The sequence below is a fragment of the Denticeps clupeoides genome, chromosome 10 (genome assembly GCF_900700375.1).
Source record: "Denticeps clupeoides chromosome 10, fDenClu1.1, whole genome shotgun sequence".
Taxonomy (NCBI): domain Eukaryota; kingdom Metazoa; phylum Chordata; class Actinopteri; order Clupeiformes; family Denticipitidae; genus Denticeps; species Denticeps clupeoides.
This window is the reverse complement of record NC_041716.1, coordinates 1,949,070-2,009,501: the sequence shown is the minus strand read 5'-3', so window position 1 is coordinate 2,009,501 and position 60,432 is coordinate 1,949,070. Positions and strand designations below refer to the sequence as shown.

The 60,432-nt window shown below is 47.4% G+C and overlaps 4 protein-coding genes and 1 pseudogene across 9 annotated transcripts; 3 read left to right on the top strand and 2 right to left on the bottom strand.

Moving 5' to 3' along the window:
• Window positions 1-13,503: 13,503 nt before the first annotated feature.
• On the top strand, window positions 13,504-20,462 carry slc26a10 (solute carrier family 26 member 10). 2 transcript variants are annotated; one of them, XM_028993421.1, is made up of 18 exons: window positions 13,504-13,965; window positions 14,900-15,010; window positions 15,099-15,256; window positions 15,535-15,699; window positions 15,781-15,933; window positions 16,821-16,903; window positions 16,993-17,140; window positions 17,295-17,408; window positions 17,511-17,588; window positions 17,725-17,769; window positions 17,881-17,987; window positions 18,808-18,877; window positions 18,969-19,148; window positions 19,249-19,303; window positions 19,542-19,630; window positions 19,721-19,775; window positions 19,862-19,968; window positions 20,067-20,462. In XM_028993421.1, exons 1-18 carry the CDS (start codon window positions 13,704-13,706, stop codon window positions 20,100-20,102), a joined length of 2,016 nt encoding a protein of 671 aa, XP_028849254.1. In that variant the 5' UTR covers window positions 13,504-13,703; the 3' UTR covers window positions 20,103-20,462. The 2 variants fall into 2 exon arrangements, with proteins under 2 accessions (XP_028849254.1, XP_028849253.1); XM_028993420.1 differs by having other exon boundaries at window positions 13,543-13,965; window positions 17,674-17,769.
• Window positions 20,463-20,614: 152 nt separating this feature from the next.
• b4galnt1a (beta-1,4-N-acetyl-galactosaminyl transferase 1a) lies at window positions 20,615-35,219 on the bottom strand. 4 transcript variants are annotated; one of them, XM_028993424.1, is made up of 12 exons: window positions 35,084-35,219; window positions 34,491-34,580; window positions 32,559-32,877; window positions 32,280-32,456; window positions 32,029-32,135; window positions 29,327-29,364; window positions 29,056-29,236; window positions 27,722-27,814; window positions 27,426-27,613; window positions 26,246-26,386; window positions 23,784-24,021; window positions 20,615-23,695 (listed from the first exon to the last, which is right to left on the bottom strand). In XM_028993424.1, exons 3-12 carry the CDS (start codon window positions 32,768-32,770, stop codon window positions 23,493-23,495), a joined length of 1,578 nt encoding a protein of 525 aa, XP_028849257.1. In that variant the 5' UTR covers window positions 32,771-32,877; window positions 34,491-34,580; window positions 35,084-35,219; the 3' UTR covers window positions 20,615-23,492. The 4 variants fall into 4 exon arrangements, with proteins under 4 accessions (XP_028849257.1, XP_028849258.1, XP_028849259.1 ...); XM_028993425.1 differs by having other exon boundaries at window positions 32,559-32,777; XM_028993426.1 differs by lacking the exon at window positions 34,491-34,580 and having other exon boundaries at window positions 35,084-35,199.
• Window positions 35,220-37,731: 2,512 nt separating this feature from the next.
• On the top strand, window positions 37,732-41,813 carry c1galt1la (core 1 synthase, glycoprotein-N-acetylgalactosamine 3-beta-galactosyltransferase 1, like a). Its single transcript, XM_028993351.1, has 4 exons — window positions 37,732-37,933; window positions 38,508-38,780; window positions 39,652-40,316; window positions 41,466-41,813. Exons 2-4 carry the CDS (start codon window positions 38,573-38,575, stop codon window positions 41,811-41,813), a joined length of 1,221 nt encoding a protein of 406 aa, XP_028849184.1. The 5' UTR covers window positions 37,732-37,933; window positions 38,508-38,572.
• Window positions 41,814-44,066: 2,253 nt separating this feature from the next.
• tac3a (tachykinin precursor 3a) lies at window positions 44,067-46,004 on the bottom strand. 2 transcript variants are annotated; one of them, XM_028994360.1, is made up of 7 exons: window positions 45,895-46,004; window positions 45,329-45,443; window positions 45,141-45,240; window positions 45,035-45,064; window positions 44,906-44,959; window positions 44,710-44,788; window positions 44,067-44,457 (listed from the first exon to the last, which is right to left on the bottom strand). In XM_028994360.1, the coding sequence occupies exons 2-7, from the start codon at window positions 45,428-45,430 to the stop codon at window positions 44,439-44,441; spliced, it is 384 nt and encodes a 127-aa protein (XP_028850193.1). In that variant the 5' UTR covers window positions 45,431-45,443; window positions 45,895-46,004; the 3' UTR covers window positions 44,067-44,438. The 2 variants fall into 2 exon arrangements, with proteins under 2 accessions (XP_028850193.1, XP_028850194.1); XM_028994361.1 differs by having other exon boundaries at window positions 44,910-44,959.
• A 12,817-nt stretch (window positions 46,005-58,821) lies between these two features.
• On the top strand, window positions 58,822-58,879 carry LOC114798908 (uncharacterized; annotated as a pseudogene).
• The last annotated feature ends 1,553 nt before the right edge of the window (window positions 58,880-60,432 follow it).

The window sequence follows — 60,432 nt, the reverse complement described above, 5'->3', positions numbered from 1 at the left end:
CCTCGTAATCGAATGGTTCAATGTACTGTCCCCACTCGCTGAAAATATTGGCCTTAACCATTTTAGTTGAGCTTCACTCACAAATGAGCGTTCAGCAAGCCTCTGGTCTATAGTACTGATCCTTTCCCCGTGATTCGCTGCTGGTAAATTTGCCTCGCCGATTGGTAAGAGAGTTGTGTTAATAATCACGAGAGAGATGCGAAAATGAATGCTGAGGAGGTGAGGCGGAGGCTAGCCTTTGGCAATTTAGTTTTAAATGTGTTTTCTCCACATGTGTTCATTCATAGTTTTGATGCCTTCAGTGAGAATCTACCAACGTAAATGTCATGAAAATTTACATTTACATTTACAGCATTTACCAGACGCCCTTATCCAGAGCGACTTACAATCAGTAGTTACAGGGACAGTCCCCCCCTGGAGACACTCAGGGTTAAGTGTCCTGCTCAGGGACACAATGGTAGTAAGCGGGATTCGAACCCGGGTCTTCTGGTTCATAGGCGAGTGTGTTAACCACTAGGCTACTACCACCCTAAAGAAAATAGTATATAGTATTTGGAGTGAAATATTATTTGCCATGATCTTACCAAAGTCTAATTACGGAATCGTGCAGGTAAAAGGAATGAGACCCGACCTCATTATTAACACTGTTTACCAGCATTAGGGACCCAGAGCCCCCGGATTACCGGCACCGGGGACCATCTGCTCCAGCCTGCAGACGTCCAACCCTCGCGCTCAATCTGACGTGGCGGCACGCGGCTCTACAAAACAAACCAACAAACGGGGGCCCGGCCGGGACGAGGCGGAGAGGTAAACAGCGCGCCGGGACGTGCCCTATCTAGGCTACCTCGCCACCGACCCAACTCGCCGGGGCCGCGCCGCAAACTTTGAGGGCCCGGGCCGCGAGTCGAAGGTGTCCGTGAATAAGAGATGAGACCCCGCTCTCCCCGGCACGGGCGGCGTATGCCCCAAACACTTCATTATCACGGAAAATGATACTGAGTCAATCTATTGATGTTGCCTAACTAATTGTAAAGCAGGGACTCCAAAGCAGATGTTGCATTTCAAAGCAGCCGTGAGCGCGGAGACAGGTTATGATTTATGCTAAGATGCGCGGCTTCAAAGCGCCGAATGAGGCTTCTAAACAAATTGAACAAGTCAAGCGCTATTCACCCAGGACCGCGGCCGCGCCTGGCGCATGCAGATCAGAGGCGCCCGCCTGCCGCCCGCAATATCCCTCAACGCGAGGCCGGGTCCCGCGGGGCCGCGCCCGGGAGACGGAGGCCAGCGCCGAGCGGGGCCCCGGGAAGCCGGCGCCGCGACACCTGCGCGGGGAGGAAAAGGGGGAAGAGTTTTCCGAGGGCCGCGCTCGGGCGGCACACCTGGAGACGCGACATGCTTTCTTCCCCGACGCGGGCGCGGTAAACAGCCGCCATTATTCACGAGGCCGGGGTCCCGGTGTGTACAGCGTGTACAGGAAATCCATCACCTGACAGTTTACACGATGTGACAATTATGAGAGTGTCGGATGAGGTCATAAAATAGTAAAAGCACATACGAAAGAAGTCTCGGGCGCTTATAATGTTTTCCCCGCGTGAACGTTTACCGCATGGCTCTTTAAGACTGTCTAGACTCCATCTATTTTCTCGAAAAAGGCCCACGTGTGCAAAACGACAGGCCGCTTTCCCGTCGGCTGTCTCTTCCATTCGACGCAAGCCAAATTGGTGCGGTGAGCAACGAATCGCTAAATTTTTAATTAACTTCGTAACATCTGCACTTCTGCTTTCTCTCTCTCTCTCTCTCTCTTTTTTTTTTTCTCCAAGAGCAGGGAGATTTTCCTTTTAACCTATTCCAACACATTTGCACACCAAGGTAAATCTTGACGCTGGCACTCTTACAGAAAGGAAGGAAGGAAAAATTAAAAATGGAAATGAAGTTGCGCTTGTGTGTGCGCGCAGATCAAAGACGCGGAATTATTGCAACTTTCTGCCATTGCTTGATCTTCAAAAATAAAAGAGGGGAAAGTGGGCGAGTCGTACGTAGTCTGGATGGGCAGATATGTCGCCAGTTGCGTTGGGGGATTTCTTCTCGAGGTGGTTTAGCCATTTTCTTTTGCTGCTTCAAGGTGAATAATTTTCAGACGGAGCTGCCGGCACAATTTTATTTGCAGCCATTGCAACTGTTAATCCTTTACATGATATCAATGACCATTATCCTCATATCTCATTATCACGTGCTAATGAGGGCAATCTCGTTAAATTAATTATACTGGTTTTATTACATTGAATTGTATTTTACATAATTCTTTATATACATTAATTCAAATTAGAATTTTATCATGTTACACAGCATGCAAACTGTTTTTAAAGTCACACAAATGTTAGAAAATGTGTTTTCTGTTGAATTGGGTTTGTTGGAAAAGTGAGTCAGCAGCAACCTTCATCCCACTCCAGCTAAAATCCAGCCTCCTTCCACACGTTATGAAAATTCATCTGCGCTGATGAAACCCAGGATAAGTCTGAAGTGTCACTACTGCAGCCCTCCATCAGGTGGCAGTACTGACACACAACCCAGGCCCTAAAGCTGAAGGTGGGACCAAACACCACTAAAACATTGTTGTTCAGTGTTGTTTCCTTCATGAAAAGTTAGTTAAGTTATTTCCGTGAGTGCTGCCGTCCGACTGTAGACACCTGCGTTGTGTGTGTGTGTGTGTGTGTATGTGTGTTTGTGTGAGACAGGGAGGTATTATAGCACAGCCACATTTCCCCAACAATCTTCCTTTCATAGAAACACACAATGGCGTCTCTGTGAGTCCCGTCACCTGTCTGTTCAGCACGGAGGATCCCGTCCTGGACCGAAGCGCCTGACCGTGGCCAACGGCTGAAGAGTTTCTGCATGAAAGGGAAGTTCTCCCATCCTTCTCCACTAGGAGACACAATTCACAGTCAATGTAGCCATGAGCTACATCTGAGCCAGAACTACACTTATATTAACACTATACATCATTACGTAATAACACACCACAGCACATATGATTAAACATATAAAGAATTATAGCAATGCAGACATAACGTAACCACTAGCAGTGAAAATGAGAGAAGAACACGTAAATCTCTATATCTTTCTATGTATTGCATTCTGCATCTATGACATCTATATATAAATATAAGTAAACAAAAGCACTTTTACTTTTTATGTTATTGCTAAACTTATTAAATCATGTTAATTTACAGATAGTCAACAATCCTTAAGTCTCACTGTCGTCAATTTCTCTCATTCAAAGTATATTAAAGCAGCAGCGTGAAAGAAAATAATAGAAAGGGAGATGTGCTCTGGACCTCGATTCACACATTATCTCACATTTCAGCCCCTGTTGAGAATGACGTGATCCCCCCCTGACTCTGTGTCATCGTCTCTACCCGCGTGGGGTAACCCCGTCAGCCCGGGCCCCGCAGACCCCATTCAGTCAGCTCCAGCGGAGCGATGGCAGAGGCAGACGGCGGCTCCACGGAGCTCATTATCTCCCCGTTAATCAGCAGCACCCCACACCTCGCCACCTCCCGAGCCCGGCTCGACACCAGCTTACAACCCAGTAAAAAGTTAAAGTGAAGTGATTGTCACATGTGATACACAGCAGCACAGCACACGGTGCACACAGTGAAATTTGTCCTCTGCATTTAACCCATCACCCTGAGTGAGCAGTGGGCAGCCATGACAGGCTCCCAGGGAGCAGTGTGTGGGGACGGTGCTTTGCTCAGTGGCACCTCAGTGGCACCTTGGCGGATTGGGATTCGAACCGGCAACCTTCCGCTTCCTTAACCACTTGGCCACCACTGCCCCAGTGCTGCTTACCGTCCGCACGCGACTGCATGTCAAATATTTTAGAGACGTGTTTTACATGTGACCAGTTCCAGCTGGATCCGAGATTACAGAGTTGATCACATTTACATTCACATTCACTTCATCAGACGCCCTTATCCAGAGCGACTTACAATCAGTAGTTACAGGGACAGTCCCCCCTGGAGACACTCGGGGTTAAGTGTCTTACTCAGGGACACAATGGTAGTAAGTGGGGTTTGAACCTGCGAATTCAGACTGCACACCAACGCCAATATGGTGTAAATCTTTCAAACCGTGTGGTACTGTGTTTATTCTTTGAGTGCTGGTGCGTGCAGCCAGTGTGTGTGTGTGTATGTGTGTGGTTTGGGAGACAGCGTCCCCGGAGCCCCACAGGCACTTGGCTTTGTCTGCCTCCTCGGCCCGGGCCATCAGATAACAGGCAGGACAATGGCCCGCCATTCTGTGGCCGCTCTTAAATGAGCAGGAAGCGCCAGCAAGTGGGGCTGCTGGTGGGGTCCCCGGGGCCCGGGGCCCGTTCAGCCCTGACCGAGCGCACCGCCGCTCAATGGCTGGAGAGGGATGGGGAGGAAATGAGAACCCAGCGGCCACCCAGCCGGAGCCAAGCAGGCCCTTTGATGGTTGGTGCCGGACAAGGCCGGTGCTTATGGAGAGGAGGCGAAGCCGCTTTCTTATTATTTCTATAATTATACACAGTAGAACAATTACAACATGCAGACTTAAAATGTACACCAATAAACAGACAACGTGACATTATTCATCGTTATCATCATCGTGCTTGAAAACAATGAGGCCGACATTGCTTCACTTCAGCAAGTTCAGTGAGCACAAGGTTCCGTTCGATTGGCAGTTTATGGTCGTAACGAAACAGCATGACCATTTGCAGTATTTTCTTTTCAAGACATCCAGAGATTTGATAATATATATGAAATACTCACAAATAAATATTCTTTTTAAAGTAACCTCTCTCTGAACAACAAGGTACTTCTAAGCCCAACAAAAGACCAGGTGCCTTCCTGTACAGCATTTATATTGTTGAATTGCGTTAGTGGAACGTGGACATGGCACGGACACCCGCCTTGGTCACCGCTACTGGTGCCTTCCTCACTACCGTGCTGCAATACCACGGTGTTCTATGGAAATACACCACGTCAGTCCTACTACACCTGTGTCCTGTGAGGTAAGTGAAGCTGTATGATTCGGGGACTTCAGTGTTGGTGGGAAACGCGTCTATAATCACCCAAAACGACCACCAGCTAATACAGTGTGATATAGACGTTAATATGGTCTTTTACAGACTAAGACCGGATTTAACTCAGATCAATCATGCTTGTGATCAATCAGGCATTGTGAAAAATGCTTCCTAAATCAAAAGGGGCATCTCAAGCCTCACATGAAAAAGTCTTTATTAAAGAACGCTTTAATGTTTTTAAGTACGTGAATTTCTCCAAACATGGATATGCATGGAGAATAGGGGTGTTTAGAAATGAACGCCCTCTGAATGCTGTACGTAGTTTTACCGCGTTTTTTTCCGATTGATGCTGTGTAGCGCTCGTCATTGTTTAGTTTATAGAGAAATCCACTGCTAGAAGATGCCCATGTAAACGCTTTGAAAACTGGTCTGTGTGAACGAGGCCATTAACTCATATCTCACTGATGAAAACATAACATTTGCTGGGATGCATTGTGGTGCATCACCGATCGAGGCATTGATAATCATAATTGAATCATGAGACCAGTGAAGGTTTACACCTCTAATGGACAATAAAAAAAATGCTTGAGTGTTTAAAAAGTAGGTTGCGCTAACACTGAACACATTCCAGAATCAGTCATGTGACGGGCTTCACTGCGGCTCTGCATGTCAAGCACCTCCTCTAATCCAGGTCCTTCAACAAGACGGCGTGTACGTGAACCTGAGCAGACCCTCCCTCGCTGGCACTGTCATACTGTCGTGTGTTTATTAGAAATAAATCATCACCATAATCCAGACTTTCGCTTAAAAAACACAAAACAAAACAACAACAGAGAACTCAATAATATATCCAACAAATAAGAATAAAAAGGGAGCAGACTTGCACTGAAACGCGCACTCCTTCGCCGCTGAGCGAAGTGCACGTCAGGCATCAGTGCTGCTGAGGGCTTCGAGCGTGCGCATGTGCAGCCATGCACTGGTTCCAGCCGTAAACGCGGCCTGAGGGAGGGCCGGGGCGAGGAACCAACAATGCAGTTGCTGCGCTCACAATGAGGTTCAAGGCTGGGTTTCCACTTGGGCAACACAATATGCAGACAGACCAGGAAAGGACACCCTCGTCCTCCGTCCAACTCCACCCCAGACAACAAAGCCACCGCCCTTTCGCTACACTGCACCTCACGAGCAATGAGGAATTCTTCACTAGGTGTCTGGAAGGGTCATTAGAGGAACAATAGCAGATCGTAAGATGAGACTCTCTGAGACAATGCCAGCACTGCGTGCGTCCCTGTCTTGTCTTGTCACTGGGCTGGCGTCTCTGCAAGAGCGGGGCAGAGGAAGGGCAGAGGGGGAGCGCGCCGTGACCTTTTGTTCTGGAGGATGGACCACACCTTGACCTTCATTCTCAGCCGTTTTTGTCCTGTCTTTCAGGGGGAGTGGGCTGCAAAAAAACACAAGGACATGCACATACCTGAAGGATCTGACAGACCAAATATGACTCTAACAGATTTGCTTGAAGACCATCTACGAGAGCCATAGTATCTGTCAATATTTTGTACAACAAACTCTTCCGTCATGTGATCTGGTTTTACCACTTGCGTATATTACTTTTATTAATTAATTTCGCCAAGTTATCCTTTAACAATTTGGAATATGATTAACTCATCCTCATCTTCAGTGTCCACTCCAGCAAAGCCCCTATTTTTTTTTCCCATAGTACACGGCCGGTCATCTGATAAAATCTCCAGCTTTGTCCGCAAGTCAATTCGTCAAGGCACTTGCTTGTCCCTCATTGTTAAAAGTGTGCAGAATAAGCAAAAATGCCCGGGTCCAGCCGTCCCTCTTGCTCTAGTGCAGCCAGGGCCGGAGCCAGGTGGAGCTCAGCCAGAGAAAGGCAGGGAGCACAAGGCAAAGAGCACTGACAGCAACCTCAGGGGTCGCCCGGTGACCGGTGCTATTCTCAGCAAACAGCGGAAGGTGTCTCTTTGCCCAGAAGGTATAGAGCTCATTGTCCAGCACCGTGCTGTACCTCAGACACCAGAATGCAGGGGCCTGCACTTTAATAGAGCAAGGCCAGGGATGCACGAGGTCCCGGCGAGTGATGATAAAACTGGGATGGAGAGACGCACGCGTCCGAAGCGACAGGAAGGAGAGGTGAGGAGATGGAGACATGGCTGAAGAGAGGGAGAACGCCCGCCTTGCACACGAGGTCATATGCGAAAGGACATGCCAACAGGCATAAAGAGGGGGAAAAAAAAACAATCGGAGGAACTATCTTATAAAAGTCTCTGCGGCCCCTCCCAAGACGAAAAGAATAGCATGATCCAGTAAATAATACTCCTTCTTAACCCAGGGGACCAGGATGAGATATTTTTATGATGAAATTAATGTTTATGCAACTATGGTTAGACATTGAGAAGGTCGCTGACTCTGGACGAATATAAACATTACCCTGTTTTTCAGGAACCTTGACCCCCTGCACAGATGCCACATCTAAGCTCTGTTGTAGGGTTGAAAAAAAATTGATGCTCTTTTATTAATCGATACTAAAACTTATTGATTTTGATACCAATTAGCACTGGTATTGATACAAAAATTCCGGTTTTGCTGGTTCACGTAATTCACCAGCCGACTACAACACTTTTCAACAGGCATTGCAGCGGCAGCCCCTCTGCTGGCTACCTGGAGCACCAAACTAGCTAGAAAATGTATAAAGTAAGAGTGCTGTCTAGAAGTATTTTGGTTCATGTCGGGTTCAAGCTCAAAGAAAGCCAAGCTTTTAATATGCTGGACTTGTTTGGCCCAAGCCGAGATGTTGAGCTGGGTCAGGCCTAACTTTTGAGGCCCAATTGAAGCTCTAATTGCTCAATGCACATATATATTTTTACTTCTGCTGCATAAGAAGCATTTTAGTTTAGTTTTATCCTGTTATTCTGTTGGTATTTTGTTTTTTATGTTATAAAAATGTTCTTTATTTATTAAAAACTAAATATAAGAAAAAGTTCCTGTGTTCGTTTTATCTTTCCCCCTGTAGCATCAAAATCTTTTATCGAATATCGAGTAAAATCCTTAGTATCGGTATTGGGTTTGAAATTTCAATATTGTGACAAGCCTACTCTGTTTTATTGCTTGTTGTTTCTACATTTACAGCATTTACCAGACGCCCTTATCCAGAGTGACTTACAGTCATTAGTTACAGGGACAGTCCCCCCCTGGAGACACTCAGCGTTAAGTGTCCTGCTCAGGGACACAATGGTAGTAAGTTTGAACCTGGGTCTTCTGGTTCATAGGAGAGTGCGTTACCCACTCGGCCACTAGCACCCTGAATCTTATCTCTGAGTCTTAACAATCAATGAACCTGGGACAATGGACAAAGGTGTCCTGGTCTAATGAATCATGCATGTTTTAGATCATTAGGTGTGGCACCTACCTTCAAACTGGCCAACAACACAAGTTGAGGTTTGCTTGGCCAAATGGTTGGTAATTCCAGCTTTTACATGCCCCCATCATACAAATGTTTATTTTAATGACTGACTAATATCAGCCCTGTTTTGAGCCGTAGCAAGGTCAACCTATGTCAAGGGGAGTCTATCTCTCTTTCTGTCATGGCTCCCACCCATCCACCAGATCAGAGGAGGGCGTGTGCCCGACCCCGGCCACCCTGACCCGGAAGTGCTTCCGCCCAAGGACAAACAAACACATAAAATGATGGCCACACTCTCTCATCACCCTTTGTGTCATGTTTGCTGTAAGACCTCTTTTGCCCCTGACTCCGTTCTTTGGATTACCCTACTGGTCCCATTCTGATCTTGACGTTGCCGTCTCAACACTACGTTCTGACGTTCTGACAAGGCATCTGCTCCCGTCTCAACCCAGTTTTTCCAGCCCACGACCTCCCAGTACCAATGTGTCATATTCCTGACCAAACCCACACACGGCGCCCTGCCTCCTCAGCTCCCAACGCACTGTTAATTCAAGTCCTCTGCATTTAACCCATCACCCTGAGTGAGCAGTGGGCAGCCATGACAGGTGCCCGGGGAGCAGTGTGTGGGGACGGTGCTTTGTTCACTGGCACCTCAGTGGTACTTTGGCAGATCGGGATTCAAACCTTCTGATTACAGGGCCGCTTCCTTAACCTCGAGGCCACCGCTGCCCCCAAAATAGTCCCTGATACTTCCTTTTTTCTTGCAAGGAATTTTGGGTTGCCAAGTGCAAGGGGTCTCTCAAGACCCAGACGTCACTGTTTGCGATTAAGGGCTCTAGGCCTCTTTCAGAAGGATGATGCAAAAACTGTCCAACAATGGTACAAGGCTGCACAGGACACCTCCATGAAGGAAAACGGCATACTATCAAGATGCTTTATTGCCTATCCTCAGCATGATCACAAGTCAGCAATTACAACAAAACATCTGCGCCTTCAGAGTTTAGCCTTTACTCAGGCCTGTCCAAGTCGGACTCCATCTTGCATGGAGACTAAGGCTCCATATCCTCTCCCCATTCAGTGCATTGTTCCCATCGGGGCAGATTAATATCTTGTTTAAACAGCCACCAGGCACACCACACCATCAGCGCGTCCATAAATTCAGGGGAGCTAATCAGCACAATGGCCGCATTCCTTCAGACTGGCCCCCCGCACACCACAATCGCGCCAGGGCCGCCAGAGACTCGGGGATTCTAGGAATATGGGAACAAAACAAAAACAATGCATCTTAATAGCATTTTCATTATAAAAATATGAACGGCGATGCGAGACAGTCGGCGGTCTGGGACACATGCAGGCTCCACTCGTTTTGTGCAAATTAACTTTCATTCTGAATGGGGTGAAAAAATGTTATTCTGGAGATTCCAAATCTGCACTGCGTGGGGGACGACGCAGCAGAGCAAAAGCGAGGCGACGAGTATGTTTTCAATCGCTGAGGAATTACTCACCAGCGTCAAAATGTGTGTGGACACACTTCGTCTTTCGGTTGTTTTTAACAACGGAATTCATGACGTGACATGGCCGAGACGAGACGAAACGCAGCGTAAATGCTGCTCATGTGGCGATAACTACAGCTGAATATGTCATGCAAATGCAATATTGTTGATGAATAAAGACGAGACTAAATGTGGTTTGCAAAGTTGACGAAAATGACACGAGGCGTTATTTCCTCTCGTTTAATCGCAATATTATTCTCATGCAGTATTTCTGACCAGTCAGATGACATCCTTTACATTTACGACATTAATCAGACGCCCTTATCCAGAGCGACTTACAATCAGTAGTTACAGGGACAGTCCCCCCCCTGGAGACACTCAGGGTTAAGTGTCTTGCTCAGGGACACAATGGTGGTAAGTGGGATTCGAACCCGGGTCTTCTGGTTCATAGGAGAGTGTGTTACCCACTAGGCTACTACCACCCTTACATCACTTCCTCAATATGCATTCCTTGCAGTAATTAGATTTCAGGTTACTTTTCAGTACGTCTTCCGTGTCTGGAAACGGATGTTGAGAATTCTTGAGGCTATAATGTTATATTAATATAATAATAAGATATCCATGTTTTAATTGTGACATCGCTTGGACTAAAAGAAAATGTTGCCGCTCATTCAGCGTTGGTGATTCGAACCCTTCATACTTGGTTGGTAGCGTTTGTATGTTGCGTGTTTTCTGGGGATTCTGCACCCCCTTTAGAAATTCAGCCTGGAAGCAACCGGCGAGAAGGTGAGTCTGATGCTGGGGTACTCCCCCGCCACCGCAGCACCCTACGACCTGTACTGGTCCGATTCTGACCTGATGGGCGATGATGGCGAGAGGTTTACCGCTCCCCAGCTCTGCTGTTTCGTTCAGCTGAAATCGAATTACTGCAAGGAATGCATATTGAGGAAGTGATGTCATCTGACTGGTCAGAAATACTGCATGAGAATAATATTGCGATTAAACGAGAGGGGTGGTAGTAGCCTGGTGGGTAACACACTCGCTAATGAACAAGAAGACCCAGGTTCAAACCCCACTTACTACCATCAAGAGCAAGACACTTAACCCTAAATTGCTCCAGGGGGGGACTGGATAAGGGCGTCTGATAAATGCTGTAAATGTAAATGTTCAGCATGGTGAGGAAGAGCTGCTCAGCTGGTCAGAGGACGAGGAAGGAGACGATGGCAGAGAATGGGATTCCCCATGGGAGGGAGATGGGCAGTGTGGAGGAGAACCGCAATGATGAAGATGACTGGTTGGGATCAGGATGCAAGAAGGGCTCATTCGTCACAATCTCCCGCACGTCTCTTCCGAGCGGGCCAGGGATGGATAAACGATCCGTGCCCGGGCGCGCACTCAGGCGCGGTTCAAACCGCCTAGTGTGAGTACACCCTAAAACACAATTGACTAAATTTAATCAGATTTTGTTGACTAAAACAAGACTAAAATAGTCATGTATGGTGGTCAGCCCACTGGAAGGCATGAGCGTCTACACGAAGTTCCATATTATACCTTGTCGGCCTGGGAGGAGGCCATACCCAAAGCCCAAAGTTTTGCCTCAGCGCAAAGTAAATTTCCCATTTATGCCATTGTATCGCGCCAGACTATTTATTAGATTGCGATCTCCAGCACCCTCGCTGGCATTGTTTAAAAGCTGGGAGATTGCACAGGAAAGCGGTTACACTGGCCAAGCCGGGAGCTGGACCGTCTGCAGTGAGCGGCTACACGTATGCATCGCCTTTCATTCGCCAGGGGGGGAAGCGGGGAGCCTCACCCTTGACTTTTTCATCTATTTTCTACCTTAGAAGTGGGTATATGTGTCCTTAATCACAGTTGTTACTACTATGGCTCCTCCTACAATGGTTACCTTTACTTTATTTTCCTTTACTTGGCAGACTCTTTTATCCAAAGCGACTTACAAGAGGAAGACAACCAGCAATTCTCATTCGGTTATGAGGGAATCCTACTGAAATTCTGATAGAAGATGTCAGATGTGGGGCTTGTTCGCTATTGCACCATCAGGATTTACATAAAAATATACAAGAAAAACAAGAAGGAACATCCTGCTAGTTATTGGTATCTAGCTACACATTTTGCTGGTGAAGTATTTCTATATTCCACAACCTGGATGATGTAGAGACATGACCGTCAACATGCACTAAATATTGTTTATGTACATCCTTTGTACATGTACAGTACAGGCCAAAAGTTTGGACACCTTCTCATTCAACGTGTTTTCTTTATTTTCATGACCAAACTATGAATGAACACATGTGGAGTTCTGTACTTAACAAAAAGTGGAGATCTGACCTCCACAGTCACCGGACCTGAACCCAATCCAGATGGTTTGGGGTGAGCTGGACCAACAAGTGCTAAACACCTCTGGGAACTCCTTCAAGACTGTTGGAGAAGCATTTCAGGTGACGACCTCTTGAAGCTCATCGAGAGAATGCCAAGAGTGTTCAAAGCAGTAATCAGAGCAAAGAAACTAGAATATAAAACATGTTTTCACTTATTTCATCTTTTTTTGTTAAGTACAGAACTCCACATGTGTTCATTCATAGTTCTGATGCCTTCAGTGAGAATCTACCAACGTAAATGGTCATGAAAACACGTTGAATGAGAAGGTGTCCAAACTTTTGGACTGTACTGTACATGTACATGTGTGTACGGCTTTGACCATAGACCCCATATCACTTTGGTCCACCAGTCCAGACACACGTCACATTAAGGGTTTGGAAACATTGGCAATATCATGAAGTGAAGTGATTGTCACATGTGATACACAGCAGCTCAGCACACGGTGCACATGGTTAAATTTGTTCTCTGCATTTATCCCATCACCCTGAGTGAGCAGTTTTTTTTTTTTAAAGGACCCAGAGGACTTTCTCCATCATAAAACTTTGAGACATTGTTGATGATAGCACCGACATCACAATACTGCAATTATCAACCAGCATTTTATATTATAATAATGCAATGCTAATTGGTGTATAATGGTTTATATAAAATAAATGAAATGTTCTCCCTATGGTTTCTAGTTTTCAGAATGACAGCGTTCGCTGCACAGTTGAAATATAATAAAACTGGCACAAAATGAGCATAAACCAACACTTGGATTGATTTTGTGTTCCATGGTGGTTCCATGACTCCTCTCTTCTCAGATTGCATCTGCTAAGACTCGAAGGCCCAACACGCGCTCGAGTTTGATCAGCGGCCCGTGGCCAGGAGACACGGGCCCCGTGGTTGAGTTTCACCTGTATGTTTCAGACGTCCATCCGTCTCGGAAGCGGCCGCGTCTAATGATCGCCGTTAGATGTGGTTTGAAGTTACACTCGAACACAATGCCACTTTGATCGCTGTGGACGTTGCAGGTTTTCTTTTGCTCTCTGATGCACAGACACACACACACAGAGACTAAAGAAAGAGTTCAGCAGAACATTCTGGAAGAGAGGATATGTGTGTGTTTTTTTTTTTTTTTTAAGTACCCAGAGGACTTTCTCCATCCATCATCACTGGAGCTGGACAAGTGCACCTTCACAGACAAAATCCTCCCCGACAACTTCTTCAGCTCCAGCCTGGAGCCTTTTAATTGGCTCGCACCGGCCGACAGGAAGCGCCATGGCTCCCGGAGCCGGACCCCGGCCGCCGGTATATAACGGAGCCGGCCGGAGCCGGGCGGGACAGTAGGCGCGGCGGCAGGATGAGCGCCTCCGTGGCCGTGTGCCGGGACGTCTACACGGAGGACCGCTTCCGGCAGACGTACGGCGCCGGCGACGCGCCGCGGCCGGGCCGCCTGCGGGGCCGGCTCTCCCGGGGCCGCGGCTGCTCCCGGGCCGGGTGCCTCCGCCTGCTGCGGGAGCGGGCGCCGGTGCTCGCCTGGCTGCCGCGGTACCGGCTGAGGACGTGGATCCTGGGCGACGCCGTGGCCGGGCTGACGGTGGGGATCCTGCACATACCGCAAGGTACCGAACCGACGTTTACAAAGTTCGTAACGTACAAAGTTCGTAAAAAAAAAAAAAAAAAAAATTTAAATAGGAGAAATTGACACGATGTCAATAAACCAACCAAACCTGCCGTTAGCTGCTTTATTTACCGTACATCAATGCAAAAGTATTAGGTGTGACAGATTAATAACATTTTTATTAAAGGTCCCCTATCATGAAAACGTGACTTTGTGAGATTTATTAAATATTAATACGAGTTCCACGAGTCTGTCTGTGGTCCTGCAGTGGCTAGAAATGGCGATAGGTGTAAAGAGCGCTTCGGTCGTTCTGCTTCAGCCTTCAGAGAGCTGCTGGTGTGATCTGGATCTGGTCAGGTCTGGAGTTTGTCCCCCCATATGACATCATAAGGGGAAAGGTTACCTCCCGTTTTTCATGCTTTTATCCACCCAGATTATTTCCCACCCCTCCCCTAAAACATTATCTCCACCGATCCATCGTGGCTTCCATACATTGCATGAAGCATTGCAGTTGCGCTGTGATTGGATGTAAAAAAGTTCCGTCACTTGACGTCATTTCCACGAATGCCAGCTTAACGTCTATAGGCCGCTCTCCTCCTTGTCCCGCCTCCCTCCTCCTCATTAGCATTTAAAGCTACAGACGCCGAAACGGCGCGTCCTGGGAAATCTCATTGCGGGATCAAAGTGGCTGTAATTCTGCGCCGCTGCTGAATATCGGAAAGAGACGCCAGATACAGAATTAGGGGACCAACAAGACCGATATAAAAGCAAAAAAAAAAAAAAAACACTTTCATGTGAGGGGACGTGTGTTTTACTTTTTCTGTGTGTGTAGTGAGGATACACATGCAATAAAGCCATATCAGAATTTGCAGTAGATATGTACAGTGTGGTTTATATATGATATTTATTGGGCTGACGTGCTTTATTCACACCAGGAATGGCTTTTGCGCTGCTCACATCCGTAGCACCCATCTATGGCCTCTACACGTCTTTCTTCCCCGTTGTTCTCTACATGCTGTTTGGCACCGGGCGCCACGTCTCCACCGGTAACGTCCCGTCCCGAGTCGCTTCTTCTCGCATTTCCGTCGCGGGCCGCGGCCGACGAGCGACTGACGGTGTGTCTGGCCGGCCCAGGTACCTTCGCCGTGGTGAGCCTGATGACCGGCTCCGTGGTGGAGCAGCTGGTGCCCGTTCCCCTGGAGCTCAACTCCAGCAGCCCCGAGGCTGCAGATTTCGAGGCTCAGAGGATCGGCGTGGCCTCCGCTGTGGCCTTCCTCTCAGGCATCATAATGGTAACAGTGACAAACCTACCTGTTTACGGTACCTTATGTCAGACGTCCTTATCCAGAGCGACTTACAACCAGTTACAGGGACAGTCCCCCCCTGGAGACACTCAGGGTTAAGTGTCTTGCTCAGGGACACGATGGTAGTAAATGAGGTTTGAACCTGGGTCTTCTGGTTCATAGGCGAGTGTGTTACCCCACTAGGCTACTACCACCCTACTACCATCATGTAAAGCGGCACATTTTCTTCTTGTGTTATGATTGCTTCTCGTGATATTTGTCTCCAGCTCTGCATGTTTGGACTGCAGTTGGGCTTCCTGTCCACATACCTGTCAGAGCCCATTGTTAAAGCCTTCACCAGTGCCGCAGCGTTCCACGTGACGGTCTCTCAGCTGCAAAGCATGCTGGGCCTGCGGCTGCCCCGCCACACCGGGGCCTTTTCGCTCTTCAAGGTGAGTGGCCGGGGACATTAGATTCCCGAGGATATCGGCAGCCCGCCGGGCCGGGGGTGACGCGGTGGCCTGTCCCTGCAGACCCTGGCGTCGGTGATGGAGAACCTGCAGCTCACCAACGTGGCTGAGCTGGTCATTTCCCTCGTCTGCCTGGCGGTGCTGGTGCCGGTGAAGGAGGTGAACACGCGCTTCCGCCAGCAGCTGCGCACCCCCATCCCTGTGGAGATCCTCACTGTAAGCCACCTGTCTCGAGCATAAGGCTTTATCGTCAACACAGTGACATGCACGTGCCACATTGCGGCAAAGATGATGATGATGATGATGCCAAATTAGGTGTAAAAAAGTGGCTTAATTATGGTGCAAATTGGCCACCCAGGATGAATTTACAGTATAAAGATGTAATAAGTGTATTATGACTTCTATAGGATAGGAAGCCAAAATCTGATCCCAAATTATAAAGTGAAGTGATTGTCATTGTGACGCACAGCAGCACAGCACGCGGTGCACACAGGGAAATGTGTCCACTTTGCTCAGTGGCACCTTGGCGCTTCCTTAACCGCTAGGCCACCACTGCCCCAGCTAGGCCACCACTGCTGTTTTTGTTGTAGTTTAAAATAAGTTCAGATAAGATTGTCATTGTCACGGCAGACAGTGTGACAATACAAGATAAGAGCAGGAAAAAAAAAAAAAAGCACAGAGAATATTTTGACATATAAAAAGTTCACTATACAAATAAATAGTCTAGTAAATATATATTATACAGGGTGGGCCATTTATATGGATACACCTTAATATTGAACACATTTTATAAGTGCTCTAAAACCAAGCACACCGTTGTTTTTCTTGTGAAATTACCATTATAGCTGATGTGTCACATGACTATTGAAAAAACAAAAGTTGGATCCAAGATGGCCGACTTCAAAATGGCCACTATGGTCACCACCCATCTTGAAAAGTTTGCCCCCTCACATATACTAATGTGCCACAAAAAGGACGTTAATATCACCAACATTCCCATTTTATTAAGGTGTATCCATAGAAATGGCCCACCCTGTATATATTATACTATGACTGCAATGCTATGGAAAGTAATTTCTTTTGCAATGCTATTTATTTTTTAGGTAATAATAGCAACCGGAGTGGCTTACGCCTCCTCGCTGAACTCCAGATTTGATATTGAGATTGTGGGCCACATTCCTGCGGGGTAAAACACACTTTTTACTTCCTCACTTCGCGGTCGCGCTGGACACGGAAACCGCGATCTGGTAACAGCTCCCCACCGATCTTCACCAGGTTCCCTCGCCCTCGGATACCGGCGCTGCACACACTGCCGGAGGTCGCCGGCGACACCGTCGCCATCACGTTCGTGGGCTACGCCGTCTCCGTGTCCCTGGCCATGATATATGCCGACAAGCACGGCTACTCCATACAGCCCAACCAGGTGCATCGCCGAGTCTCCGATTCGGTCTCAGATGTTAAACGGGCGGCAGAGGGCCTTAGATATCCAGTTCAAGTTCAAGTCATGCTCATGTTCGTGGGGTTATTCTGCTTCTGGCTGAAAAATGGCATGATCTGTGCTCTCGTCCTTCCATCAGGAGCTGCTGGCCCATGGCATATCCAACACCGTGTCTTCCCTCTTCACCTGCTTCCCCAGCTCTGCCACCCTGGCCACCACCAACATCTTAGAGAGTGCCGGAGGCTATACTCAGGTATGCTTCGGCACGTCATTCAATCTTCCATATTGTGTTGAGATGATTTGAATGCGATTCACTGGTGAGCATTCGAATGGACGTTCTCTGCGTCTCTTTCAGCTATCTGGTCTGTTTACCAGCCTGGTGGTTCTGATTGTGCTGTTGCTGATCGGGCCTCTGTTCTACTTCCTGCCCAAGGTGAGGCCAGAGACACGATTTCAGTTATTTGACGCACAACGGATGGTTTTGCTGACCCAGGTGTCCCTTTGTCTTTGTCTGTCAGGCAGTGCTCGCGTGCATAAATGTAACCAGCCTGAGGCAAATGTTTGTCCAGTTTCAGGACCTCCCGGAGTTATGGAGAGTGAGCAGGATTGACTTTGTGAGTTTCTGCACCCACTAGGTGTCTGACCACTAGGTGTCAGTATTTGACCAACATGTTGCAGGATAACAGGATTGCGTCTTGGTTCTTCCCCTTGTCTACTGGCCGCAGGCGGTGTGGTTGGTGACGTGGCTCTCAGTGGTGGTGCTCAATGTGGACTTAGGCCTGGCCATCGGCGTGGTCTTCTCCATGATGACGGTCATCTGTCGCACACAGAGGTGCAGTGTGCTTTATCTACATCTAAGTACCATCCGACCTCTTCAACTAATACAAAATGCAGCAGCACGACTGAACTTCAACCTCCCCAAGTTCTCCCACACCACCCCTCTGCTACGTTCCCTCCACTATCTCCCAGTAGCTGCACGCATCAGGTTCAAAATACTTATTACACCTCGCTCGCCTGGTCCCTCCATCTCTGAAGGTAAAAGGAAGACGCTCATCTAGACTCTTCTCCGTCTTGGCCCCTCGGTGGTGGAATGAACTACCCCTCGAGGTCAGAACAGCTCAGTCACTGAGCACCTTCACACGGCAGCTCAAGACCTTCCTCTTTAGAGAATATTTAGATGATCTTGTAACCTTCTTATTGTCTAACTTAAGTACAGAATCTACAACAAGAGTGAATAAAACGATTGTATTCATAGTTGGGGGTCCTAGTGAACCATCAATGGTAACATGGAAGCTCGTTGTAAGTCGCTCTGGATAAGGACGTCTGCCAAATGCCTTGAATGAAAACGTAAATGTATCGGCCTGTCATACTGCAGCACTGACTTCTGAACAGCTCTCTCATGAAGATGTGTTTGCAAGACGACCTTCACCGGTGGTATTTCCCTAAGTGGAGCAGTCCCGCTGAAAGCTTTTCAATCACAGACGCGGATCACAATCGGAGCACGATTTAATTAGATCTGTGCGTTTAGCAGTTTGTTGCGCCCTCAAACTGGAAGGCCCCTGGAGCAGGGAAGCAAAGCCCGTCTCCTTGAGGACGTTAACTTCTCGCACCCACCCGAGGAGGCCGGCTGAAGTGTTCCGATTTGTTCGCAGGGCCGGGTGCTCGGTGCTGGGAAGAGCCTCCAACACAGAGATATACCGACCCATAGACAACCACAGCAAGGTGAGGCCTGTAACACAATAATATATTAATATTCAATGATATTCCTACAGGGCATTCCTGACAGGCCTGCTTCACAAATTGTGCTTTTCAGTGTTATGAAGTGCCCGGTGTGAAGATCCTGACCTACAACGGGCCCATTTACTATGGCAACCGCAGCTTCTTCCGCGCCGACGTGAACCGGCTGCTGGGACTGAGCCCCGAGAGGATCCGGCGAATAGAGAAGGCCAGGAAGGCCGTGGAGAAACGAGAGAGAGAGGCCATCAGAACCGTGGTAAGATCACCACGCACACAATGTCACGTAAACAGACAGACACGTTTACCCATGTGCACCAGTCCGCGGTGGTTAATGTCACACGTTCCTCCTTCCTCAGGAGAGGGGTGTTGCGAACACGTCATTTTCTTCGGAAAGTGAGTTCTTTAAATCAGGTGAGGTATTGTTTTTTTTACCTATTGAAATTGCCATGAAACGCAGTCCTGTAGGGGACATGTTCTCATGTATCATGTTTGAAGTATCCTATATGCATCTATCTATCTATCTATCTATCTATCTATCTATCTATCTATCTATCTATCTATCTATCTATCTATCTATCTATCTATCTATCTATCTATCTATCTATCTATCTATCTATCTATCTATCTATCTATCTATTTCCTGCTGTAGATGGTGGCGAGAGCGAGGTCCAGGCGGTGCTGATCGACTGCAGCGGTGTGGCTTTCGTGGACGTTGCCGGGGCCAGGCTGTTCATACAGGTACACACGTCTTCACACGTCCTGTTGCTGCGTCATGGTGGGAACTGATGCTCTTCACGAACGTTCACCTGCCACAATGCTCTTTTCCAGATCTGCGTCGAGTGTCAGAAGGTCGGAGTCCGAATATACTTAGCCAACTGCAATGGTAAATGTTGTTTTATTTCTTTGCCCTTTTTGCACATAATTCACATTCTGGAGCCACTACTTCCATCTTTCATGACTTCCTGACAGAGAGTGTACTGAAGATCCTGACCTCCAGTGGCCTGATGAACTATATGAACCCTCAGCACATCTTTGTCACTGTTCATGATGCAGTGGTCTACATCCAGCACCAGAAGGTGCAGTTGCAGCTAAAATACTCAAAATTATAATAGCACATAAATCTATGCATTCATTCATTCATTCACTTTATTTATTAACTTTTTTGCCGAGACAGGAGAAACCAGCGGAGAACACAACTGTCTGGGTGTGACAGGACTGATCTCCGCAGGCTCCTCAGACTGAGATCTCCGTTTCCTCAGACTGAGAACTTTTTTTTTTTTTTAATGCGTGTATATGTCTGTATATTTTTTTACTACAATGAGGAACATGCACACACATTCTTACACATTTTATAATGACCACACAGCGCTAGCAGTTCCTTTGAAAGGCACAGCCAGATTTGGTGAAATGGCTGGAAATGGGAAGGAGCAGGTTTAAATTATTTGTTGAAATGATAGTACACGTCATTGCTGGATTATTAACTATAACCATAGTTGACAAATATTTATTTGTTTTTGTTTTTTTTTAAATACTGAATAAAAATGTTGCCGACACAGGCACTGAATCGTGATTATGCTGTATTATATCTAGTCTATATACGTTATTTATAGACTGACATCTATCTCTCCTCTAATATGTTCATAACAAATAAGCAGCATACGTAACACCCGAAAACATCAGGATCATTTTATAACTAATTCATTAAAATGAGCGACTCAGGCATGAGGTGAATTCATATTTTAGCTTTATTTTTTTTCCTTTAAATTAAAGATGAGAAATAGATGAACGTGCTTTTGTACAGTTGGCATCTGATCTGATAATGAAGCCCGGACACAGGCGATGAATGAATCCAGTTGATTCCCAGTCGGCACGCCCTCGCACGACGTCTCCAGCCAAGCCTTCATCACGTCATATCACAGGAACCAGCACTCTCAACACATTAAAAAAACATATTTAAGCACTAAAATAATGGAATCACACTTCCCCAAAGCTGCCAGTGCACAGTGGTTCATCATCATCCTTACATTTCAGTGCAAATGTGGCACTGAATAAAGTGTACATAGATAAATAAAAAAAAATTATTTTACACTGCACTGGTCTTACAATAACCACGGAGAAAACAAAACAAAATACAGTAGATCATCCCGGCCCCGTAATCAGAAGGTTGCCCGTTTGAATCCTGATCCGCCAAGGTACCACTGAGCACAGCACTGTCCCCACACACTGCTCCCCAGGCGCCTGTCATGGCTCCCCACTGCTCACTCAGGGTGATGGATAAATACAGAGGACACAGTTCACCGTGTCACTGTGTGCTGTGCTGCAGTGTTTCACAATGACAATCACTTCGCTTTCAAAAAAGATGCATGAAAATCAAGTTCTATATGTATTCTTTGTTCCCTTTCTTTTGGTATTATATTATGTGGCCACATTTGGCCACAAATCTTTTTTTATTTTAATAGTTTTATCTTCTCGGTTGCACAGTGTGTGTACCAAACCGACACACTGCACTCTGCTGCCATTCGCTCCCCCCGGCTAAGTGCTACCTTGACCTAAATTATTACGGAGTTCAAAAATGGGCCATAAAAAAAAAAAACAACAACTTCAGATTAATTATTTTCCCGTCAGGCTTGATGTTGGATGCCCATAATTTTTTTTTCTAGTTTTCAAAGAAACCTCTAGACGACACACACTCTGGTGTTTCCCATTAAAGCCCAACGAGTATTTTGCTAATTGGTATTTTTTTCACTTTCCGTCAAATAAAAAAGTAAAAAAAAAAAAAGTGTATTTTCCTCTCATGTTCACCAGTGTCCAACCGCACCCTGACCAGCACAGGTTGTGTTGAGCCGTGCCCGTATTTGACTTCTTCAAATGAAAATGTAGGCAAATCAGAATCTATTTGATGAGAAAATGAAAAAAGGATGGCAGTGGATGAGTGGCGGAGCAGCCGGATCGGGGGACGGAACACAGAGCACAGCAAAAGCCTGGGAAAACGTTCCCAGATGCACGCACTGGTGGGCAGGGGACACACAACCGACTCATTTGAGGTGTGGAAGTGTATGCCAATAATACAATAATGATTATGATTGTCTACTCTGAATTACACCCAAAACTAAAAAACTGTTCCAGCAGAGGCACTTGGTAAATTCCAAATAGAAATTCAGTTTTTTACCAAAAAAATTAAAAATAATTCAAACAATTAGAGCTGCGGCACGTTACAAATAAGAAAAAAAAGACCCATAAATACAGTACTAGTGTACAATTTAAACACAAAGAGAGGTACAAAATGAAAACATCTTGCCTGGAAATCGTGATTTAAGACCAAAAATATACATACGTCCCTTTTCATCCCTTCCACTATGCAAAGCAGCATCGGGCCTGGCGCTGCGTTCTGGTGCGACAGTTCTTAATCCACACAGGACGCAGTGTGGAACCGACACGGTTTCCCCGTGGAAAAAAGGGAGCGAGGGGCCTTGCTGTGAGGGTCTAGCGTGACGGCGTGTGACGCGGGGAACGATGTACGATGCACGGCTGCCACCTGGTGACCAACTAGTAGACCGCAAGCCAGTCGGGTGTAACGCCGTTACCTAAAGAGCAAATGCTTCCTTCTACCAGATTTGAAAGCGAAATGTTAATATGCAAACGGAGGAATATCAGAAACGAAGGTGACTGGAAGCACTGCTGAAAGGGTCAGAAGCTGCGTCTGAAGAACTCCTCGAGTCTGCATTCCGTGTGAGGAAAAGAGTGGGAGAAGAATGTCTGCATAAACCATGCATTCATCATGCATGCTCCAGCCAAATTCCGCAAACAAAAGTGTTGACTTCTGACAGACGCATCGGCCTTAGATTTCCAGCTGGCACACACACACACACACACACACACGCAAATGCCCCACTAACCTCCAACAAACTCATATTAACTCCAATGATGAAAACGAAGCATTTATGCTACTTTTGGTGTATTAAGGAGAAAGAAAAAGGAACGAAGTCCTTCGCGTTCACACTTTGGTCACTGGAGTCTTGGGCAGAGGCAGTGCAGCCGGTAGCTGGGAGCCATGTGAAGGTGTGGGGGCGGAGCCACAGGCAGGGCATGCAATTAAGTCCACAGGGATTGCTACAGGCAGAGGGGCGGGGCGACGTGGACAGGCAGGAGAGGAACGGCGGGGGTACGGACCCCGAGGCACGAGCCCACCCGTCTTTCGTGGATCCCAGGCTGCCGGCTGTGGTGTGGACGAAAATGTTGAGCGGGACTCTTCGCCCGGCGGATGCTTCGGGGCTTTTCTTGATGACAGGGCCGATGGCCACTGCTGTTGTCACTGCTGCTGAGGCATGATGGGAAAAAGCCTTCCAATAATGACCATTCTGTCCACCGTCACTAAGTGTCCACATCACGTCGGCCTACATCAGGCATACAGGACGTAAGTTGCATAACCCCAGCAGCGTTTGGGCCACTGTTAGCACAGATCATGGTAAGGTTTTTTTTTTTACCCATAATGCATCGCTGTGGTCCATGGCTAACACTGCTAAGGATGTCTTTGGCAACTCATGGAGGGGTGCTGGGAGGAAAAGGTCCGTAGGGGAAGGTGTGTCGCACGAAACCAGAATCAGTTGTGGGTGAGACACTGGAACCGGTTCTTGAAGAATAACAGGCTGTTTTTCGTCTGGGCGGGGCCAGGGTAGCGGAACTTGGCGTACGCCTTGTCACTCTCTGACTGTCCCCATGGCAACTTGATTTTAGAGGCGTGGCTCACTACGACGTCGTCGCAGGAGCCAACGTGAAGGGTGCCGAGGCCATCAATGAAAAATTCTGGTGGAGGAACCACGCATGTGTGATGATTTAATTCTGCGTTTTCAGTAAAGGTTCAGTAAATGGCAGAAAATAAACTTGCACCCACCTAAATGAGCGACCCGTGCCAGCCGGGGGTCAAAGCCCACCTGCTGCACCTTGTCGGTGCGGGCCAGGAAGAAGTTGATGACCCCGTCTGCGATCACACAGTTGGGGAAGCCCTTGATGGCGTGGTGGAATCCCCTCCGTATGTGCAGGCAGTCCCCCTCGTCTCCGCCCTGCTCCAGGGACATGGTATGGCGGTAGGACGCGGTGTAGCCCGTCACCTCGCGCACGGCACCGCCGACCTGACCAAGCATCAAAATCATTGTCAAAAAAGAACACCATTCGCATGGACATTCGTAGCTGATGCACAAATAAAACCTCCTTGACCCCTATAATGCAGTCTGCGCATGCAACCAAGGCCGCGAACTCTGGCCGACCCTGCAATCGTGTGCAATCGCAACATTTCCAGATCCGGTAGGGAGTTGAATTTCATTTTCACTCATGTTCAGTCATATGATCGTGACCCTCTGCATTATTATATGCATTATTATCTATTAATGTTGTGCTCATGCACAGCTGATTTATGCTGGAATGGAACAGTCTGCCTTCGATCTTGAATGTATTATATCCAAAAAAGACCCCTACTATTTGTGCTATTGTGACATACAAGGTGCCATAAGATCAAGCATTATAAACCACAGGATTTCCCAGTCTGCAATACCCTGGAGGGACTGATAATCCATTCTTGGTCATTTGTGCCAAATGTACCAGGATAGCTTCCCTTCTGCTAAAACAGAGTATACTTTTTTTTTTTAAAAGTGAAGTGCACATAGTGAAACGTGTCCTCTGCTTTTAACCATCACCCTTGGTGAGCAGTGGGCAGCCATGACAGGCGCCCGGGGAGCAGTGTGTGGGAACGGTGCTTTGCTCAGTGGTACCTTGGTGGATCGGGATTGGAACCAGCAACCTTCTGATTATGGGGCCGAGTCCTTAACCGCTAGGCCACCGCTGCACCACTGTATACGTACTGTTCTCTATTTACATGCCACCAATAAAGAGGTAAAAACATGACCAGTGGTTCATAAGCTCACTTTGCACTTCATCTCAAGTTGAGGAACATTCGACTTAGGTGCTGAAAACACAACTGCCAAAAAATAATGATGACACACACAAAAACACACACAAATGCCTTGGTCCAGTTTTATTCTTCCCCTGGTCCACCGCAACTGATTCCACCAAAGAACTGGGACGTGCGAGAAAGGTGTCCTCCAAGACAAGGGTTGATGATGCCTACTTCCTTTCCATATATGCTTCCTCCAGCTGGACCTGCATTGGAATCTTGGGATTCCATTGATCTACTAGAAAAGCCATCATCTGGAGATTTGTCCACGGCAGTGTGAAGCACTGCCCCAGCCAGAGCTCCAGAATGGCCCAGAAGAGCTCAATTAGGTCCACATCTGGTGGCCGGCATATGGTGCACAATGGTTTCTTGTTAATTACAATGCCTCATTCATTGTGCTCAATGCCAAATGGAAAAAAAAAAAGTGAGTTTGCTTTTTTTTCTTCTTGTTGATGAAGAGTGGGTTGGTGCGGCATGCCTCGCTTCACCATGTGACTTCGTCCAGCCACCCACTGAATTTAAACCTCGTGTTTATTATTATCATCCCGTATTCCGTTATTGTGTCATAAATCGTCATGTGCATAAACGGTCTGAACTTCACAGTGGACCCACGTTTTTGTTACACGTGGACACGCCCGAGCACCGGGTGGTTCTAGGTCGAAAAATGCTTCACGCAAATGCGCAGCACTCACTGCTCATTTGTTTTTAGGGTGAATTTTCCTATGATTTCCACATTCAAAACTCTCCGTGTGACCATGAAATGGCTCGCTGCGCTCCGTCTCCTAGCTTGAGCGAAGCGGACGTTTTCATCATTGTGATTCACTGCAGCACAGCACATGGAGACACACAACAAAATGTGTCCTCTGCATTTAACCCGTCATCATCCTTAGTGAGCAGTGGGCTGCCACCAGCAGTGCATGATGGCGGCACCTTGGTGGCACCTTGACGCGTAACCTGCCAGTTCAAGGCTGCGGCTACAACACGTCGATGTCATCGTTTGTGTTTGCAACCTTTTCATCCAGATATGGAAATTTGAATGTAAAAATTGCTATATTAGTTAGATTAATCTATGCATCGTAACAAAATTGCTTGATTAATCTGTTAAAAAAGAATCATTTTGCACAGCCAGTTTTGAGTCCACATTCCTCTTCACACCCAATGATTAAAGCTTTAACACTTGTGACAAGTTTAAAGCAGCATGTGACACATTTGGTATTCATAGAACTGGGGTAAACATATTACTTTTGAAGAACAAAGAAACTACAACACTGGGCTGGGTGACGAGCTCAGATCTCCATCGTGATATTCAGATGCAGGCAATGTCCACCGCACCACTGCTGTATGTGTCTGTCTGGCCAAGGGGTCAAGGGGATCAAGCAAGCAGGCAGGAAGTGGGACGTCCTCACCAAGTCAAGGGTGGTGCTCTCCAGAACATCCACCAGCTTCTCTAGCTTTGTGTTGGCCGTGAAGATGAAGTCGTCGTCCACCCACAGCACATATTTGGTGGTGACCTGAGAAACTGCCAGGTTACGACCCGCAAACCAGCCCTGTAAATGGTGTTAAAAGAAAAAACCCGTATTCATCAACGGGGCTGCACAAGAGCGAGGTCATCACGGTCTTTCTAAGCTTTTAAAGTGATACACACAGAGTTTACGGAGTTTAAGGATCGTTGGCAACACGTTTTGATATTGATTGGTGAGTTTGTGTCATTGTACATGTTGTGGTGCCCACCAGTGAGAACAATTAATGAAAAAATTAGTATGTTGTACTACTGGCAGACCCCAGTGAAGAGCCCAGCAAATAAATCCTGGTTCCTGACAACTGCTTAACAAGGACATACCATGAACAAACCAGAGGGTCACCACAGCCACCACCACCGTAACAACTACAGCTATAGGGATCTTCAAGTGGACCAGTAACATCATTATGGACACGTAATCTAGACCATGACACTGACTACATCCTGGACTTCTCCAACCCTACAACTGTAGGACTTATTATTATATCATCCCCAACCCTGCACTGACACCATTTGCAGGCTCACTCTACCCTTGAACTGGGTCCCTCTCTGTATCACTCCTTCCCAACGTTTCTTCCTCTCTCTCCTAGAGTTTTTTTTGTGTGGAGTTTTTCCTTGTGTGCAGAAGGGTCAAGTGTGGGGGGTGTCAACTGTAGGGCCTGTCAAAGCCCATTGAGACATACTGTATGTGATTTTGGGCTATATAAGAAATAAATGTTGTTGTTGTTGTATGCAAATAAACAGAAGAGGAATTTAATAAATAAATACATGAATAAAGGGGTGTGGTTCCAAACATGCAGAATGGTGGGATGAATATATGTGCTGGTAATAAAAGACACGCTGGTAATGAAAGCAAGATGAGACCATTGTTACAGGTTACAAGTTCACTGTTACTGGACGTGTCCCCTGTCCTGTATTAAACCTGTTTCGTGATGTCATGCGAATGTGTCCTTCTTCCTCGTCATGTCTTGTCATCGTTCCAGATCACCTGCCTCGCCATGCCAAATGCCCGTGACACCTACACACTCAATTACAAGCCCGCCAGAGCCAGGACATGACGCCCTTACCTTCCCAAATGGCATGATGTAGTGTTCAATGTTGGGCCCGTTCACAGGCTTGGGATGCTCATTGTCATCTGCAATCACTATGGTGATTGTTGGGTAGAACTGGCGAATGCTGTCAATCAAATCCTGGAGTTTGTCATAGCGCAAAAAAGTCTTTGTCGCTACAGTGACGAGGGCGCTCACATTGTATTCTGAAAAATGACAAAATTTCATATATTATGAACACTAATTAAAAACATGTTACATGTATGAGTAGTTAAATAGAGATTCATATGTCAAAAGAGACCCTCTCTTCATACCTCCTCTTGGGCCCGGATTATAAAGTTTGGGTGTAACACCATGGCGCACTTTGACCGTGAAAACTGACTGGTGTCCATCAGTTTCAAACTGCACTGGGATATAAAGAGAAAAAAAATGTTTGGTCATAAATCTTATAATTGGTTTCCATTTTACACTAACTATTGGTTTTCAGTCCACCTTATGAAGCACTTCATCCTTTTCTAATTGGACAATGTTCTGTTAAATCATTATTCGGTCACACTATGGTCCCCTGAATAATAACTTGTTTAAATCGCTCAGAAAGTCGAACAGTATTGCGCTTTATGACAGACGACTTGATCGTGAGGTTGATCAGTAACCAGGGAACAGATATTCTGGCCTCCACCAGAAAGAAATTGCACACAACAAAATGTGTCCTCTGCTTTCGGTGAGCAGTAGGCAGCCATGACAGGCGCCCGGGGAGCAGTGAGTGGGGATGGGGCCACTTCCTTAACTTCGCTAGGCCACCACTAGGCCATCTTAGGCAGATGTACAGAAACCTGAGAAACCTGGGAGACATTTAACTCACAAGCGTGCATTTGTGAAACATTAAGCCAAAAAATGGCTAATTATTAATATTGACGTATTAATGATTTTCATTAGCCAACTGAGAACTGATCTGGAACACACATCCTCTCTGCACGAACCCCGAAAACCAAGCACTTCATAAACCAACACAGCAGTCAGGATCCAGCCAGGTTGCATGACCAGAATTCCAATGGCTGCGTTTACATGAATTTTATGGACGTTTTTACTCACATTTCATTACTTGCACAGGTTAATAAAGTTTTAAAGTTTTAATCTGCACGTAAATCATGGAAGCAAGATCTGATTTCACATCCCTCTCACAACTGACAAACAAAATTCAGATAATTTCCTCACTTAGACAATGTCTTTTTTTATATATTTCTGTGGCATTCATTTCAACGTTTGTGTGACGCCTCTCTCTTATACAAGAGATCTGTGCCAGAAAACGGGAACACAATCCTCAGGCAGCGTGACTGGTCAGAAACTCTGGGGCCTTGATGTTTTGTGTTCATGGTTGTGGTCATGTGTGGAGTGTCCCCATCTCCACTTTCCCAACGTAGATTCGTGTTTTTTTTAGTCTGGTTCCTCCCCTCCTTGTTGTCGTGACAGTCATTTTCAGATTTTTATGAGCGAGGGCAAATCTCTGGTTTAAAATCTCTGTCTTAGATTGAGACTAACACTTCCATCTCGCAACTTTCACTACTTATTCCTCTGACAAAGACAGAGAATATGGAAGTGGCAGGTAACCAGTGTTTTTTATTAAGCGCAGACCTGAGTGGGGACTCACCTGTGTCCACGGTGTTGGGGTGGAACAGCGTGTTGGTGTAGGTGACGAACTGCAGCTGCCTGTTGAGACTGGCCAGCAGCCTGCTGGACAGGGTCATGTGCGTCTCCCCGTCACCTCTGACGGAGACGTTGTCCACCATCGCCGCGATGTCGAACGTGCCCAGGGTGGCGGTCAGGTTCACCTGCCGGACACATCAGCCCGGCGGGGCCATTAGAGTGCTGAAAATGATTTTTCTTTCCATGACCCAACAACTTACCAGTGGCCAACTTACCAAATACAATTCTCTGGTCTTCTGTCTGAGGGCCAGTCCTTCAAGACACACAGAACAGCATTAGAGCATACGAGGAACCCAGTTACCGGTCCCTATTATGCAAATTATTTAACATTAATACGAGTTCCCCCGGCCTGTCTATGGTCCTGCAGTGGCTAGAAATGGCGATAGGTGTAAAGAGTGCTTTGGTCATTCTGCTTCACAATTCATAAAGCACCACAATTTCTCCCCTTAGAATGTCATAAGTTGACGCTGACACCAAGTATTGATGACGTAATTTCCGCAAATGCCCCCTCCTCCCCGAAACAACGTGTCCTGGGGAAATCTTGTTGTGGGACTGGATCAAAGTGGCTGTAATTCTGAATGTCATAAATAGACTTCAGATACAGGGGATACTAAAAGCAAAAAAACAATAGGGGACCTTTAAAATGACCATTGAAGCTCACATTATTGAATGTTCCTATTGAATTCTCTGGAGACCTTGGAAGCACAACTAACACCACACCTGTCACATTCCTCTCAATATCTGCCTAATTCTACATTGTAATATATCCCACAACTGATGGAACTGTACAGGGTAAGGTTCAACTGGGAGGAGTGGTGAAAGTAAGCAGAACAGCCCGGAACCGGGTTCAGCACTACAGAACACCACCGCTTCTGAGCCGAAAAGCCCAGACGGCTTTCATTACATTTCCTGCTATATTAAAACACCGAATCTGTGATGGAAGACATCTCACCTCAACCCACCTCTAATGAGAGTTTTGATGGCGGCTACCTCACCGCCACAAATGCGAGAGGGAAGCTCAACATAAGAAAACCTGTCATGATTCCTAAACTAAACACATCCACACGTCTCCAGAACAATATTTTCCAAGTGTTTCAATTCCAAAGTGAGAACTGGGCATGCCTATGAAGGTGTTTTTTTTCTCAAGGAGAGGATTGTGGGACGTATTCCACAGAGGAGCAGGAAGGATTATGGGACCTGTCACTGGCTTTTGGAGTGAATGCAGGCCTCAACACGTCCTCTCTTCGTACAAGTCAGGGCAGAATTTGCATCGACATTCTCCAGAACCACGGAGAGATCCAATGGGGAAAAAACATACATGCTCAACAAACAGCACACAACAACGTTCTAACAACATTCTAACAACGTGCTAACCATTTCTTAAATAGCTTGCATTTATTGCCATCCATCAAGCTCGTCTGAAGTCACCTTAAAGGAGAGCTGGCTGGGTTTCAGTTCATAATACAGAGAGCTAACCGGTTTGGGTGGGGATTTAACAGCTACAAGCCACTCCTGTGCATGTCCGTTTGGAGATAATAAGCATGATAACAAGGAAAGCATCAAAAATTCATTGAAACACATACAAATACTGTACAGCCCAGGTAAAAAAAGTATATTTAACCACTACCATGACCTTTTTCAGATCATCTGTAATGAATACGTTCATTTATTTTACAGTCTGAGACAGTTATGTCTGGTTGAGATATGCAGTTGTGTCTCATCAAAAATACAGTAGATTTTATGCATGCAAATTATATTTACCAGCTGCAACATCAGAAAGAAAAAAAGGACCTACAATCAAGCAAAGTGGGACCCCATGTTTCACTAGAATTCTGTTTCCCCAGATTGTACCAGGCGGCCTTATCCAGAGCAATTTACAATCAGTAGTAAGAGGGACAGTCCCTCTAAATACTTCTTCTTGTTCACTTCCCTGATGGGGTTGTTCTACTCACTAAGCTTCTATCGCACTCACTCACTATCCTGGGTCGCAGTTGCTGGAGCCAGTCACAGTGCACAAGGCCTGGTCGCACACACACCTACGGTCAATTTAGAGTCGAGAATCCACCTAGTGTACTTTGAACAGCGGGAGGAAACCGGAGAACCAAGAGGGGAGAGCATGTTCTAACAAGCTCCAGCAGGTTCTAGGCTGGGATTCAAACTCACAACCTTGGAGGTGTGAGGTCACTGTGTGGCCCCTGGTATACCTTTCACTATACCTTCAGTATACCTTCAGTATTTACCTTCTTCTTTTAAGAAGAAAATGGTGGACAATGGCATCAAATGTTGTGCAAAACTCTAGTTTTCCCACTTCCTAATTTATTTGGCCTGTAGTCACTGTCAGGAGCCAAGTGATGTTGTCGCTGGAGGAAACGTTTGCAGGAATTCTGCAGCTGGCTATGAAAGATGCATCTGTCACAGGCCGATTAATGGTTAAACACACAGACAGAGGGAAAGAGGGACCTCTGGACCGCACAGTCACCGCCTTTCAGCGTGTGGAAGAGGACATGATCAGGCATGGGACATAAAAGGCTGTCCCTCAGAAAGCACAATGAACCTTTTGTCCTTGGCCTCTTATTGTTTCCGGTGAGTTTGGGCTCAAATCTTTCTGGCTAAGGGCCCTGAGGACAACTTGTTCAGATTACAGAACTATTAATGTCACTCTTATTACTGGTATGTAATAAAAAGAATACTCCTTTGTCAGTCTGAAGCTCCAAAAACAGATCAGTTCAGCAACAGTAACTACTGACTGTACTGATGAAATATGGTTTCTATTATTATTTAAGGAACATGACTCAGCCTTCAAAGGGATGAGGAACTTCTCACCCACTTTGCATTGCATCCAACATGGATTTTTAGACAGACAGTTGCCTGATCTAGTGGTATTTAAAAAAAAAAAGAAGAAGCACCAACGTCTTACCAGGGATCAGAATGGTCTTGAGGGGCCGAACCTCCACGCCCTGGGTGGGGTACTGCAACGGGCTGTTGGCCGCGGCGACAATGAGCACGTCCGCTGCCGTCTGAGACCTGCAAGATGAAGGCGCCGTCAAGCCGCTGACCTCCATTCCACTCACTAAGGTTCAGTGGCGGAAGGTCTAGGCCAAGCATACTTAGCTGGGCTGCATTACAGGACCTGTGCTATAATAACTAGAATTATTATTGGAATTTTACCGCTTCTGGAAACCCTGGTACTCCTGGGCCCGGCGGCGCTTCACCTCCTCCAGCTCGGAGTCTTTGAAGGCCGTGTGGAGGTCCTGCGCCGACACGCGGGGGAACAGCAGGTGGGAGTAGGGCAGGTTGATGCCGCCGGACTCCCCCTCGCAGACACACCCGTTCCGAGCCAGGAGCCTGGAGCAGGAGGAGCGTGCGGAATGAAAAGCAGGGCACTTAGTGGCAAAGCACGCCATTGGCATATTTAAAGCAGGACATTTCCATCCCATCAGAACTCACCCGGCCACGCTCTCTTTAAGGCGGTAGGGGACGTCATTGTACGTGTGCTGGGAGAGGTGGAGTCTCTCCTCCAGAAGCTTCTCTATCTTGGTGTCGGGTTTGGATCGCACATCCACGGCGCCGTACGGCTTCGGAGTCCAGGAGCGGATGAGCGCTGCGACCACCCCTACTGTGACCATGACCATGAGCACCTTCTTCCTCAGGGACCGCATGGGGGACCTCGGGACACAGTGACACAGGGGTGGAAAAGCCTGTAGACCAGGGTCTGGGCTCACGAGCGTCTGCGCAGGAAGAGGTCGCTGTGGTGCCGCATTCGCCACTGATAGACCATTCATATGGCGAGGGTCCCAGAATGAAAGGGGTTACAAACACAGACAGGGGAAGAGGGTTGGTACGGACTTAAATGCTCTCATGCGCCCCAAACCCCGGAAAATCATCTGCAACAAGACTTCCGGCAAGGCTGTGAGTGAAATCTGTTCATACTGGGAGGAAAATTTTGACTTGATTTTATCTGTTTAGCGAAAATAAGTAAATTTCATCAACAACTAAACATTAAAACTTAAAATCGGGGTGGTGGTGCTGGTTTTTGGCACCGCCGCACGTAACAAAGAAAAGTCTCCCCTTTGGCCAGTGTTTTTCCTTTTTATATCACCTTGCAAGAAGACGCCAATCATAAAAAATATTAATAAGTAGAGTAACACTCACCGACAATAAACGACAAGTTATCGCTCACACCGAGACTGCGGTGTGGTGATGAGGGCGGCTACGCGCGGGAAACCGTGAGTCGATATTTGAACATCATTTGAACAGTCAAATGAAACCGGGCATCGGGTGGGGCCCACGGCATTACAGGTGCCTTTTTCAAAGGATCTGCGATGAACGTGTACTTTTATTTTACACACTCCGAGACAGTGATGTCTGGTCGAGATATGCATGTCTCATAATTAAACTGGGCATCGGGTGGGGCACACAGTGTTACAGGTCCTTTATTTTACACACATTCTGAGACAGTGAAGTCTGGTCGAGATATGCATGTCTCCGAATTTTTATTTTTTTTTTAAACTGTGGATTTTATGCTTGCAAATTATATTTAACAGCGGCAACATCAGAAAGAAAACACAAAAAAAGGCCCCAGGATGCCAATTATAAGTAGTAAGTAAGTAGAGTAAAACGCACCGAAATAAATGACAAGTTATTGCTCACACTGAGACTGTGGTTTGGCAATGTGGAGGTCAACTATGCACAGGAAACCTTTTTCAAATGATCTGGGCAAATTTTTTTTTAATTTCAAATTAAACTGGGCATCGGGTTACAGGTCATTTATTTTACACACATTCTGAGACAGTGATGCCTGGTCGAGATATGCATGTCTCATAATTTTTTTTTTTTTTTTTTTAAAGAACTGTAGATTTTATGCTTGCAAATTATATTTATCAGCGGCAACATCAGAAAGAAAACACAAAAAAAGGCCCCAGGATGCCAATTATAAGTAGTAAGTAAGTAGAGTAACACGCACCGAAATAAATGACAAGTTATTGCTCACACTGAGACTGCGGTTTGGCAATGAGGGCAACTATGCACAGGAAACCTTTTTCAAATGATCTGGGCATGATCGGGAGGGGCTCGCGGTGTTACAGGTCCTTTATTTTACACACTCTGAGACAGTGAAGTCTGGTCAAGATATGCATGTCTCATAAAATAAACCGTAGATGTTATGATTGCAAATTATATTTAACAGCTGCACCATCAGAGAGATAACACAATAAGATCATAAATAGTAAGTAAGTAGAGTTCTTGCTCAGACTGAGACTGCGGTTTGGTCAGGTGGTGCGCAACCATGCGCAGGAAACCATGAATTAAACTGGGCATCGGGTGGATCCCCAGAACGCGTCTGCCTAACGCCATCCCCCCCGCCGCCTCGGCAGCTCTTACCTCGGGGGGGGGGGCAGATCTCATTCACGGGAAGCGGAGGAGCGACGTCTCCCGTCCGGCGCGCCTGGACCTTCAACCGCAGGGCTCCATCTGATCGAAAGGGATGAAATAAAAACATCTGGGCCTTAAAACGTAACGATGTAGCGTCTGAGAGGGGTGGAGAAGGAGGGAGGGAGGGAGGGAGGGAGAAAGCCCACCACACCCTGGCAGGACCCCAAAAAGAGGCAAGGCCCATCATTTCCATCCGCCGTAGCCAGCGCACCCACAACCGCAGCTTTATTATTATTACTATTATTATTATTATGGCATATTAAAATAAAAATGCGCATTAGTTGCCGTCCTTCCTTCCTGTCCGCGTTAGGCCCGATTCGGAACCTCCGCGGGAATTGCGACCCGCGTCGCTGTGCGCTTTTATGCGCAAAACCGCACCGCGCGGTTCTGGGGACGCGGACGCGCCCCCCGTTTTCCAGCACCGGGGTCACCCAGCACCCAGCACCCGGCACCCGGCCGCGACCGCTATTCCGCGCCACCCGTCGCGTGCTGAACGCACGCACGCACGCACGCACGCACGCACGCACGCACGCACGCCTCACCTTCGGAAATGACTGCGGCGTCCGTCTTCGAGGTCCGTGGCCAGCAGGCGACATGCAGGTGACTGGCGAGTGGCGCTGGATGTAATAATGGCCCGTCTTTGCGCTCCGCTCCCCCCTCTCGACATCCCCGTGGGGCGCCTCTAGCGGCCGGTCCGGGAACTGCATGCGGAGGCTGCGCTCCGTCTCCTGCGGATCCTCCACGGCACGAATTATTATTAATATTCAAATAAAAACACCACTCCAGCTAGTTCAAAACAAAAAAAAAATCCATAACTAATATTAAAATAAAAGTACAACTCAAACCATTTAACACTAGAACGAATACATTTTTTCTTCAAGATTCAAGATTAGTTTATTGTCAGTAGAAGTGCAATACCGTGTATTGAAATAATGTTATCATAATAAAAATCATAAAAGAAAGATATATTAATATATTTAATTATTTTTTGTATTAACAACATAATTCATATAGGACAACAGTTCTAATCATTTAACAAACGTCACGTGTACAGAGGCCATTATTTGATGGCTATTATTATTTCATGTCATGCATTGAAACGGAATATTTTTTTCACTCTGTGGCAGACGGATCAAAATGATTTTTCACATTCATGATGGGAGGCTGTGGAGAAAAAGCAGAATGTTTGCACCATTTGCGTGACAACTGTGACTTTTTGTTTCAATCTCAGCGCTGAAATCTCTGCCAAAGCAATAAAGAGGGCAAATGGAGCTAAACAGTCCAAGTAGGATCACAAAGTTCACAGACTACATTTTGAAATGTAGCAAAACCACAATCTCCTCACAAAACACTCACCATGCAGTCCTGCACCAAGATGTCAGGATTCTCATTTAGAGAGATGCAGAGTCCTTTACTTTACTTTACTTTACTTTATTTAGCAGACGCTTTTATCCAAAGCGACTTACAAAAGGAAGACACCAGCAATTCTCGTTTGATTTCTATAGAATTTTGAGTTTACAAACTAAGAGCCCTGATAAGGCCAAACTTGTCAGCAAAGAGCATGCTCGGAAATTGTTAAGTGCTAGACGAAGAAAAAATTATGATGGATATATATATATATTTTTTTGTATTGTTTTGTGCAATGTGTACGCATGTGTAAGTGTTACATTTGTCTGAAGTACTTTTTGAATAAGAGGGTTTTCACCTGCTTCTTAAAAGTGGTGATAGTCTCGGCTAGTCGTGTGGAGGAGGGCAGGTTGTTCCACCAGCCAGGGACAACAACGGAGAACAGAGATGATTGGAATCGGAGACCCCGTGAAGAAGGAATTTTCAGTCTCATTTCATTTGCCGATCTGAGAGAGCGTGCAGGAGTGTAGCTAGGTAGTATTGTATTAATGTAGGATGCAGTTCCATTTACAGTCCTGTAGGCAGCATCAAGGATTTGAACTCAATGCGAGCAGCTACCGGGAGCCAGTGGAGGGAGGTGAGAAGAGGTGTAACATGGGTGTATTTTGGCTGATTGAAGATGAGACGGGCTGCCATATTTTGGATCATCTGGAGTGGTTTTATGGTGACTGCAGAGGCTCCAGCCAGGAGAGAGTTACAGTAGTCGAGTTTGGAGATGACCGTTGCCTGGACGAGGAGCTGCGTAGCCTGTTGTGAGAGAAAAGGCCGAATCTTGAGAATGTTGTAGAGAGTGAACCTGCAGGATCTGGAGATCGCAGCAACATGATGGTTCAATCTCAGTTTGTCGTCAATCCAAACTCCAAGGCTTTTTGCAGACACCGTGGGTGTTAACAGTAGCAAGCCAATTTAAATTGAGTGGTTTTGCTGAGGGGAGTTGTTGCCCGGAAAGATCAGAATCTCAGTTTTGGATAGGTTGAGTTGGAGGTGTCGCTCAGACATCCATGCCGATATGTCTGAGAGACAGGCCGAAATTTTTGTTGCTATAGTAGCATCTTCTGGTGGGAATGACAAATAGAGAATTAAGAATCTTTGCGGCATGCAAAATTACACCACAAACTTTTAAATAGTACAAATAGTAGAAGTTCACATCCAGCAGGTCTCTGAAGGTCTGAAAGTGAAGTGATTGTCAGTGTGAAATGCAGCAAGCACAGCACACAGTGGACACAACGAAATGTGTACACCCACGAATGTCACATGACCATGTTTTTTTTTCAGCCTAAATATTTTTCGTACTACATGAACCAATGCTGTGTATATATTTTTTCATTGTAAAGCCAACCACACGCTCGCTCCTGTTTAGAAATGTGAAAGCCCCTGCAAATGCTGCCCTCCAGTGGTGAATAGAGGGTTCAACAGGGCAGAGACACGGCATCATTATGATAATAATAATTCATAAACTCCCTCAATAAATAATACTTAAATGGCCAATTGGTGGTTGGCATATCGACACGTTTTGCACGTTTTCAATTTTTTTTAAACCAGTTCCCATTATTTGAGTAAAAGTAAAATTAGAACGTCTTGAATTTGGTACAAAAAATAACAAAACACAACAACAACATCTTCTAACATTCTGGGAGAGAATTTTATTGAATCTCTGGTAAGATGGCGGAAGGATGAAGGGTCCCGGACGCCGCAAGCATCCTTCGGCAGGGCGGGGCTTCGTGAAAACGTGGGGGTCCGTTCCTCCAATCGAATGACTCGACACTAGGGGGGGGGCGGGGCGTGGCCGCAGACGCTCCCGTGGTGCTCCCTGGTCCGAAATAAATACGAGCAGGCCTCGGCGTGTCGGCCGGCCGGTCGCCGGTTCTTGTTTTGCCGCGGCGTCTGCAATGGGGCGCCGGGGAGCCGCTCGGAGCCGCGGCCCGGACCGCAGCGCCCGTCGCCGGCAGCCGCCGCGGTCCACCGCCGGGACGTGACCGGTCGAGGTAGGTCATGCGTCGGCTGTGAAATGTAAGATGTAAAAAGTCCGTCTCGGCGCGCCCCGTTATGTTGGTGGATGTGAAGTGGGGGGGTCTTTAGGGGACCCCACCCCCCCAGTAAGAGGTTTCTGTTACAACGAGGCGGAATAATGTAACACACACACACACACACACACACACTTGTACAAATACCTGGAGGGGACGAGGCGTAGGACAAAATATACACATCATTTCATTATCATTATATTATACTGAAATATGTTCTATAGGCCTCTTTCTCATTTTGAAAAATGAAATTCTGAGGACGTAATTTATGCTTGACCCTGTTTAGGTTCGGCCGGGGGGGGGGGGGTGGGAGGCGCCTGGTCCGAGTTTAAGACGTAAATACCTTCTGTGCCTGTTGGTCGCTGCGGGCCGCCGGATTACGAGTAACGCTCTTACCGTGTCATTTGTGGCCGGCCTGGGACGGTCCCCCTGTGTCGAAGTACAGGCTTTTTCAACCTCGGCCTGTGACCTTTTTTTTTTTTTCCTCCCCACCAATAATTAACCAGGGATTTGTGTCTCCGGTTGGGATTCGTAGGGCACGGTTGCGCCGGAGTGCACTGACACTGCGCAGAAGGTCTGGGTGAAGATAAGAGGGGCAAAATGAAAAGCCTCGGCTCAAAGGCGGCCTTTTTCCTGGGCTTCTTGGTGGGCACCTGCACCCTGCACTTCTTCCTGCGGCAGGCGAGCTTCGAGAGGAGCTTCGGCTCCGGCAACGCGGCTGAAGTGGACACCAACCAGGACGGGGCGAGCCCCAGCTGGAAGGTCAAGGGGACCACCCTCATCAACCTGAACCATCCTCACCAACCAGGTAGGCAGAGTCATGTCCGTACGCCGGTTGTCTGACACAATTCTGGAGTTCAGACCTTGAACGTTTCGTATAAAAAACATTTTTTTTTTTTTTTTTTTTTTTTTTTTAAAGTTGCGGTGAATTATCCGTTCGGCATCTCAGTGGGTGAAATAGGGAGTTTGACCACCATCATCATTTGTTCCCACACGTACGAAATCGGAACACCTGTATCTGAACTAAAATCATGTTAAATAGATTTTTCGTCTGCAGATTAGCATTTCTTGAAATAAGACCATTCAGAAAATGAAGCGATTGTCACTTGTGATACACAGCAGCACAGCGCACGGTGCACACAGTGAAATTTGTCCTCTGCATTTAACCCATCACCCTGAGTGAGCAGTGGGCGGCCATGACGGGCGCACCTTGGCGAATCGGGATTCGAACCGGCAACCTTCTGATTACGGGGCCGCTTCCTTAACCCTTTGCCCTGGGCGTTGGGGTTCAGCATTTCGTCTGCACAAAAAAATTACGTCCTTCAGGAAAAATGCTGATATTAAGTGAGACCGTAAAGTAGTTTCGCATCCCAAATTGACACGTCCACGTTCCTGAAGACATGTCCACCTACTCGCAGCGTTCACCTACGCAGCCCCATCTGCGAGGTGCGACAGAGCAAAAAGTCCTCGTGCCTCGTTAGGAACGGCCGCTGTGTGTCACCAATGTTCTCTTGGCACAATGACTGGAACATTTCACAGCGAACCGTCAACGTGGGTTTTTCTGTTTACGTATTATAAATACCAGCTGACGTGTAATTTGACACGTGATTCATTTCACTAAAATTGTGCCGAGGCAACAATGATTATTTTTATTTTATTTTTTTTGTAACTGTTTGCAGGCGAGGACGGTCGCGTTGCAGATGAACTCTTCAGGGAAGTCCGCATCTTGTGCTGGGTCATGACCGGCCCGGGCAACCTCTACACGAAGGCTCAGCATGTGAAGGCCACCTGGAGCCGCCACTGTAACCTGGTAGCCTTCATGAGCTCCGAGGAGGACCGCGATTTCCCCGCCGTGGGCCTGGGCACCGGGGAGGGGCGTGACCAGCTGTACTGGAAGACCATACGGGCCTTCCACCACGTCCTGAAGAACCACGGCGACGACGCCGACTGGTTCCTCAAGGCCGACGACGACACGTTCGTGGTGGTGGACAACCTGCGCTGGGTCCTGTCCAACCACACGCCAGAGGAGCCCGTCTACTTCGGCAAACGCTTCAAACCCTACGCCAAGCAGGGCTACATGAGCGGCGGCGCCGGGTACGTCCTGAGCAAGGAGGCCCTGCGGAGGTTCGTGGAGGGCTTCCGCACCAAGGTGTGCACCCACACCACACCAGTGGAGGACCTGGCCATGGGACAGTGCTTGGAGAAGATGGGCGTCCTGGCGGGCGACTCGAGGGACTCGCTGCAACGCGAGACCTTCCACCCGTTCATTCCTGAGCACCACCTCACGGGAAAGTTCTCCAAGAGTTTCTGGTACTGGAACTACTGCTACTACCCCATAGTGGAGGTGGGCGTTTCTTAAATTGTGTTGTGTCTGGCGGTCTCTACTAAAAGTCTGGCCATTTTACTCAGAACTATCCATGATTATTTTAGTCAAGTTTAGTAAATTGTCTTTTTTTTTTTTTTTTTTTTTTGTGTGTGTTTTTGTACTCAATAAAGTACAAGTAACTTGTAAAACAGACAAAAGCAACATTTCATAATTAAAACAAGGTTATCTTATTTACATTTACAGTATTTACCAGACGCCCTTATCCAGAGCGACTTAGTCAGTAGTTACTGGGACTGTCCCCCCCGGAGACACTCAGGGTTAAGTGTCTTGCTCAGGGACACGATGGTAGTAAGTGGGGTTTGAACCTGGGTCTTCTGGTTCATAGGCGAGTGTGTTACCCACTAGGCTATACCATTATACCTTGACATATATTCTAGACACGGAAGACGCTCTGATTTGTTCCATTTTTTGACACACATTCTGTTTTCTTTCCACTCTATCGTAAAGAAAGGGTCCAGATGTCGCATCGTCTTTTTCTCCAAGACATCTCACAACAAGTATCCGGAAATCTAATTAATGCCACGAATATGTATTGAAATGGTAACATCATCTGGTCGCAGATATACTGCATAATAATAATAATAATAACGGGATTAAATGAGAGGAATTAACGTCTTGTTTTCATTAACGAAAATGTTAATAGTTTTATATTGTAAACCACATTTAGTCTAGTTTTTGGCAACAATATTACATGATATTTCTTTATATAGTTATGTATAATCTATATAGTCTATAGTCATTATAGTTATAGTCACATGACCAGCATTTACATTTACAGCATTTATCAGACGTCCTTATCCAGAGCGACTTACAATCAGTAGTTACAGGGACAGTCCCCCCTGGAGCAATTTAGGGTTAAGTGTCTTGCTCAGGGACACAATGGTAGTAAGTGGGATTTGAACCTGGGTCTTCTAGGCCGCTAGGCTACTAACACCCTGTTGCATTTAAATTGAGGCTGGTCTCGTTTGGTCTCGTCTAAAAGGTTTGGTGACAAAGATATTTGGTCCTAAATTTTGGTGATTAAAACAACACTAGTTGGCTCACCGGCCTCTTTATTAGAGACTCTTTTTGTGAACGTCCTCTTGTGTCTGCGCGTCTTCTTCACAGGGTCCACAGTGCTGCTCGGACCTGGCCGTCTCCTTCCACTACGTGGACCCGGAGCTGATGTACGTCCTCGAGTACTACACCTACCACCTGAGGCCCTACGGCTACCGGCACCGCTATCGGCCCCGGGAGCCCCAGGGAGACCCGACGCCGCAGACTGAGAAAGCTGCCGCCTGGTCAGAGGGCGGAGCCGCGGCACGCGGATCCGAGAGCGACCGGCGCCGCAGCGAACGGGTCGGCTCCTGTACAGAAATAGGCGGGATGCTCTTCTGCAGCGGCCCACGCCCGTCACCTGATGCCCGCGAACAGAGCGCGTCTCGCTCTGGCGAACTTCGCAGCAGGTTGCCGTAAATTAAGTTTTCTCAACTTTCTGTATTTTTTTTTTTTTTTTTTTTTTACAGTGTACGATGGTGAAAATGACTTATTCACATTGGTCCTGTAGATACACGTGAAAATACCTAAATCTGGTTCCTCACATGCAAGTTACTGCTTATCAGGCTCTGAAACTGATTTTATTTATTCATAGAGGTCAAATAAATGTGATCAGGGTTTGTTTTGACTTCTATCAAAAGTGACCAGAAAAAATAAAGATCACTTGATTTGAATTAATATTTGTGACTCTACATTTATTGTAAGGGTGGTGGTGGCCTAGTGGGTAACACACTCGCCTATGAACCAGAAGACCCAGGTTCAAACCCCACTTACTACCATCGTGTCCCTGAGCAGGACACTTAACCTGAGTGTCTCCAGGGGGGGACATTATTAACGCTGCCATTGTCCTCATGTTCAGAATTTGGTGTTGGTAGAGGTGCGAGTCTGTTTAATCTAGAGGCACAAGAGGGCAGCAGAAATACACAACACATACACAAAACCGCTACGAACGAAGAAAAATTCAGCACTTCAAACGAGGCCTGGGCTTCCTGGGCCACCAGCAGAGGTGACGGGGACCGGAGGCCTGAGGTTTTATGCAAATGTGTGTCAGATTGATTGATTGCTGTGATGACCAGGAAAAAAGCGGAATTCATTCATCTGTACTTTCCCTGAAAAGGTGTGGGACCGAAGCAGAATAGTTTGCTTTTGTGTGTGTGTGAGGTGGGACGTGACCCCTGCCTGAAGCGGGAGCCGAGCTCGTCTCTGGCGCATTGCAGAGTCGCGGCTGCAGCTCGCCAGGCGCGGCAGATGCGAGTGGGTGTGATACAATGCTGGCAGGCGGTGGCACCGTTGTCCTCGGTGACATCCGTCATTATGTGTCTGAGATAATGAACTCATTCGGCCAGTGACTCACTGAGTCTGGAACTGCGGAGAAAAGGAAAAGAAAAGGAGTCCCAGAGTTGCGGTCGGCTCGGCCTCGCCGGTCCCAAAAACGTGACGCTCTATAATCACGGTCCCTGTATGAGGTTCATACACCGAAGGTATTTACTATATTCATATTCTTCATTTGAAGAGACACAGTTCACCTGTTCCTGTTTATTTATTACTCAGAAATATTACTGCAATAGGCCGATCCGAGGAAATCGGTGTAATAATCGCTCCATATTTGAGTTCTAAATCCTCTTGTCGTTGGTTATTATTGTGTGTGATGACTGTGATTGGCTGTTACTGTGGCCTTCACCCACACGCACTCTTTCAACCCGGTGGCAGTGGAAGCGAGGCCACGCCCTGTGTTCCGTTCACATGCTGGCTGGTGCGTTAATTAAAAAAATTAAAAGAATGAGTGGAAGATAAGATTGCAGGAGAGAACTGGAACCCGATATTGTGCTTGAGGACCTTAACCTTTGACTGTACATTGCAATTCCTGATTTATATTTCTTTTTGTTAATTTTGCTTATCTGTTATAGTCCGATTGCCGTATTTGTATTTCTAAATAGAATAAATGTACAGGGAGGGCCATTTCTATGGATCCACCTTAATAAAATGGGAATGGTTGGTGATATTAACGTCCTGTTTGTGGCACATTAGTATATGTGAGGGGGCAAACTTTTCAAGATGGGTGGTGACCGTAGTGGCCATTTTGAAGTCGGTCACCTTGGATCCAACTTTTGTTTTTTCAATAGGAAGAGGGTCATGTGACAGGTCAAATTTATTGGTAATTACACAAGAAAAACAATGGTGTGCTTAGTTTTAACGTAACTTTATTCTTTCATGAGTTATTTACAAGTTTCTGACCACTTATAAAATGTGTTCAATGTCACCAACCATTCCCATTTTATTACGGTGTAACCATATAAATGTCCCGCCCTGTATTATATATTTGCTAGACTATTTATTTGTATAGTGAACTTTTTATATGTCAAAATATTCTCTGTGCTATTTTTTGCTGTTCTTATCTTGTATTGTCACAACGTGACAATGACAATCTTAACTTATTTTAAACTACAACAAAAACGGCAGTGGTGGCCTAGCAGTTAAGGAAGCGGCCCTGTAATCAGAAAGTTTCTGACCACTTATAAAATGTGTTCAATGTCACCAACCATTCCCATTTTATTAAGGTGTATCCATATAAATGTAGAATGAGACTCGGGATGCGGCATAGTTGTTGTTGCCATGGCGATTGTTTCGAACGTACCGACGTCGCATCGAATAAGCTGTTGAACGAGCCAAAGCTGTACATCCACAGTCTTTTTTTATTCTGTCCAAAAATAAATTAAAAGCATGTGCTTATTTACAAAAAGAAAAAAGGGAAAAAGGATTCGGTGAAATGAATGAACTGTGGAAAATAAATGTTTTTAATCAGATGCGCTCGTATAGGTTAAAGGTCAGATGGGCTATGTACAATCTACAGTGACAGGTCACAGTAATATCCCATGTGATGATGTAATAAATGACTTTCCTTTCTCAGTATTTCCACGGAAAGTTGGAACTGTCCGGCAGAAGGAATCTGTACCTTTATATATATATATATATATATATTAATTTTTTAAAAACTTTTGCACATGTTGACGTCTTGAAGAGGAGGAGCCGATGCGAGATGGTCTCCTACAGTCCCCGCCGGAACCTGCGGACAGTAAAACGACAGGCCAAGCAAGTGACGTGGCGCTCCACGGTAAATGGCAGAAGTAAAGAACAACCCACGTCAAGCTGGCGGACGCCCTAATGGCTGCATCAGGGGAAATTATCGCTGTAATAGAAATCTATAGGTGGCTCCACATGTCGTTAAAAGCCGAAAAGATTAATTATGCTGTATAAAAAAAAGAGAGAAAAAAAAAAAAAAAAAGGGGGGGGGGGGGGGGGGGGGTGGGGGGGGTACCTCAGCTTGCATTTGTTAAAGAAGATGCCTCCTCGGGTCTCGGGGTACTCCTTTCTCCAGGGACGGCCCACGGCTGCCGCTGCCACGGTGGGAACAAGCAGCGGTCAGATGCAGCGTGGATCCACCGTCCACGGCGGACGTATGCATGAACACACGCGGTTCGAATTTGGGGAAAAAAAAAAAAAAAAGCCCATACCTACATCTGAGCTCCTACGACCCATCAGCCCCACGAAGATGTCGTGCATGTCCCCTGCAAAAGACGCTGTCGGTCACCGGCGGACACCAGCTTTTTAGTAAATCAGAAAAAAAAATAAAAGAAACTTACTTTTCTGGGGACGAGGCGCGTCGTCTGTGTCTAAAGAACACAAGTAAATACAAGAATTAGTGCTAAACAGCACAAACTGACGCGACTGGTCCACTGTTGATCTCACCGCTGCTCCTCCGGCCCATCAGTCCCACGAAGCTGTCGTAGTCGATGTCGCTAAAACGCTTCAGGAAGTTCGGGGACGGGTTCCGGAGTCGCGGACTCTCCTGCGGACGGACGGACAGCAGCCCAGTCATCGCGCTGCGGGACCCGACCGACAGACGGACGGACGGACGGACGGACGGACGGACTTACTTCAGACTCCGGCGTCTGCGGGTCCAGGTCTCTGCAGCTGGACTGACACAGCGACGGTTCCGCGACGAGAAACAAAACGATCAAGAGTAAACCCCGACTCATCTTCTACTGCAACCTGGAACACATGCAATACACGAAATTAACACGAACACACGAACACACACACACACACACACACACACACTCACACAGACACGGGATCCCGTCCTTTCTCCCCGTGCGCAAAGACGAACCATCGGTGCGCTCCGGTCACTTTTCCAGGCGCAGACCCTCCCTTTATTTTAATAAAATCCTAAATATGTTCACCGTGTGCATTTTGGAAAAGCAATATTTTTAAAGTCATATGTCATGTACGCCGTTTAAAATCTGCTTTATAAGGAACGTGGGAAAGTGGTTTTACGCGCAATGACTCCGTGCGTAATTGTCCACTTTTTTACTTGTCTGAAATCTAAACGATAAAAAAACACTTTCGCGGGAACAGATCGAGCTTCCGAGCAGCTGTCGCAGGTTAGACAGACATTAGAAAAGGTGACAGGCAGTCCGGCTGGCCAGACGTCCGTATTTACCTGAGCTGGTGACGGGGCGGTGGCTGGGACGCGGCGGAGAGCTTCTCTGGCTGCTGGAGGTCCGGAGCTCAGATCCGATCCTGCTCCGATTGCGGAGAGAGGCGCGACCATCTGATTGCTAAATGAGCTCCGGCGAGAGACCAATCGGACGCGGCGGCGTGGGCGTGGCCCAGAGCCGTGGCTGGTGACCGTGCAATTAGGCCCCTGACATCACAGCTCTTTATCGTCACCTTAAAAGGAAGGTGAATATCTCCCTTCTGAATATCTTCATCGTCGTCATCTTTCGGTGATTCTCCAGGATCACAGTGGGCTTCGGATTTGGAGTTTTCACGCTTTCATTCAATCTTAAATAAGATCAGCGCTTTTCCCAGTTAAATTTAGGACTTGATCCGCTCTGACATCCCAGCGTGTGGCCGTTTCCAGGAAGCAGGACCTGGATCCGTCTGAGGAGACCCACACTGGAAAGTTGTAATGGCCAGCATCAATCACCACCACCATCATCATCATCATCATCATCATCATCATTCATCAGCGTCCCGGTCCCATACTTCCCAATAATTGCATGATGTCTGTAGAATACATGGAAATTTCATCAAGCACGACGTCAGTTCTGGGTTAAGTGAGACGGTCAATTGGATCTCTGACGGTTCCACTCCACCACAAGAATCTGAACAGGCCTGAGGCAGTAGTGTCCCCTCGGACCACTAGATGGCCCAGGGCTGGCAAGCAAAAAAATATATAAAAAAATGGTCAAGTGTGACATGGGGGCCGAATGTGGCCCCGCAGCCTCTCGGGTAAAGTGGCTTCTGTAATCTAATGCACATGCGTTCTGCTTTGTCCTTCTCGTAGCACTCATTCATCCCGTTGTCCTTTCATTTCCATCAGTCCGGTTTCTTCTTTATAAAATTTATTTTCATGCACCTTGGCAAAGCTAGCTTCCATTGTGTCAAATTATGTCTCACCCCCCCCCCATTGAAAAAGAATCGTGTGAAACACATCGTCCTGCAACAATAAATCCACCAAATTGAGGTTTATTCCATTTAAAGTGTCTTTCAAAACGCACTAACATGTGTGGCTTGGCAAATATTTCTGGGCTTGTTTGGTGGCAGCACGTTCGTCAGTTTTAACGCTGACTGTTCTGTTGCTTCTGCAGGTGCCAGCTGCCTTCCACTACGCAAATGAGGACATAATGTTCCGCTGTCAGAAGTCCACAGCAAAGGGACCATTCCTATGAAGTTCACATGAAAGCTCGCAGTTGTCTGGAGACCCAATAAAGCAGTGAGACCTTTTCAGAAGCTTTGTGGGGGAACAGTCACAGCCTCGTTACCCACAAAAAAAAAAAAAAGTCCATGTGACAGAAACTGAGGACGAATCACGAGACAATTCCCCAGCCTTTCTTCAGACATGGCAGCGCCATTTATTAGAGGATTAACTGCACCTTGGGACTGTGTGACACACAGTTCAACAAGAAAGGAGAAACTATCGGCACATACATTAGGCACCTAATAGAGAGCAAATTACACGCCGTCCCTAATGAATGGGAATTCTTTCCATCATTGGTTCCTGATCTGCAGATGCAGCAGTGTGGTGGTGGCGGTGCGGTGCGCTTACCTAACACTCCAACACCAAATATCATCACGAAGTGTGTGTTTTGTAATAACTGTTGTCATAGCAATTTGGAACAGATCGTACATAAGCCGTGACCAGGATGAAGCGCCGGTGTTGTGGCATCGTTCAGAAGGTTCAGAAGGGTGGGAATCGTAGGGAATCTCACTGTAGGATATTTTATAGTGAACGAATGCCCATGATAATACCTCTTATTCTGTGACACTCGATACTGTTGCACAATGGTTGTCTTCAGTACAATATGGCAAAAATATCCAATAAAAAAAAATCACTATATTGAACCCTGTGGATGTGTCACAAGAGGAAGTGTCATATCATGTTGGCATTTTGATAAGGTCAAGGTCTTCTATTGTACCACACCCTGCAGGTCAAGGCGATGGACAATTTATGATGCAGCATTTTAGTGTGGATTATTGTACAGGGTGGGCCATTTATATGGATACACCTTAATAAAATGGGAATGGTTGGTGACATTTAACACATTTTATAAGTGGTCAGAAACTTGTAAATAACTCATGAAAGAATAAAGTTACGTTAAAACCAAGCACACCATTGTTTTCCTTGTGAAATTACCAATATATTTGATGTGTCACATGACCCTCTTCCTATTGAAAAAACAAAAGTTGGATCCAAGATGGCCGACTTCAAAATGGCCACTATGGTCACCACCCATCTTGAAAAGTTTGCCCCCTCACATATACTAATGTGCCACAAACAGGACGTTAATATCACCATTTTATTAAGGTGTATCCATATAAATGGCCCACACTGTACACATATAATATATAAGGAATATATGGAACAATCCCACAGATAAGCTGTTTTTTAGCAAATTTCCGAATTTCATGTGTAAATGAAATGCATGAATATTTCAGGAGCTTTTTGGTTGAATCTCGGCGCTCCACGGGGAACACGGCTCTCGTGATGAGGTCAAGTGTCAGACAACAAAGGGCACGCAGCCCCCCCTTCCCCAAAGGTTAACACAGCACCAAAGCAGCATATATCTCCTCCTGCCGCCGAGTCGTCCGTGGGTGGATGTGATGGAGAGTAAGTGGGGGAGATAAAACACCCGTGGAGGTCGGGGGGGGGGGGACTCATTAATCCCGATTCTACATAATTAATGACGTTTCTCCTCTCTATTAATCAAACAGCCACATCCTGTGTGTACCAAAGCGGCCTGTGGGGGCGTGCACCGCGGGGTGGCCAGGGTGGAGACCCCGGACATCAGAGGGGAATGGGACATGAGGGGTACAGGACATGAGCGCCGGCCCTGCCACCTGCTACACGGCTAATTATAGCCGCACTGACGTGGATGCGTGGATTCTGTAGGCCGGAGTTAAGGTCAAACGCTGTCAAATCTGCCTGGTTGGCATGCAACTGGTGTTGTTTTCGTAAAGAACTAAAACTACGATGAAACATCTTCGCCATCACGGGATGGATCCGGTTGAACTGATGACTTCACTTCTTCAATACGCATTTGCGGCATTAATACGATTTCAGGATAGCAGATGGCTGGGAGAAAATGAGGAAGCAATCTTTGGACGTACTTTCTTTGCAATGAAGTGGAAAAGAATACAGAATATGTATCGAAACACATGGGAAGAAAATGCAGCAACTGGAATTGCTGACAAGTTGGGCCTTATCAGGGCTCTTAGTTTTGTAAAATCAAAATCTATAGAAATTGAACGAGAATTGCTGGTGTCTTCCTCCTGTAAGTCGCTTTGGATAAAAGCATCTGCAAAATAAAGTAAAGTAAAGTAAAGTAAAGTATTCTTGAGTCTATAAGGTAATGATAATAATAAGATAACCTTGCTTTAAATATGAGCAAATGAAAATGTTTTTGTATGTTCTACTTGGTACTTCTACTATATTGACTGGGTTAAATTGCATTACTAAAAATAATAATAATAATAATTCTGACTAAAACAAGACTAAAATGCTCAGACTTTTAGTCGACTGAAACTTGACTAGACTAAAATAAGTCTGGATGGGACTAAGACTAATAAAAGCTAAAATTACCGCTTGGCGCAAAGTAAAATTAAGACAGGCTGCCAAAAAACAAGTATTCACACAACCATTGGTTTTATGGAAAGTGTTTTTATCAGTTTTCCACACAGCAGACGGACGAAACGGTATCTCCTGGCATCAGAAAGCAGCGTCCGCCCCGTAAATTGTGTTGCTGCCGATTGGCGATCGCTCTCTTATCATCACTCGCAGTCTGTTCTCCTCCATCATCACAAACCAGCACGACGCTCGGCAGAAAACACCAGGCCTCCGGGCCCCTCCGCCGCCGCCCGGCCGGATTCCGCTGATAGAATTTTGGGCTGTTTAGCACAAATTGAGACGCAAATAAAAAAAATAAAAAAACCTAAGGGAGGCGGAGGAGATGCGATGTGACACCCGATGAAATGATGGCTGACAGCCGCCGGCCACGGTGACGGCGGGGTGCTGATTCGGTGCCTCGGCCAGCATCGTCACGGCTGCGTGGAAGAACACACATTGCAACGGCCGCGCCCTTTACAGGTCTGAGCGACAGAGGAAATGACTCTGGCCGGGATGTCTTAACTGCACCACTAACGTTCACCGTTATCACGGGGCAAATTAGACCCGGTGAGCAAATAAAGGCATCTGCCCCTCTTAACCATCCTCTATTATCAGCCCCTTTAATCATTAAAGTACGTTGATGTCATGCTGTTATAGCCGGACTGGACTCAAAATCACATTCTCTGAACCGTGAAGCCTGTCCTAACGTTCGCCCGACAACTCGGACTCATTCACGCGGCGCCGTACACGTACATGCAAAGGAAGAGGACGGGCCGCGTTTAGCCCACACTCCCGTCCACGCGAGGACACTTTTTTCTAAAATGGCGCGGTAAAAACTCGTGTCCATGCGGGAGTGACGGGCAGAAGGTCCCGGACGCCGTTTTGTACCGCGTCTCCACACCTGTAACTCCATGCTCTCCCCATTTGGTGTCTAGTCCTCGTTTGGGGTCTGAGTTAAACGCGTTGTTGAGAACATCACTCTGCTTTTCTGCTGCGAATTCCGTGTGCTTTCCGTTTCAGAGAACAGCGTTCTTGTGTGGACGGGACCTCAGCGTGATGACGTCTATTTACAACAACAACAACAACAACAACATTTATTTCTTATAAAGCCCAAAATCACATACAGTATGTCTCAATGGGCTTTGACAGGCCCTACAGTTGACACCCCCCCACCCCCTACCCCCGTAGTTGTAATGGTGGTGGTGGCTGTGGTGACCCTCTGGTTTGTTTCATGTTTTGTCCTTGTTTAGCAGTTGTCAGGAACCAGGATTTATTTGCTGGTCTCTTCACTGGGGTCTGCCAGTAGTCTGGGTGCTTGATTCTGTGTCTCGGAGACAAACAAACAGAAGCAGCGGCAGATGGTTGCACTGTACGACCGATACTGAAATATGTGGTAATAGTGGTATATTGGTGCTACAGTGGCCCGGTACCCTAACTAGGACAGCCTAACTAGGGTGAATTTAACTTTGTCTGTGTCTAACATGGGGACTCTGTGATAAACTGGACTTTATAATTGACACTGCGTCAACGTGAAGTGAAATGAGGGTCTAGGACTTTAACAAAAAGCCAGAGAAAACAGATAGGTTTTGAGATTGGATTTAAACACTGAGACTGTGTCTGAGTCCCGGACACTGACAGGCAAGCTGTTCCACAACTGCGGAGCTCTATAGGAGAAGGATCTGCTCCCAGCTGTGACCTTCTGCACCTTTGGTACCAGTAGTGACCCCGCACCCATTGATCGAAGGGGGCGTGGCGGGTCGTAAATAAATAAAAGTTCACTCAGGTACTGTGGGGCGAGACCATTTAGAGCTTTATAGGTCAAAAGTAGGATTTTCTAGTCAATCCTAAATTTGATGGGTAACCAGTGCAGTGATTGTAAGACTGGGGTGATGTGGTCAAATTTCCTGGTTCTGGTTAGAACTCTGGCTGCAGCATTCTGTACTAGCTGGAGTTTACTCATGCACCTACTAGAGCATCCAGACAATAATGCATTGCAGTAATCTAACCTTGATGTAATAAATGCATGGACCAACTTTTCTGCATCATAGTTTTTCTGTCTCAGTGCTATGATGGGGTCTAAATCCTGATTGATATACTTCGTGGATATTGTTACAGTCTAGGTATGCGCTCAGCTGCTGGGCTACGACTTTTTCAAAGATTTTTAATCAGGGGTCTAATGACTGCTACCTTGAACAAACTTCGCATGTGGCCGGTGCTAAGTGACGAGTTAACAATTTTGAGGGTAGAATTTATAATATCGGGTGCTATTTGCTTAAGGAACCTTGTTGGAATTGGAACCAAAGCGCAAGTACATTGATTTGACGACGAGATTCATTTAATTAATTCATGCTTTTTAATAAGGTTGAAGCGTTCTGATCGGTGGACAGATACGTCGATCGAGCCGTATTTAAAAAATTCTTTTGAATAATATTTGGAAGGCAGATGGACATTTTGAGGAGAGACTCCTTGCGCTCATTCTTCTCAGTATTACGGACGTGTGGATGGCCGCAGGATGCCGAGCGCGGCACAGCTTTCATTTCTCGTCTGAGCGTGCAGCCAAACTGAATGGCCAAGCAGCCTTGAAGGAGACAATGCATGAATGGGGACGCAGAATGGAATCCGCCGCACTGCGGTGACCTCCGGGCCGAGTCATGTTTTCACTGTGGAGGCAGGCAGTGGTTTGTAGGGCACGGGGGCCATGAAGGACTTTTTCTCCAGCCATCCACGCGCTAGCAGTGTCCCTCAGAGACCTTTGTCCGGGGATAATGAGCCGCAGCTCAAGGATGGACATCGTCCTCGTCCTCCTTCCCTTCCTGATCTGTTGAAGTTGGTTCTAAAGGACTGTTCCATAATTGGAAGAGAAGAGAAGGTCCCAGATAGTCACTGAATTAGGACAGGGCCTGGATTATGATTTAAACCATGATTTAAACAAGATGATCAAAACTATTTAACCAAAGCAGAGACGTTTGGAAGGCTGAAGTAGATCCTCCCTGACGTGGACAGTCCTCTTATCCTAGAAGACGAGAGGAGAGAAGTTCTCTGTTGCTCAGCGGCCACAGGCGTTGGCCAGTCAGCAGTGGACCAATCACAGCCCATCAGGGCCCGAGGGCCCCTGGGAAACGGAGCAAGCGTACCAGGGAAGTGTCAGACTCCCAGCCGCTCCCGCTGCTCGGCTCGCCCGGCGGCGACACGCCGGGCCCCAGAAATAGCCCACGCAAGAGGAAGTCCGGCCCCCGCCCGGCGGACGCTCCCTGAGACACACGTGTCAGTAATCGCATTAATGGCCGGCGAGGACACCGACCGGCCCGTTCACACGTCCCTGACACCGCGAGACCCCGCGCAAGTCCGCAGTTGATTTACATTCCAGCGCCATCACACGTCTTGCATTCGAGGCTCCAAGATTCCACTCCAGCAACGTGTCCCTCCGCACCTGCTTTTACTGTTCGCAGGACAATGGGACTCATCCGGGGGGAAATCAGCTCCAGCTCCGGTTGCGGCCCTTTACCAGCTCTTCATCAGCTGGGTTGTAATGTCACCTGTCTGCGTCTTGTCACGCAACCCCTTGAGCTTTCATTCATTCGCATCGTCGTCCTCGTCCTTTAAGAGGCGTCTCCCCGCACTCACTCTTCTTCGGCCGATTTGTATTCCACCCACTCGGGCTACTTGTCCATTCATGACATCGCCACAATAAAATCTCTACGGCTGCATTTCGCTTCATCTCACATCGTGCTTCACTGCTTACGTCCCGGAAAATCGGAAAAAATTCGGCTCGAGCGAATTTACGTTACTCGATTTTAATGAGTAAAACAATACGCAGCAGGCCAATTAAAGCACTCATCCTGCTCCAATTAGGGACGAAGCATGTCCGCATCTGGCGCTGTTTTAGACATAAATCGTTTCGTACAACGAGACAGACCAAAGAGCGCAGCAGCTACAAGCATAATCTCGACGGAAAGCAAGTATCTGCAACGTGGAAAATAAACTTTTCAAAATGGCCAACGCATGGCACCAAGTCACTTGGCTGTTTCCAGAGCCAGTGCTGGCAGGCATCAGAAGGTGTACAGGTGCGAAGCTGGAACTGCTCCAGGGACACAGACTGCAGGACAGGGTGGTAGCAGCCTAGCGGGTAACACACTCGCCTATGAACCAGAAGACCCAGGTTCAAATCCCACTTACTACCATCGTGTCCCTGAGCAGGACACTTAACCCTGAGTGTCTCCAGGGGGGACTGTCCCTGTAACTACTGATTGTAAGTCGCTCTGGATAAGGCCGTCTGGTAAATGCCATAAATGAAAATGTAAGGGTGCCTGGTTCTTTTAAATGGTTGATGGCGGTCTATAACTGAAGCAGGGTGTGAATCAAGCTTGTGTGTGTGTGTGTCCATGTCCTTTTGCCAGTCAGTGCAGCTTTTGGGTGGGGCATCGTTTGAAAGATGTGCGTAAGAACGAGTTCTGGAATCTTTCAGGTCCCCGCCTATAATGGCATTCTTAATTCATCCTCATTAACGGTAATTACACTTCCCAAAACCGCTCGGCTTTACAAAGACCATCGGCGGGGTCTGATCCGCATGCATAACTAAGCTGCAATAAATTGCAAGTTCGTTTGGAAGAGTGGACACGTTTCCGAGCCATGCCGAGCTTTCAATCTGCTCGCTTCATTTATTCTTCCTGGACGAACATGGCAATCAGCGTGCAGTTTGCCCCAAGTCTCGGGGACGCTGGGCCGGCCCTGGCGTGGCACCACAAGCAGTGTGTGGGTGAGGAGGCAGACGGACGCATGTCTCCTCCGGGAGGAGCTGCGGCGGCCATCTGTTGCATGCGACTCCTGCGTCTCCACTCAGGGGAACCAGCACCCTGAAAAACGAAAGGACATCATGGGTCACGTCCTGTCCTCCACTCCATTCGCCGATTCCACCGCACAGACGAGGTGCTTTTAAGATCTCCAAATGCGGCGTTCTGAATAAACTCTATTCAGGAACACATTATTCAGGTGTCCGCCCGCCGTCTCCAGGCACCCGTGGACCAGAGTGTCTTTTATGCCATCTGTTTAAGAGCTCTGACCTAAATCTGGTTATGATGCAGCCACATCATTTCCCTCCACGCAGCTTACGTGGGGCGGAGGTCTGGTGTCTTCTCCCTCCTTCCCTGCTCAGTGAACGGCTGAGCGGGCATTAAAAAACGGAAATAAGGCCGACCGGCGGAGAGCGCGGGCCTACGCACCCACCGCACGTGGCGTAAAAATGTGTGTCCGTGTCCATTTTCCTCCTGTTTACCGTCCGCCGCACCGCGCCTCTGAATGCGGTGCTGTCCTCTTAGCGGTCGTGCACGTGCGCGGTGTTCCTGACACGCGTCCGGTACCGCGGCAGGTGATGAGAGCCGCGCGGGACACGTGCGCCCGGGTCTCGGGACGAGACGGCCTCTCTCAGCCCACACGTGATGAATGACCGGCCGTCCGCGCTAATGGGCGCCTCAATTCCCAAAGTCTCCGGCTCATAAGAGCAGGTGTCTCGTGTGCTCTTTCGTATCCTTCTTTCTTCCTCTTTTCCTTTATTTTTTATGACTTCGTGTTTATGCTCTCTCGTTGCACAGTGGCCCTGCAGGCAGGTTCCATCTCTGTCATAACCTCGACCAAGCCACCGCCACCGCCACCGCCGCTGATTTATATGGATGAGGCACCGGATGCATTAAGCAGGCTGCCATTGAACAATGTTTTTCTCAAGAGCGGCGAATTCGGTATGTGAAGCTGCGTTGGTGGCCGTTGGCGGCCTTTATGGCTCATTTGACCTGCGTGTCTACAGTACAGGCCAAAAGTTTGGACACCTTCTCATTCAACGCGTTTTCTTTATTTTCACGACCATTTACGTTGGTAGATTCTCACTGAAGGCATCAAAACTATGAATGAACACATGTGGAGTTATGTACTTAACAAAAAAGGTGAAATAAGTGAAAACATGTTTTATATTCTAGTTTCTTTGCTCTGATTACTGCTTTGCACACTCTTGGCATTCTCTCGATGAGCTTCAAGAGGTCGTCACCTGAAATGCTTCTCCAACAGTCTTGAAGGAGTTCCCAGAGGTGTTTAGCACTTGTTGGTCCAGCTCACCCCAAACCATCTGGATTGGGTTCAGGTCCGGTGACTGTGGAGGTCAGGTCTCCACTTTTTGTTAAGTACATAACTCCACATGTGTTCATTCATGGTTTTGATGCCTTCAGTGAGAATCTACCAACGTAAATGGTCATGAAAATAAAGAAAACGCGTTGAATGAGACGGTGTGTCCAAACTTTCGGCCTGTACTGTAGATGCTACTTCCCCTTCTGACTTCTCATCGTTCCCTCAGCCTGTCGCTCCGGTAGCAGCCATCAGGAATATTTAAGTGAAAATTGCTGCATGGCAGGGATCACGGGGGGCGAGGCAATAAGAGGAAGCAGAAATTGGAATGGATTAAACTCTTCCCCGTTGCATTATTCGCCGACTGATTGCTCTGGTGGCAATTTTGGCCTTTCAACTTCTTGTGTGCATGCACGCTCTCCTCTGCACGGCGCGACACAACAAAACTGCCGGCAACATCAGAGCGTAATGGTACGGCGAGTTCGCATGAAGGGAGCGAAATGAAATGCGCCGATTTTAGCAAATGGGCTCATCGCCTTTCAGTAGCACGACCGTGAGAGTGAATGAGGTGGGGTCTCCGTTTCCCCCCCGGCGGCTGGCCCATTCGCACCCGCAAATGACTCTGGAACGGAGCGCCTCGTCATTCCTTCTTAGCCGAGTGTAACGCACCTCTCCAGAGACGGTAACGTCCCCGAGAACAAGTTAAACACGTAAACGCGGGCGGCTGCTCGATTGCCTAGCAACAGCTTTTTCGCAGGGCCAAAGGTCACCAACATTGGCCAAAGCAATAATGCGATCCCGTCAGAGTTATCGCTCTTGACATTTTTCACTTTTGTTAGCGCCTCCCTAGGAAGACAGAAGAAATGGAAGTCTATTAAACACATTATTCATGTAGCTCCATTCCTCGGGTCCATTACGGCTAAATAGGTATGGTTATTGCTTTCCACACAAAGGATAACGACTTGTGACAGAGCGCAAGAGAAGCCGACTGCCTGACCATCTACCCTCTCCCCAAAACATAACCAACTCCAACTTCGCCATTTAGCGGCGCAATTGCAGAGCAGAATCGGTGCCAAGGTCGAGGTGGGCCCGGGGACATGTGCCCCACGTGTCCACCGTGTTCCCCAGAGCCGAGGCACACGCTGTGGTCTCACCGGTGAAGTTGGCCGGTCTCTGACAAGGAAGACTGGGGGTCGTCTGAGGTTCCCCAGTCCTCGCTGAGGGACACGTCAGTGTGAGAGGCTCACCGAGACCAATCAAAGGGCTTTGATGGATACTGAAGTTGACTCGTTTCTCCGCTGCACAATGCTCCTCTCAACTCTATTCCGGTAACACCGTTTGACACCAACATTTCGGCAATGGTCTTCATGCTACCAAAACGGTTCAGGGATTCTTGAAGGACACCCTGAACTAGAGACGTAATCGGGCCTAAAAAGTTATCGGGCCTAAACGTTATACCTGACCCGACAGGTAGAGTTGGGTAGAGCAGACAAAACTTTTAGTATTACTCCAAAATAATAATACTCAAGTAAGAGCACATACATCACACATGTAACAATAAGACTATTCAAGTACTGAGTAACTGTTGTATTGTAATATCGCATTTATTAATATAATTGTGCTAATTCTGGTACTTCCTAATAATAATATTAATAACATATCAAATATGTGTCACAGCACACGGTGCACACAGTGAAATGTGTCCTCTGCTTCTAACCATCACCCTTGGTGAGCAGCGGGCAGCCATGACAGGTGCCCGGGGAGCAGTCTGTAGGGACGGTACATTCAAGGGGACCTTGGTGGCACCTTGATTCTGATTACGGTGGCCTTACCCGCTAGGCCACCACTGCCCAGAAAATGTATAGGGGTCTATTTAGCTTATGGCACCATATAACAAAATGTTTACAAATGCATAAAGGGTCGATATGAAAGACTGGGATTCTGTATTCTTTTTATTAAACTTTGGCTTTAGCACTGGAGACAGTCGAGTCTGCTATGTATAATTCCGTATCCGACTTTTGATGTCGCTATGCCGCCGCGGTTTGCGTGTTGTCATGTGACTGCATGGCTGCGTCTGATTGGTGAAACGTAGTCATGCATCAGATCTACTGGCAGCGTCTGTCTGGCAGAAATAAAGCACACAAATGGTTTAAAAAGGCAACAGGTCTAGTTTGTAGTTGTTATTGTAGCTTGTTATTACCCACCTAAACATCAAATTTAACATCAAAAAACAAATTTAATCGAACAAATTTACAGGCAGCGGATCGGGGCACAAGCAGGGATAGATAGAATAGGCCGGATATTACGGTTTGAGGTTCCAGAAGGATCTACCGCGGACCAATCTCATCACGCGTCGGCTAGCCACGTGCGAATCGGCCCCCAGACCTCGCAGCGTTTTAATTAGGCTATTTGTTCGGCAATTAATCGCTGTGTGAGAAACCGGCCGCTGATCCGCCCCACTGCCGCTTCGTATTAGCGTTGGCGCTACACGATGTGGGAATCGGCGGAAGGTGTCCCCTCTCACCTGTGCCGTAAAAAAAAAAAAGGCCTGAGCTGCCTATTAACGTGACGAGAAGACGATCGGCGGGGACGCTCCCCTCCAGTTGGGGGTTTGTGGAGGAGGGATGAATAAGCGCCCACACGCCGACGTCCACCGCGTCCTGCGCAAATGACAGCCGCCATCCATAACGGGCGGTGGCGGCGCCGGTAATTAGATTTCCTCAACAACACACCTACCCGCCCAGCAAACACAATTTCACATCCGTCTCTCTGAGGTGGAGTTGCAAATGAAAACTGTCCTCCGCAGACACCCGAGCGATGGCGCGAAAGCGGCCGCGTCCGTGTGTTTGTGTGTCACGTCTTTTGCTTCCGCGAACGTGTGAATTTGTCCAACTTTGATCGTCTCGGCTGCCTTCGTTCCGTTGGTCTGACCGGCTTTGCGGGCGGTGATGGGAAGTGGAAGCGTGTGATTGTGAGGACGTCATGGAGTTCTAATTAAAAGTGAAGCCCCGCGTCTCGATCACTCCAAACATGTGACAAGTCGGTTTAGTGTCATTACTCTCCCTTCAGATAATTTCCCAGGGGTGTTGTTGTGGTATCGAAAAGTTCCGGGCACGTAGCTCGCAGAGCGGCTCCAGCAATGTTCTCACCATGCTTCGGCAGCACATATACTAAAATTGGAATGATACAGAGAGGATTAGCATGGCCCAGCGGTGGCCTAGCGGTTAAGGAAACGGCCCCATAATCAGAAGGTTGCCGGTTCGAGTCCCGATCCGCCAAGGTGCCACTGAGCAAAGCACCGTTCCCACACACTGCTCCCTGGGTGCCTGTCATGGTGCCCACTGCTCACCAAAGGTGATGGGTTAAATGCAGAGGACAAATTTATCTGTGTGCACCCTGTGCTGTGCTGCTGTGTATCACATGTGACAATCACTTCACTTCACACACTGCTCCCCAGGCGCCTGTCATGGTGCCCACTGCTCACCAAGGGTGATGGGTTGAATGCAGAGGACAAATTTCACTGTGTGCACCATGTGCTGTGCTGCTGTGTATCACATGTGACAATCACTTCACTTCACACACTGCTTCTCGGGTGCCTGTCATGGTGCCCACTGCTCACCAAAGGTGATGGGTTAAATGCAGAGGACAAATTTCACTGTGTGCACCGTGTGCTGTGCTGCTGTGTATCACCAGTGACAATCACTTCACTTTATCACCTGGAACTCTTCTCAGTCGGATGCAAAGGGAGGTTTTAGGCGGCCAGACTCGTCGGTTTTAATCATTATATTCCACACGGGTTCAGGTAGCAGCAGTGCACCGGTGCATTGTGGGATGCGTCGGCCTCTGACAGCTCATCGAAAAACAAATCGAGTTTCGGCAGCACCTCGCGTGCCCGCCGCAGCTGCGATGGGAATTCCAGTCCTGCGGTGAGCCGAACAGTGGCGTTCCCGCTGTTGCTCAACCCATCCGGGTTTTTTTTTCCGTCATATTCCAATTCATCTCAACGTAATCAGTAATCAGTAATCAGGCCAGACGGGAAGAACTGTGATGAAAAAAAAAAACCCCACAGGCTGCGAGCGCCCCATTACAGCGTGCCAGTCGGCGGACTAATTATCCGAGCGAGGCTCCGGCACCTGAACCTGCCCGTTCTCATCGTCCACCTGCGGGAACCTGGGGCTCGGACGTGGGAATAAAAGGGCCGCCTTGATCAAGACGTCTGGGCGCGTCTCGCCCGCTAATGCGATGCTACGGCGTGTGTCGGTGGAGCCGTGAGCGCTTTCCGCCTCGGCCATCTCGTTCCTGTCCACATTGTCCCAGGAGGCAGTTGTCAAGGGGCGGCGGCTCCGTTTGTGCACGCTGGTTTTCTGCTCAGACACTTGAGGCTTGGACACGGGGGCCTTCTCGCGAGGTCCAGATGAGCCTTTTTGTCAAACGAGAAATCTATCAAACCCTCATCATCAGGCCGGTATCTGCTTTACGGTGCAGTCTCTGACCAAACTGTCTGTACGGTTTCATTTGTGCAGACGGGCTTTTCATCACCATTAGTGAACATGGCTCCTAGGGACCCTTCGAGTCCTTTATCAATCCCATCTGCCCCATATACCACTTACTCTTCCAGAAACACACCACCCCGAGTGATGCCAAAGTGGCCTGCCAAGGAGGGTGCACTATGTCTCCGCTCTTAACACACCAGCGTCTCTTTATTCTCTAATGCTGGTCCCTCTCAGCACTCCATTTAGAGCGCAGTGACAGGACGGCTCG

Coding starts and splice junctions, on each gene's coding strand:
- slc26a10 (XM_028993420.1), top strand. CDS start 13,704: ATGAGCGCCTCCGTGGCCGTGTGCCGGGACGTCTACACGGAGGACCGC. Junction 17,141..17,294: donor ACTCCATACAGCCCAACCAG/GTGCATCGCCGA, acceptor TCCTTCCATCAG/GAGCTGCTGGCCCATGGCAT. Junction 19,149..19,248: donor GAGAGGCCATCAGAACCGTG/GTAAGATCACCA, acceptor CTCCTTCCTCAG/GAGAGGGGTGTTGCGAACAC.
- b4galnt1a (XM_028993423.1), bottom strand. CDS start 32,893: ATGAATGGTCTATCAGTGGCGAATGCGGCACCACAGCGACCTCTTCCT. Junction 32,136..32,279: donor TACCAGGGTTTCCAGAAGCG/GTAAAATTCCAA, acceptor TTCATCTTGCAG/GTCTCAGACGGCAGCGGACG. Junction 24,022..26,245: donor AGAGCACCACCCTTGACTTG/GTGAGGACGTCC, acceptor ATGCTTGGTCAG/GTCGGCGGTGCCGTGCGCGA.
- c1galt1la (XM_028993351.1), top strand. CDS start 38,573: ATGAAAAGCCTCGGCTCAAAGGCGGCCTTTTTCCTGGGCTTCTTGGTG. Junction 38,781..39,651: donor GAACCATCCTCACCAACCAG/GTAGGCAGAGTC, acceptor AACTGTTTGCAG/GCGAGGACGGTCGCGTTGCA. Junction 40,317..41,465: donor GCTACTACCCCATAGTGGAG/GTGGGCGTTTCT, acceptor TCTTCTTCACAG/GGTCCACAGTGCTGCTCGGA.
- tac3a (XM_028994360.1), bottom strand. CDS start 45,430: ATGAGTCGGGGTTTACTCTTGATCGTTTTGTTTCTCGTCGCGGAACCG. Junction 45,065..45,140: donor GATGGGCCGGAGGAGCAGCG/GTGAGATCAACA, acceptor TGTGTTCTTTAG/ACACAGACGACGCGCCTCGT. Junction 44,789..44,905: donor TCGTAGGAGCTCAGATGTAG/GTATGGGCTTTT, acceptor CCACCGTGGCAG/CGGCAGCCGTGGGCCGTCCC.